At 54.1% G+C, this 70,698-nt stretch overlaps 1 protein-coding gene across 3 annotated transcripts; it reads right to left on the reverse strand.

Moving 5' to 3' along the window:
- Nucleotides 1-3,058: 3,058 nt before the first annotated feature.
- Nucleotides 3,059-30,262, reverse strand: LOC112313323 (CD99 antigen). 3 transcript variants are annotated; one of them, XM_053917137.2, is made up of 10 exons: nt 30,110-30,262; nt 19,705-19,734; nt 17,839-17,883; nt 16,564-16,608; nt 15,910-15,978; nt 12,647-12,691; nt 11,586-11,660; nt 11,345-11,458; nt 4,669-4,725; nt 3,059-3,619 (listed from the first exon to the last, which is right to left on the reverse strand). In XM_053917137.2, exons 1-10 carry the CDS (start codon nt 30,174-30,176, stop codon nt 3,594-3,596), a joined length of 573 nt encoding a protein of 190 aa, XP_053773112.1. In that variant the 5' UTR covers nt 30,177-30,262; the 3' UTR covers nt 3,059-3,593. The 3 variants fall into 3 exon arrangements, with proteins under 3 accessions (XP_053773112.1, XP_053773111.1, XP_053773113.1); XM_053917136.2 differs by having other exon boundaries at nt 11,586-11,663; XM_053917138.2 differs by lacking the exons at nt 3,059-3,619; nt 4,669-4,725 and adding an exon at nt 6,121-7,704 and having other exon boundaries at nt 11,586-11,663.
- Between the last annotated feature and the right edge of the window lie 40,436 nt (nt 30,263-70,698).

A 70,698-nucleotide genomic window follows, 5' to 3' on the forward strand; every position in this document is an offset into this window, starting at 1 on the left:
CTACTGAGCATTGGTACAACCCCCACGGGGTGCGATTGTGTGGTGTGGATAAAAATTAAACACCCACACCCCCTTTTGCTTAACAAACACAATGTGAGGTGTTTCTGGGACACACACGTTTACTGGCAAAGTTCCGTATGTACAAAGATACATATCCATATGTAGCATTTTCTTTCTTTTTTTGGGGGGGTGTTGAACTTTTTATTTGTTTTTTTTTTTAATTTTTATTGTTATTCAATTACAGTTGTATGCCTTTTCTCCCCATCCCTCCACCCCACCCCAGCCCATATGTAGCATTTTCTCGATAGCAAAAACTTGACCCCAGCTCACGGGGGATGGTTAAGGACATTACGACCCAGACTTGTAACAAATCTTGTACTATGTTACTCTTACCCTTTCACGCTTAAATAAATGTTAAATTCTGATTTCAAAACCTACTGCTCTGCGACTTCTTCTCAGAGAGCTCAAAGAGATGAAACCAAGCTTTTTTTTTTTTTTTTGCCAAACTATTTAATGATGCCATAAGCCACCTAATTGAAATGCAATTTTCCAGAAGATCCACTTTGGAGAAAGTCATGTGTATTTTTACATAATGTAAAGTTACAGTGAATCTAGAAAAATGGTCATACAGCCTCCATAAAAAGTAAGCCTAGCTGACCCGTTTCTTAAATGTATAGACTTATTTAGGAGTCATAATTCCACACACCGTATTTTGCCATGGACAATGTGCACCCACGTTTTGGGCCCAAAATTTCAGGGGGAAAAAAAACGTTCATTTTAACCTTTTAATTCAATTTTTAATTGATTTATATTTAGAAACAAAACTGATTATCGTATTCCAGGGTATTATTTTGCATGTGGATAAAAGAACTAAAAACATTTATGTAGATACGGAATTAGTACCACCCATGTCTAATGCGCAGCCTTATTTTTCCCTCAAGAATCTGGAAAAAACGGTGCGTATGATATATGGCAAAATACGGGTATTTTTAAAAACATACCCGCTCGTCCACTATTGCCTGCTCTCTGTGAGACATGTATGCTCTCAGCCTATCATTAATATGCTTTTAAAAGCCAATGTTGTTCAGAGCCACAAAAATCTGCATTTTTACATATCATTTACAAAGCCCGTCGGTGCGCACAGTGGGACCGCAAAGGCCATCGATGGCTGATTGGGGAGGAAGGTGCACATTCTCTGTGGCCTTTATAACACGGTGGTTCCCGATTCTTAGCGAAGGGTTCTGGGCTCATCGGCTAAACTCAGCGCGTGGTGACCGGTCGGCCCTGCCCCTTGCTGACTGAGAGAACGTGTGTGGGATGCATGTGTTACGTCCCGTAGCATCCAGAAGAAGCTCACGCCACCGGCTGCACACACCTGAACCCAGGGGCACCCAGCAGGTATCTGCATGGCTGTGCTAGACCCCCAGGGGGTCTTGATCATTTTTTTACCCTGTTTTTAATACTGAGAAGCTATCATGGTATCAGAGGCAGAAAAGTGACTAAAATTCCCAATAAGCCAGACATCAGTCTTGAGAAGGAAGTTCTTGGAGGTTTTGGACCATGAAAGGAAGCAGGGGCTGGGGGAGCAATGGGAGGGTGGAGCATGGGGCATCCTCAGCAGGAGGGCGGGTGTCTCGGGAGCCCCCCCTGCAAGCCACTAGGGGCAAATTTTACAAGTTCCAATATGGGGAAGACCCAGACATGAAGGTGGCCCAGCCTTTCCCCCAAATCTGGCTGCGGACGGTGGCCGCCCAGCCAAATGCGAGAACACCACACCTTCGAACAGGGACAGAGGTGCGTGAGGCTTGGCTTTGGGGACAGGCAGTGGCCCTTAAGGGTACAGGAAGACATCCTAATTGCCCGGTGGACAAAAACACGTCAAGGACGCCCACACCTTTTAGGATGTCGGGGCTCCCTCACTTCAGGAGGCAAACAGAAACCACCACGCAAAGTCCTTATAAAAAGCGTGCCTGTGCCGGGCCTCACGGGGCGTATGTGGCCCTACACGGGGACATGCTTCCCGCAGTGGAAACGTCATCATTTACGGCAAGGACGAAGCAAGTGTTTTTGGTTCATTCCACGGCGTCGGGAAGAGGAGAAGGGGATTTTTTTTTGGCACAAAGCAGTTTTGCCCCTAACGTACAAGGAGCTCTGGCACCAGAGCGCTCAAACCATTTTGTAAAGATGCTGCCAACACTTCATGAACTGCTGGCCTTCGCCCCCATGGGAGAAGGGGCATATCTCAAGGCCGGGGAGTACCTGCATGCAGGGGGGAGTATCTGAATGCCGTGGAGTATCTGAGTGCAGGGAGCATCTCAGTGCAAGAAGGTATTGGAATGCAGGAGTATCTGCATGTGGGGGGAGCATCTCAGTGCAGAGGAGTATCTGCATGTGAGGGGAGCATCTGAGTGCAGAGGAGTATCTGCATGTGAGGGGAGTATCTCAGTGCAGAGGAGTATCTGCATGTGAGGGGAGCATCTCAGCACAGAGGAGTATCTGTGTGTGGGACAAGCATCTCGGTGCAGAGGAGTATCTGCATGCAGGGGAGTATCTCAGTGCAGAGGAGTATCTGCATGTGGGGGGAGCATCTCGGTGCAGAGGAGTATCTGCGTGCAAAGGAGTATCTCAATGCAGAGGAGTATCTGCATTCAGGGGAGTACCTGCATGTCAGGGGAGCATCTCAATGCAGAGGAGTATCTGCATGTGGGGGGAGCATCTCAGTGCAGAGGAGTATCTGCATGTGAGGGGAGCATCTCAGTGCAGAGGAGTATCTCAGTGTAGAGGAGTATCTGCGTGTGGGGGGAGCATCTCGGTGCAGAGTATCTGCATGCAGGGGAGTATCCGAATGCGGGAGACGTGTGAATGCAGAGGAGTATGTGCATGTAGGGGAGTATCTGAGAACAGGGCAAAGGGAAAACCCCTGCAATTATGAACAAGAACTTAGGCTGGTCCTTTGTCTTCCAGCCCCAGCCAACGCGCCGGGGGATCCATCCCACTAGGTTCCAGAGCCTTCCCGAAAAGTCACCCCACGGCAAAATTATTTCAGGGAAAAAGTACATGGCTTCTAATTCCGTTTTATTCTCCTGCTATAAAAATGTCCTGAGCCACGGAAGTTGGAGGAAGCGGATTGAAGGGTCCTCTCGCTTTGCAAAACGGCCAATGCTGGGGAAGCTTCCGATGTGCCCGGTGAACACTCAACACGTCCATGGCTCGGGGTTTCTGCAACTGGAATGACGGGCACTTTGCGATGGACAGTTTGTCACATCCCGTGGGGACCCTGGAGGGCCTTGCAGAAGGTGCGGGAAATTTTCCTGTGGATGTCAAACTCCTGGTTGGGCGCCGTCATCTACCCAGGACAGCGACAGGCAAACCGCTTCTGAAGATTCGGCCCAAGGATCCAAGATGAGCAGGGGACGAGGCTGGTGCAGGTGGGGCCGCCCAGGCGGGGCTGGTGCAGGGGGGCTGGTTCCCGGCACGCTGCCCCAGCTGGCGCTGCCACCCCACCCCACCCCCCTGCGCCCGATGTTTACAAGTGCTGCCTCGCAGTCCCCTAGTCCTGCTCTGACCGCCAAGCTGCATGTGCTGGCCATCTGCTACTTCTCGACAATCGTCTGTTGAACTGCCGAGGACAAAGAGACAAGAAAAGACGTCACACAGCATTCCCAGCTCCCCCCTGACACGCCCGTGACTATCTGTTTCTTGCAACTCTGGGACGTGCTGACTCTTGCTATCGAAAGATAAATGGGCCCAGAACTGCTCCTGGACAGGAAGGCAAAAGCAGACTCACGTGCTAGCCACAAGCATCCGTAAACTCCGCGGTGGGATACAAGTGTAGCCAGAAAGAATAAACACTCCAGGAAAAGGGGCAGAAAGGGAGAGACAGCATGCTGCACCCGCCACTTCTCTCAGGCACTCCAAACCCTCTGTCAGCTCCCCAACTTCAGACTGAAAAACCGTCTGAGGAGGGTTCTTGTTTTTTTTCTTATTTTACAATGATCTGTGGCTGCACTTCCCTCATCAGTTCATTTGAGGTTTAGAGGTCTCTCTCGTATTTTTGGTGCTTAAAGACCAACGTTCGTTTTAAACATTTCCCCCCGGTTGGAAACAGCACTGAAGTAAACACTCAACTTCCTCAAAGTCTCTATTTTGAGCAGTCAAAATCCCTTTAAAATTGCATTCAACACAGTTTTAATTTATCAGGTGCCCCGTACAGGGACACCTAGTGGGTTTTTCTTTGCCATTTTCAAAAGTGGTCTGAATCTCAAAACACCTGCCTTTTGCCCCGTAACATAAACAATTGCCTCTTGACCCCGCTCTGCCCCTGGAGAAAGAAAATTCCGTCCAAGTGGCCCCGGAAGGGGACAAAATACCGTGTCTCAGAAGACGCCCTTTGCTTCTTGCCGGCTCCCCGTCTATGTACTCAGGGGGCGCCACTTGGAAAATCATCACCACGGGAATTTCAAAGAGAGTCTGAAGCCTCAAGCCCAGGGAAATTTAAATGTCACCTCCCGAACACATCCCCTCAAAGGGAGTGAGACAGAAAGGATGCAGTGCGGTGTCATACAGGGCGCTGGAACGGGGGCAGGAGCCCGACGCCGCTGGGAGAGGCACAATCACAGACACCCCGGGCCAGCTGTGGGCCAGCTGTGGGCAGCCCCCCCTTCTCACCGAGCGGTTCTGTGTTGGTGGTGCGATTGGTCTCCATGTTGATGTCCCCCTGGTCGGCTGCAAAGGAGAACACAACAGCCCCCAAGTGAATATGCAGAGAAGACCCCCAATTCTGCCCTCGGGCTCAGCGGGGGCCCCCCACGCCTCCCCCCAACCCCAGCAGGGAGGCCAGAGCTCAGGGGGCTGCCCGCCTGCTCCTCACTTTTCTGTCCCACACTGTTTTAAAACAGGGCATCGTCCTTCATTTCCATAATTGTTATGATAACGTACTTTGCTTACATTAAAAGTATCTTCGTGTGATGAAAGGTGCCTATGTATTCTATGTCATTAGGGAAACAGGCAAAGTGACAAAGAACAAAACCCAACTACACTTGACATTCTGGCAGAGGTGGTTCTACTCTCTCTTCTGGGCACGCGTTTATTTTTTTACCAAAACATTATACTGCGAATTGTATCTTGCTTCTTTAACCGACATTTCTAACAGTTACACATTATTCTATTACGTGGAAGTGTCCTAATTTGTTAACACAATGTTTTTCTTAGTTTTGGGTGTTTGGATTATTTGTAACACTTTGCTGTATAAAGAACGGCGCCGTGAAGACCTTTACGAATAAATCTTTTGGGAGAAGGAATACTGCCCTAAGGTCCATTTCTGAAATGGGAATTTTTGCCTGCGAGGCCTGAAGTTCTTGCTTGTCTTTACTCTTTACCGTGGACGATTTTCAACGCACAGAAACGTAGAAAGAATTGGTAAAACAAACTTCTATTTCAGTCGCCTGGACTTTGTAGTAGGTACATTTTGCCACATTTCCTCCATGTATTTGCAAAATTGTTTTTTAAATGCCCAGCAAACGAGGAATCTGGAAGGGCCACTGAAACACCACATCAGAAAACAAATCGCCGTTCCTCAGAATCATGTTTGACTGGGACCTATTATTGGTTTATTTCCACAATTTTGCAAACACGCAGCCACACACAGACGGCCTCCTCCTGACACGTTCCCCGAGGTGCGCGGCCTGAGGCGACCAAACCCAGGACAGAGTGGCAGATGTTCAGACACATCTTTGCTGCCCAGGACGACGCAAGCGAGGCACCTCCCACGGGAAGACGGACCCAGACAAGGACATCGGATCCGTGTGAATCTGCGTCCTGTACACAAAAGTGTAACCTCAGGGAAACCGCATCACGCGTGCTGAGCCCACGTTCGCCCACGGACACGCAACTTCTCATGCACGTCACGCTGTGTAGGACCTGATTCCCCAGGCACGGACGCCCTCCCCCAGCTACCAATGGCTCCCGTCTCCGAGACCAAACGCCTGCCACTCAAACGGGAAGGAAGCAGACCCAAAGCGGAGGGACGCCGAGGGCCACGGCATTCGTTGGCTGGCGGGGCGGCCAGTGCGTCGCCAGCCCCAGGCACATTTCACAGCACGCTGCCTGGAATCTGAAACCTTTCGTGTTTAAAATTGGTTTATTGAACTTGCTGGGGGTGACATGGGTTAATATGATTATATAGATTTCAGGGGTACGATTCTACAACACATCATCTGTATGTTGTGTTCTGTGATCAACTCCCCAAGCCCCGTCTCCTTCCATCACCGTTTACCCTCCACACCCCCCTCCGCCTCCCCCACCCCCTTCCCGCCGGTCATCATCACACTCTTGTCTGTGTCTACGAGTTTATCCTTATTTTTTTGCTCAATCCCTTCATCTTTTTCACCCAGCCCACTAGCCCCCTCCCCTCTGACAGCCGTCGGTGTGTTCTCCTTGTCTATGAGTCTGCCTCTACGTTATTTCTTAGTTTACTTCATTCATTCCATTCCCTGTATGAGGGAGATCATATGGTGTTTGTCTGCCTGGCTTCTTCCACTGAGCATAATACTCTCCAGGGGCACCCCTACTGTCGCAAAGGGTAGGCTTGCTTTCTTTTTCAGGGCTGTGTAGTATTCCATTGTGCCGATGTTCCACAGCTTTCTAATCCCCTCCTCTCCTGATGGGTTTTCATTGCACAGCACACCATGGGTGTCTACCAAAATAAGACGTAACCGATGAAACAGCAAAGACATTGTAATAGGACAGTAAATGTTAGGCAACCAAAGAAAAGGCCCGTATGATCTAGTACAGCAAGAGCCAAAGGCGTTGTGGGTGAACACTTCTGCACCCACGGCCCCACCAACAACCCCCATCCTAACCCCAAAACCTCGGCCCCAAGGCACCAGTGCAGCACGCTGGACCCCCCCGCCCCAGATGCAAAGACGAAAATTCATTTGACGCCCGTGAAGCAGACGGGCGAGGGTGAAGAGGAACCAAATACCCAGGGATGATTCTGCGCTTCTGGGGTGTGCACAGACTGAAAAATTCTCTGAGGCCAACAAGAATCTGCCTTAAAATGACAATACCGTGAGGTGGTTTGGATACCCCTAAGTACGTGGACTTCCCCCCCAGCTCCCAAACATAGAGTAGTCCCCATATCTGGACAAGCCGATTACAGACGGAGAGTTAGGAACTGCTTTGTGGGAGATGGAGTGGTGAATGCACCATAATGAAAGTCTACCGGCTGTGAGTCCAAGTGTCTGAATCGCATCTGGGGTGTGACAGGTCAGAGCCAATGACCCGGGTCGGCTTGGCCCCAGGACGATGCAGGGAACATGGTGGCCGTCCTCTGCCCTCCGGCCGAAGGCACCGCCAAAGGTGACCTTGGTGACGAACTTGGTTCATGCGTGGCAGCTGTCCACCTTAGTTCTTTCTGCGGGGTTTCACTTGAAAAAGCAACGTCGGCATGCATCTTCACTTTCCGAAGTGACCAGGGCAGTAATTCAACACGCGTCCATGTATCACAAAGGGACAAAACAAGGGACGTCATGGGATGGCAGGGAGTCTGGGAGCAGGTGACGCGGAGGCATTCGCTAACACGGGAGGGGAAGAGGGCCAGGAGCCGTGTGGCCGGGCATCTTAGGAGACAGACACAGTGATCAGACAGGACGGTCTGGAGGCCCTCACAGGGGGGTTCCGGTCTGCCCTACATCTTTGCTTCATCTGAAAGGGAAGGTTGGGGAAGAGAGAAAACAGAAGTGAACCGTCTGAGAGGTTGGCTCCCGCTGTGCGCCCACGCCCCAGGCGGCAGACACGGGCTGTTAGAAGGGCGGAGGAGATGTTAGAACATCGGGGCCTGGCTCAGAAGCAAAGCGAGAGAGGCCTGAAGAGCAACAGGAGGTAGAATCAGAGCGGAGACCAAAATTAAAGGGGTGTGAACGGGAGAGGGAGGGAAGGAGGAAAGTAGGAAGGAGGGGAAGAGGTGGTGGAAGGCTTGGAGGGATGATGGATGGATGGATAGATGGATGGATGGATGGAAAAATTGGTAGATGGGTGAACGGTTAGATGGGTGGATGATGGATGGTTAGATGGGTGGATGATGGATGGATAGATGGGTGGACAGATAGGTGGATGGACAGATGGATGAATGGATGCACGGTAGATGGATGGATGATCCTGGATGGATGGAAGGAAACATGAACTGAAGAATAGATGGAGAGGACGGATGAACAGGTGGAGGGAAGGAAGGAAAGAAGGAGGGAAGATACAGCAGTAGCGGATTTCACCAAAGCCTCAAGAAACCGCTACCAAGCAGACGCTGCCCGAAGCCGGCGGATGGGCCCTGAGCAGCGAGATCCAGCTGCAGACACAGGGAGCTGCCTCATTCACGTCCGGTGACAACAGCCCACAGCTGGGCTCCGTCAGTGCGCGTCAGGGGCCCTGTGAGCAGGCGCGTGGAGCAGTTCCTTGAAGTCAGCACGCCAGACCACAGAGACACGCAGCAACCACGCGCCCCAATCTGAGACGGCGTCAGCGGCGCACCGTGAAACCCAGGTCACAGTTTCCGGTCTATAAAGTCAAGTCGTCATGAATGAAGAACCCGTCTACCAACTTGTGCGGGCTGGAGACACGGATACGTTCTCCATACTTGAGCTCAACACGTATTACCGAAAGGCTCCCACACAGACTTTGGCCGAGACGGACCGTGTGTGATCAGTGTGTCTCCGTGTTGAGAAAACAGCTCCGCTCCGCCCGAGACTCATCTCGATGCCAATTCAACAGACACCACAAGCCTAAATGTCCACTCACGGAGCCAAGAGAGAGAGTCACTCTTCTGCACTAGGGTGTGTAGGAGAATACCACCTAATTTCCTTGGTGTGAACGGTGCACAAGAAATGACAAATCACAAGCTCCGGGTCTTGAGTCTGACAGAGACTACAAAGAATTAAGCAGTAAAGTAGCACCTGATGGTCATTTAGCCTCAGAAGGACAAAGGACTATAGAGAACATTTTCTAGGGGAATAAATGTAGCTCACTTTCTCAGTGCCATGTGTGGACTCCTAAGCTCCCCTGAGCCAATTATTCAGAAAAGAGGCTCTAGTTTTTGAAAAACGGCAAGGGCAACTATTTCTACCCGGGGAGCTGTCCATTTTCAAGACCATCCACCCCCCAAAACGACAGACAAAATGCTCCGATGAAAACCGAGACCCAGGGATGGGGTCGCAGCTGGTTTTCCCAATTTCTGAATCCCGTTTCCAAATAGTGGATGACGTCAAGTCTATTCAGACCCTTTGGGGGGCTTCTCAAATCCCTGTGCCTTGGGACATAAATACCCTCCATAGCGCCACAATATCCCAGGGGTCCATACATCCAATAGGCCAGGTGACAGAAATGCTTTATAACACCAGGATCTGCCTGGGTTTCACCTGAAGATTTGGGAAGATCTGTGCCTCCTTCCCCAGCAAGTCCGCCGGACCCTCTGCTGGCTGGACATCAGGCTCTGAGGTGAGCATCGTCAGAGAGGAGGGAACATGTGATTAATAAAGAAACACGCCCTGCCTGCTGTCGCTCAGTGGATTGAGTGCCAGCCGGCGGACCAAAGGGTCGCAGGTTCGATTCCCAGCCAGGGCACATGCCTGGGTTGTGGGCCAGGTCCCCAGTAGGGGGTGTGCAAGAGGCAACCACACATTGATGTTTCTCTCCCTCCCTCCCCCTCTCTAAGAAATAATTAAATAAAACCTTTAAAACAAAGAAAAAGAAACACAAGTTCACTCCCACTGAACTGCTATTCCTTTGACCTCTCCGCTGTTTCTAGGAGATGCAAGAGAAAGGGGTGTTTTATTTTGTTTTCCGCCTCTCAGTGATAATCGTTAAGTCTTTTTTTTTTTATCCTAATCCAAGGACATGCTTAGTGATTTTTAGAGAGAGGGGGAGGAAGAGAGAGAGAGAGAGATGGAGAGAAACATTGATGCGAGAGAGATGTATTGATCCATTGCCTCTCACATGCGCCCCGACTGGGGACCGAACCCACAACCCAGGCATGTGTCCTGACGGGGAATCAAACCCGTGACCTTTTGGGTTGATGCTCCAACCAACTGAGCCCCACCAACCAGGGCTAAAATTGCGGGTGTTTACTAGCAATCTCATTGACTTAGTCATCCATCCAGTTGGGCACCCAGGGCTGCCCGCCATTAAGTCAACCCACCATGAATTCTTGGGCACCGCCAGATAGAAGGCACCCGGTCATAGGTAAGAAATCAAGGCAATCAAGCACCCTTCACTGCCAGAAAGGGGATATCAAACCAGCAGCTCTCTTTACGTCTCTGAATTCACAAAGCTGTGCAGGGTTTTTTCATTTCAGGCTCTAAATCGCGTGTGTGAACCTAAACATCGACTCTCATGGGACAAGAATGAATTCCGTCTGTATAACCCAGCTGTGTGTACATCAGCATCTCTCCAGACATGGTGGAGATTCCCCTTTAGGCACATGAGGCCAACGGCTAAACACAAGTCAGCATTAGGTCGCAGGAAGGATGAGAAGTTCAGACACCAGAAAGCCCCTTCCGTGGAACAGAAGGATCTAGCCCCTGGGACCCGCTCCCAAAACCCACATCACAGCCCACCCCTCGTGAGCCCTGCAAAAATGCAGACAAAACCTAGAAAGAGATGCCGAGACACACGTGGCCATCAGCTGCGTTCAAAACAGAACTTTCAGACCCCAGGACAAGGCTGAAGAAGTGTAGGAACTTTTGCACAGAAGGCACGAACGCACCCAATGAGGGAGTTGCCGCCACGGAGCTGCGCACGCTGCCATTCTGGCCCTCGCCCTTGTTCATCTTGCATCCCATCTGAGGACCTTCCCAGGAGCTGCCGGCACCAGCTTCTCGCACAAAGGGACCCAGTGGCCCTGTGTTGGAGTTTTCATCACATTGCGGGTAGAGAAGAAACACAGTGGCCCTTTGGGGATGACGGCAATGCCCACAGCCTCGGAGCTCACAGGTCTTCCATACTCGCTCCGTCCCAGCCCACCTGCCAAGACGTTCACGCACGATCTCATTGACCCCCACGGAAACTGTTCGGAGGAAAGCCTATCACCTCCCCCTTTACGGATGGGAAACCAAGGACCGGAGTAGCTAGCCACACACAGAAGTTGACACAGCTCAACAGAGGGCATGCCGGGATCACACCCCATCTGATTCCAGTATTGTAGCCACGTGAGGGTCAGTCAGCCAAGTTCCCCCTGTTTAGCCCCACGTGAGCTCTGCGTCTCTACGTGGCTTTGTTTGTTGGTTGGTTTTTAGAGAAAGACCAGGGTTCACCCTAGCGACGCACAAGACAAAGGAAGCAGGCATGGAACTCTTACTGTTTTCTTTGAAGCACAGTTTCTTCTTCTGGTAGGCAATGAAGCTGGAAATGGCCCCGGCCACGGCCACCACCACGGCCCCTATGATGCCAGGGACCACGCCCTGGGGTTCGCCTGGGGGAAGAACGCAGGGCACTGCTATGGGACCGCGTCCGCTGAAGGACGGCGGGCAGTTCAAGCGGGCTGCCCAGGCCCTTTCCGGACACCCGAAGCCACGGTGTCACAAAGCAGGCCTACGCACCTTGTTCCTCCCCGTCATGCCTCTGGTTGCCTCCGCCTCCGCCACCGCCGTCGCCAACACCACCGCCGCCACCTCCTGCTGAAGAGAAGGACACACGGGTCGACCCATGACATCACAAGGATTTTTGGCGAAGAAAAACGCATAGCAAGGAGCAGGTCCTGTGACCTTGACTTGTGAAGGGACCTTCACAGAAGAGGCCACGGCAGGGACAGCACATTGAATAGCAGGGAGTCCCTTTCCCTGGTCAGGCAGGCTGTCCCTGCTCTGTGGAAGGTGTCATCTGTCTCACGCGCTTTTACCAAAAAAAAAAAATTAATGCAAACCATCCGTGTGCGGTGGGCTTCAGGACAGCCACCACCTAGGGAGTCCCAAAGGGGCCTCCGGACTTCTGTCCCGTCATCCTGGACATGGGGACAGCCCAGGCCAGGGTCCCAGACCCCACCGGAGACCGTGCCCCTGGTCATGGCACAGGTGGGAATTCAAGACATATTTCTGGGGGCTCCCAGCAGCTGTAAAATATATGAAGGCAATCTACCTATAAATATAGCAAATGCACATAAATACATTCTAACAATTACAAACGGATGATATCATTCCGTGCCGGTTGCTTGATAACTTTCGATGCTGTCTGACCCCGAGTATGAGCTAAGCTTTCAAAGACAGAAGCAGAAAACGACGTTTGTAACTAACAGGGATAATGAGGGTCCTTGGGGAAAGTCACATCTCTCCATTTCCAGGGCCATGGTTTCAACATTTTTGAGTGACATGAATCTGCCTAAGTATCTGCCTAATTACAGCAGACAGAGGTGAGTGGGTCGATTGGGACACATCTGGGAAGTTGCCACTGAGCTCCATCCCAGTGGAAAAGGAGGAAAGGTCCCCAAACCACACACAGGACAGCCAAGCACCAGCTTCCGCAAGGAAGGACGTAGGGTCCACACCCTTGGCACATTCAGAGGGTCAGGTCCAAGGGCTCAGCCTCTCGACCCTTGCTGATTCTGCACCGCAGCTGAGCCACAGGCTCCCACAGAGCAAAGAGACAGAAGCGGTAACAACTCTACCTCCTCCGGACGTGTGGTCAACCAGGTCGGCATCTGAAAACCCACCTAGGGAAGAAAAACAGGGTCACCTGTCACATGGGAACTGCTGACAGCATCTCGATGTCTCGGATGGAAGGAGACCCACCATGAGCACCCAGCGAGGGGACCCCGCAAAGGTGCTGCTTCACGGAAGCCATCTTTCAAAGAGGCAAACGACAATTGAATTCCATTTGTGTGTCAAAAGTCCTATAACCAAAAGTCTGCTACTAAACCAGAAAAAGAACACCCCCCAAAATGGAAAGTGTACCCCATATTTTGGATGGATATAAATGTAACAGTCGGAAAGGGCTTGATCTCATACAGGTTTGTTTCAGTTACGACACCTGTTTTCCACCCTCCACATTGCAAGTTCTTCCTATTTCTTCAGTCTGGACTCAGAGGTGGGACTTACTGGGTTGGCCAAAAAGTCCGTGTGGTTTTTTTCCATAAAATAACAGATGCATTTTTCCTTTTCCCCAACGACTTTATGGATTTGGATGCTTTGAGTGCGTCGGCTCTCTCCCGCGTGGTACAACATCGGCTGTTCTTGACGGGATCTCTAGCCACCGCCACTGGGATGCCTGACCGCAGGGCATCGCCCAGCGAGACCCCTCCCTCACGAAGCGTCACAAACCACTTCTGGCACACCCGACCCATCACCACGGCGCCTTCTGCACACACTGCACAAACCTTTTCTTTGCATTTCAGCTTTTACCTTTCTTGAAAGAATAAACCCTACAATGCCAAAAAATGTTGCATATTTTCTTCCATCTTCAGCATTGGCATGGCTGCCCCCAAATTCACGTTTTTATGTGTTTTTTTTAAATGCACGCTGACATGCCAGCTGTCACGACACAGTCTGACAAAATCGTTTCGAATGAAGTTGAAGACAATGAAGCACTATGAGAGTCACCAAACGGAAAAAAACAAAGGAGTTTTTGGCCAGCCCAGTATTTTAGGCAACTAGATGGTAGCAACACGGGAGATCAAGCAATAGTTTTAAATAGCCTCTTTGAGTTTGGTGCTCCTGCCCCATAAGCATGAGCTCACATACGCGTGGTATCAGGGTGTGACCAACACACGAGGAAGGCACCCAGCAGCCCAGCCGAGGCCACCCCACACAAGGTGACCCCACCGGAGCCAAACCAACGTCAGCCAAGCCCAGCCCACACTCATTCGGACACCATAACTTTTTAAAAACATGCAGCCTCCACATTTAGGGTTGGTGTCTTCGGCCGCGACACCCAGCAAATGTAACCCATCAGCTTCGCAACAGCTATCGTGACTCACCGGAGTTTCACCCGTGAATGCAAACACGTATGTTCTATAAAAACACCCTTCAGTGAAACTCATCACGGTTGTGCGTTCAAAGAAAAACAATGACCATGTTTGCTGACCACACGCGGGGGCTACCATGGAGCATGATTATGCCTTTTTAGGAAGTAAAAGTGAATATGGATGGAAAGACACTTCTGTAAATGAGTATCGGTCTTTCCAAAAATAGGTCTTTAGATTTTAGCGGAAGTCGGGTGTGACAAATGTCTGCTCTCTCAGATGTTAAACTTGGCTTGGGTTTTCTAGCCCAGGCATAATAGTACAAATACAAGTACATCGTAAAAAGAACATATAAATATAATAAGAAAGGGAAACATTTTGTATAAATCATTGGGCAATAATGTGACAGTGTTAGACAAACTAAGAAGTGAAAGAGAAATTATTAAAAGTTAAAAGGCTGTTCACCATGAAGTGTCTAGTTTAAAAAATCTTTAAGACAGAAATAAACAGAAAAACAGTGCACATAAAAGGTAATCACAGAAATAAATAAAAACTGGGAGAAACAGTGTGGCTCAGTTGGTGGGGCGTCGTCCAGCAAACCAAAAGGTAGCCAGTTCAATTCCCAGTCAGGGCACATGCCTCGGTTGTGGGCCAGGTCCCCAGTAGGGGGCGCATGAGAGGCAACCACACATTGACGTTTCCCTCCCTCTTTTTCTCCTTCCCTTCCTCTCTCTCTAAAAATGAATAAATAAAATCTTAAAAAAATAAAGCCCTACAGGGGTACTTCGCACATATCTAGCTAAACAGTTAGAGTTCTAGAATCTCTTTTTAAATGCACGAAGATGGCTTAAATTTGCTTTTGTAATTCATAACTCCAAAATTTCAGAAGAAACAAAGTAGACCATTTTCAAATTGGGAGATTAGTTATAAGAGCATAGAGCTGCCATTAAAAGTTATGTGATAAAAACTATGAAAGGACATGAAAAAATGTTTATAGATTATTAATAAGCAAAAAAAAATTTTATGACCCAGAATAAGTAAAAGATTAACATTTTTACTTAGTTTGTTTTATCTAATTCACACATAAAATACTGAACAGAATAACCATCACTATGTTTACAGTGGAAGATGAAAAATATTTGTATTTTTCTACATTAAAAAATTAAACAAATATATAAAGAAAAAAACTCCCGAAACCTGAAATTTGAACAGGCATTCAATTCAAAAAACTGGTGCTAGCCAGGTTATTCAGAGGATATGGTGATGTGCCAAAAAAAGGCAAAAAGGATGAAAAAAGCAAGCTGACACTTTTTCTTGTATCAATTCTGTACATTTAAAGTGTTGCTGGGCATTTATCCAGTGGAATTCTACTCAACCATAAAAAAAGAAGACAATTTTACCCTTTGCAACAGCATGGGTGGACCTGGAGAGCATTATACGCAGTGAAATAAGCCAGTCAGAGAAAGACAAACACCATATGATCTCATGTGGAATCCAATGAACAAATCGAATGAACAAGCAAAGTAGAGACAGACTCGTCAATGGAAAACAGACCACAGCGAGTTGTCGGGGGTGGGGGCTGGGGGGTGGAGGCATCGAGCAAACAGGAAACGGGCTCACAGACATGGACAACCGAGTGGTGATTGTTGGGGGCGGAGGTGTAAGAAGGAACTTAACGGTAATGGAAAAAAAAATAAAGAACACTAAACGAAAAACATGAACTCTTGCATTCAGTTCTTTAAAGGGCCCACAAAAGCTTGGAAGTAAAATAAGCCACTGCCCCATAAAAATCACACACAAACCGAAAGGACCTTTTTCAAGCCTGCCCTCGCTGCGGGGGAAGACTGGAATTCTCCTACCCAGAACAAGCAGAGTCAGCACGGGCAAATCTGAAGTTACCCCTTGCAGTGACAGACACAGGCTGTCCTCGGAAAACTACCCACGGCACCTGAACGGATCTCGGGTCTTACCAGAGGTTCCCGGGTGGTTGGGGTTTGGATTCGGTTTTGGTCTCGGTGGACTGGGAGGCATGGGATCATCTGTCGGTAAAAGAGTAGAGTTGCAGTAATGAGCCATTTTCGGCAAAGAGAACGAAGCATCCATTTGCACGCAGAGGGTCTACCCAGCGAGCCCTCGGCCCGCCCCCTGCCGATCTCTTTCCACCGTCTTCCAGCTGCAGAACTTCCGTTCATGTGCCATAGAAAGTAAATGCCAGTGTCAGGACCAGCTGCCATATCTGTGGGTCCCCCATGCAAAATGACAATGCTGGGTCCCCAGGCCACGCAATCGGTATCAATAATTTCAATATGGCAGCAGCGAGAGCGTGCAGCCACGGACGGGCCCCTTTGGAGGGAAGGACGGTGCCTGCCGGTCGCACGGAACCAGCCTGGGCAAGGGCAGCCGGCTTGCCTTCTATCCCCACAAACAGTGCCCGAGTTTCCGAAATAAAAGTGAGCACCCAGATAAACTCCATAAACAACACCGCACCCATTCCCTAGGTTTTGCTGGTTGAAAAAACCAACAATTCTATGTATCGTTTTCCAACGAGGAAGCTCTTTGAAATCACACTCATTTGGTGCTAACAAGCAAGTCAGCCCCGGAGCGGAATTACGACAGTTACTCACCGTGTCCTCCCCCAATCACCGCGTCTTCTAAACTGAAGTCATCACCTAGAGAAGGGACAGGACTTGTTAATACCCGAGTTGTGCGGTAAAAAAGCAAAGCAAAAGGCGTCCTTCGGAGAAAAGCGTCCCTACGTCCCTTCGTATCTTTCCGTTCTGAGCAGGATTGCAATGGAAAACCCATTGTCCCCAACCAATTTCCATATCGTTCATCTCTCAGACGAAGAGTACAGGATTCAACAAGAACAGAAGTAGCTGATCAACCAACGGCACCACACAGGCCGAGGTGGATTTCCAACCCCACCTCCCGAAAACTCTCTCCGGTTTATTTCCCATTCTCCGATCATTCCCCTCCAAATGGCCAACAACTCCTGCAAGGTGGATCGCCAAGACATGGGGACAGACACGGGTGACCAGATTCGTGTGACAAAGTCCCTAAACAATGGTGGCCCTGACCCAGGTGTCCTTGATGAATTGATATGACAATTCTGGGTGGTTTCCAAGGACGCCTTCTTGGTTTTAAGAACTGTTTTCGCAATTCTGGCAAAGGCACTGGCACGCCCACCCAACAATATACGGAACGACCGTGAAGCATGAATGGGATTGGATGGTGCCTGCCACGAGGAGCTCGTGGTAGCACAAATTCACGTGGCCAACCACAACTTCTCCCACAAGGTGTAGGGGCCTGAAGCATCTCAGCACCTGGGTGTGGACGAGGTCGTGCAAACCCGTCACTCAAGAGACAACCTTCTATAAACGAGCCCAATAATTAAGCAGATGTATTCTTCCGGAAAATAAAAAGTCAGAAGAGCTGCAGAACTTGACACATGAATTTTACTCCGAGTGGCTAACCGCCACTAAATTAGAGCCGTGACCAATTTCCGTCTTTGTCCCTAATTTCGGTGTTTTATTTGACAGCATCGTGAGCATGAGTGCAAAGATGCCGAAGTCCTGGAGGCTGCAGTGTGAATTTTCTCATGGGGTCTATGCGGGTCTCGGCCCCTAAAGTGATTTCTCCAAGCGTCGGACACTCAGGGTGAAGACCCCTAGAAATACTTACTGTCCAAAGGACCCGAGAATGTCTCACGGGAGAGTCCCCACCCTCTCTTGCAGGAATCATTGGGTGTCACAGATACAAATCTCAACCAGACCATATACAGAGCCCCCGAGTTCTGAGTATTTCTATTTGTCCGTGTCTCATCCAGTTCTCAGGGAAACCGGGGCGCAAGACAATAATTTGCCCACTCTCTTTGCACACAAAGAACATTTGCTTCTTACCAGATGAGGGTTTTTTGGGGGTTGGTGTGGGCTTCTTCTCAGTGTCTAAAAAAAAAAAAAACAAAGACATTTCTGTCAGTAAAACTCACAGCCCGGAAACAAAGTCAGCTCCCTAGGATGCCCCATTTTTTTAAAAAAGTACTCAAATCATGTTTAAAATTTTTTTTTTTAACATTTACCTTTCATTAAGTCAACCAGTAAGAGTGAGAAATCCAAAATATCGAAACTGGAAATCATGAAGAATACTTAACACCCTTACACCTGCTTCATCATCTAGTTTATTGTTCCTAATAACGTCATTTCCCACACCGATACATCGTGTAAAATAGCAACTGTTTTCTATTTTAAAAGTATTATCAGAACAATTCATTCCAAAATTTCAAATGTCTGAAGACACTCTTCCAACGTCTTCACAAAAGCAAGGCAGCCTGGGTGGAAAAATAAAAACATCGGTGGACTTTGTAAGGTTTTTAAAATTGTTTTTATGTATTGATTTGCAAGAGAGAGAGAGAGAGGAAGAGAGAGGAAGAGGAAGAGAGAGACAGAGAAAGAGGAAGATAGAAACAGAGAAAGAGGAAGAGAGAGACAGACAGAGAGAGAGAGAGACATTGACTTGTGGTCCCAGTTACTGAAGCATCATTGGTTGCTTCTTGTACGCACCCTGACCGGGGATCGAACCCACAACCTTGGTGTATCGGGACAATGCTCTAACAACTGAATGACCTCGCTAGGGCTAGATTGATGCATGTTAATCCCCAGAATTTTAGGGACCATCATTTTTGTTACTGTGATTCGTCACACTGAATAAAATCAGGCTTTAACAGAAAATTCCAAGTAAATGACCGCAACCCCCCTGAAGAGGGTTTGAGCCTGTTTTCAGCTCAATGTGTCCTGAGAGGAAGGGACCTGCCACCCTTGCTCGAAACAGCTCCGAGCTCCCCGGGACCCCTCCCCAGGCTGGTCCTCTGGGAAGCAAAGGACAGCAAGCTGAGGTCCCCAGGACCGGGAAGTGCCCACCACTTGTCTTCCAGCAGCCAGGCAGCAAGACTTCCTCAGGGGCGAGATTACCCTACGGGCGCTCGGCAAAGCTCTGCCTTCCTGGGTCTGAGTCCAGCCTTTTGCCTTGGGCCCCAGGCATCGCAAAGGTATCCTGGGTTGAATCCTCGGCTGCCCCCTCAAACTCGCATCCATTGGGATCCCCCACAGGGGACCTTATTTGGAAACAGGGTGTTTGCCGATGACTATCGATTCGATCGAATGATGACAAAGGTTATGGTCCATGAGCACAGGTCCTTATAAAGTTCCTGCCTCCGTGAGGAGCACGAGCTCGGAATACAGAGGTGCAGCTATCCAGGGAAGCGCAGGTGGGACTCACGCCCAGGCCGGCGCCCCTGCTCCATCCTGTCTCGGCATGCCAGCTGGACATCCCGTCCCCAGGCTCCTGCCACCGTCCCTTGGCATTTGTGACCACCGAAGGGTGCAAAATGTACTCCGCAAGAGTACCTACCCCACCGAGGGCATCTTGCTCTCTCTCAGCTTATCTGTCTCTCGTTCCCACAGTGCAGCACACCTAAACATATTTGCTGTGTGTCCCACTGAAATAGTCACGGTATCTTCTTTAAAATGCTGTTAATAAATATCACTCAATGCCCTGGCTGGTGTAGCTCAGTGGATTGAGTGCCGGCCTGGGAACAAACCGGTCGCCGGTTCAAGTCCCCCTCACTGCACATGCCTGGGTTGCGGGCCAGGTCCCCAGTAGGGGGCGCACGAGAGGCAACCACACACTGATGTTTCTCTCCTTCTCTTTCTCCCTCCCTTTCCCTCTAAAAGTAAATAAATAAAATCTTTAAAAAAAATGTTACTCACCGTCCAGGGCATCCAATAAATTGAAATCATCTAAGAGAAAAAGAGTCAAGTTAGAACTCAGGAGAATCCAAGCAAACTTGCAAATTAAGAACGCACCACTAAGAAAGGGGCTGGACTGGGCAATGTTTGGGGTACTTGGCAGGACTTGAAAATGCACTAAAAATGTGTCCTGATTTGTCTTCTCATTCTAAATACTCACTTCCATGCCTAGAACTGGTATGTCACTTTGCATGTACAACAACTGAGGATGGTAGAATTCAGCAGAAAGCAGAAGTGCGGAACAGGGTAATTTCGCCTGCGCCTCGTTCCACAAAAGGGTGGCCCTTTGAAATTGCTGCGGAAGGATTTCCAGCCCGTGGAGACCGACAGCTTTCCTGCGCGTCCACGGGCGCGCTCACCCACAGCCAGGCACCCACGCACGTTTACGCTTCCCGCCCCCCCCCAAAAAACGCACTCTCTCCACCTGAAGCCAGGGGCTGGGAGCTTTCTCCTCGCCTTCCCTCACCACGGGGGTGACTTCCGAATCGGAGGGGCTCTCCCGGGAGTGTGGACAAGGCACCCGCGTAACACAGTACGAGAGGGGACGAAGGGGCCTTTCGGGGAGCAAACACGCAGGGGTCTTTGGCGTTGGGAAACCCAACAGCGACAGAGTTGAACGGAAATCCCAGGTTTTTACGCCTAATGCTACTAATTCGTGCGATTTCGCCCTCAGGAAGAGAGGGTGGCCCCAGAAACGAGCCAATCCCTGCGAGCGTTATAGGGAGTCACAGATGTGTTGAGTGTGCGTGTGCCAGTGCGTGTGCCTTGATGTACGCGTGTCCCCAGCCCAGCTCAGCCCTCTCGCTGCACCGGCCTGCACGCTGGGTTCAGCCCCCCACTGAGCGACACCCACTCTCTGACGCGCCTCCTCCTGCCCACCCCCAGCCCAGCCTGCCTTCCCCAGGCCCCACCAGCGCAGAGGTCCTACTGTCTGTCCCTCCGACCCCCCTCGTCCTCAGACGTTTCAAGCCAGCAACCAGACGCTGTGAGACCGCAGGCAGACGTGGAGTCTGCAGCTGGGGAACGTGCAGGGCACCGGGGTCAGGACAAACGCGAGCTGTGGGTACCTCCGAGGAAACCCGGGTGGCCGTGGTTTCCAGCCGGCCCCTCACAGCTCCGCGAGCTCTGCACGCACGCAGGCGGTGAGTCACCCTGGGCGAGGCCCCTGGCCCCAGGGTACAGGGCTGACTCACCCTGACTGCCCTGCCCCTCCTGACCCTTGTCTGATTCTGGTGGTTTCTCCTGAGGCCAGTCATCTCGGGGAAGCACACAGGGGGACGGGGACGTGAACGAGTCTCCAGGACCCTGGTACCTGGGCTGCCTGGCGGGGGTGGGGGCACCGTCACCTGGGACAGATCCACCCACACCCTGACAGGTGCTCCTGGAGGACCTCAGACTCCCCTAAATTCCACCACCAGGGTGGACTCCTTCAGGAATAAGGTGGGCATGGAAAGAGTCACCATGGGGACTTCTCAAGATTCCATCCCTTATCTGCACAGCATGTCCTATACAAACACAGCGAGAACTCACAGCGTGGCGGTGAGAACAGAATACAAATAAAACACCTACAATAATAAAGTGCGTAACTCACACGCTTTGCACAGGGAACGTACAAAGTACATAAAGAAATGTGTAGAATGAACATCGAAATAAATTATATACATGCAACTAGGATAGATAACAATACAGCTCCAATAATAGATTATAAAAATTAAAAATTACGCAATTTATATATAGGATGTGTGTGTGTGTGAATTATATAAATCTATAAAACTAACATGGAAATAAATTAGAATAGAAATAAAAGGTATGCACGATAATACATTATCGTGATTATGACATATATAACTTATTTATATATAACAAGTATAAATTATAAAAATAAGCAGATATAAATTATAGTGGTAGAAGTGAAATATGAATGTTTCTAACAATAAATGATATAAATTGTGTAATTTATAATTACATATCATTTATTGTTATACCTTATAAATTACACACTTTATAATGTGTACGCAGAACTTATAAATCATATAAATAAATACAGAAATTAAAATACATGAATTCGAGAAATAAAATTGGAACAGAAATCAGTGACAACATATAATAAGAAGTTGTAGAAGGGATGAGTGACCTAGCTTCAAGACAGAACCTACTAATGATATAAGAAATATAGGTAAAAATAAAGCAGAAATGATGTGTAGAAAGGACATCAGAACAGAAGGAAAACTCGGGCAGTCGGACGGGGCCTCAGACTTGCGGGCTGACCCTTGAAGAGCAAGAAAACCATAATAACGACAGAATAACAGCACAAGAAGGCAGGGATGGATTTTCTCACGGCCGGCTACCTTCCTGCAGCTCTCTAGACAAGACAGTTGAATTCCACAGCTCGGTGGCAAGTAGGAGGGGAGGAAAGGAGGCCCCACCCCACCCCCCACACCCTGCACCGCGTGGTCAGGCGGCCACACCTGCTCCCGGCTCCTGCAGCCCTGCCCCCGTCTGGCTCCTATCCCGGAGTTCTTTCCTTCCGCCCCTGGTCTCTCCGGGCCTCACTAAGAACCTCGGTTGCACAACAGCCGGCAAAGCCACGAGGACAAGACGCGGCAGCCAGGCACACACCCCACGCCCCGTGTCTGCTCACCCCAGGCAAAGGTTTCCCGGTAGGGCCGAACCCCTAAAAACCGGACGTCCAGGTGTGCGGGTGGAGCTTGACGCAGGGTAGCCTGCATGTAGAACATTCTAGCATAAAGCCCAAGCTGTGCACACCCAGGACAGGCAAACACGGAGCCCAAAATTCCCAGGTGAGGAGGGAAGCAAGAAGCAGCGATCACGGCAGTTGGGTACATTTTAATTTGGTTTATTTTTAAAATATTTGGAACGCCCCGCTTTTTCGGGACGGCTTCTGAAATCTACCTTTCCAGGTACACGTGATGTAACTTTCTGCCTCGGTCTTACAGTCGCCCGGGTTTGGCAAGCTGTCTCATTCGGGGAGCGTGGATGAATTCGTGTCAAGAATGAATGTTCTAGCGGAAAAAAAAACGTATTCAATGTATTCAATGGTCACAGTCCATTAAACAGCTGAAGCCCACAGGGTCTGGCAGCCCTGCGAGGTGCCGTCTGTGGTCACAATAACTGGACTGGCCGTCGACGGGCCCCCAAAACATGCTCTGCTGCCCCAGCCTGAGAAAAAATGAACCTCATGGGCACGGCGAGCTTTCAACGCGACTCTGTGTTTCTTAGTTTTAAAGCCTCACGCCGTCACGAACCTAACCCGTGTCCGAGGCGACTTCAGGTGACAAGAGGCAAGCCTGTTTCCTCCTCGTGGGCACGTGAGCCCCAGGGCTCAGAGAGGATCGGGCGCGGTCCTGTAGCTCATTCTACAATAGACCTGATGATAGCAGGTGAACTTGCCCCCCCCGAACAAGCTCCGGGGGAACCTGACCCCGCTAGCTCCGGGGAGCCGTCCTGAGGGACACGCTTTGAGGCTTACAGGGGGGCAAAGACCACCCAGGACCCTCTGCTCCCTTACCTCCACGCAGAGTGCAGTTCCCAGGACTCCACTGAGTCCCTCTCTGCTGCTGGGAACTGAATCCTAACGGTTCCTGTTGTGTCTGACGGATGTCACCGTGTGGCCACTAGCCCATTTATAATTGTCGCCAGCATCTTGGGAATGAGTTGTGAGGCCCTCAGAGTCCCAGAGTTTGGGCACCTCCCCCCTCCCTGAGTCTTCACTTGCATCCGCCACTTGGCCATAAGTGTCAAACCTTTCTTCATATACCAGAAAAACTCTTATTGATGCCTCAAAACCCTGAGAAAATGACACCTCCTCTGGGAAGCCTCTGTCATTCCTCATGGATGCAGGGGTGGGTGGATAAGTAAATGGTTGGGTGGATACACGGAAGACTATGGGTGGGTGGATGGATGGATGGATCGATGCACAGATGGATGGATGGACAGATGGATGGAAGGATGGACGGTGGATGGATGGGTGCAGGGATGGATGATGAGTGAGTGGATGGACTGACAGCCTGGTGAGTAGAGGGATGGTGGAATCCACAAGAAGTTAGAGAGACCTCACTGATGGATCTTAGATAAATTTGCTACCAGGACTGAGAAATTTCTCTCTGTACCGAGCTGAACTTCCCTAAATATGGGACACTCTCTTCCCCCACTGAGCCACATTCCTCGTAGAGGCAGGTGTCCCTCCATGGCCCACACCTGGCGAGCTCGGGGCTACCTACACAGGCAGCTATCCAGGCCCAAGGCCACGGGGCCCATCAGCCAGGGGCCACCATGGGCAGAACTTATTCCCGCCTTCATCGGTCCCCACACGCGGCCGTGTGACCCTGAGCAAGCTCCTGAGCTCTCTAACCTCAGAGACGCCATCTACAGAAAGGGCCCCGATAAATTTATTAATGGCGCGGCAGAGATAGAGTAACCAAGTGAGCAAGCACCCTTTGAAACATGTCATACAGCCCACACATGTCAGTGTTACGGAAAACATTTCAGCATCGAGAGAAATGCCGAGTGGCACGTCTGGTGAAACAAGGCATTCCTGGTTTTTTCCTGGACTCCATTGCCCGGGACTGCGCCTTCGTGGGCTTTTAAAAAAACCCTGATGGAGACGCAGCCCCCTACTAATAACAATCAGGTGGCACAGGTAGGTCCAGGCAGGAGCAATCCCTTCAAGCTCCGAAGGGTACCGTGCTCTGGGGCCAGGGCCGAGACCCCCAAAGCTGGGCTTCCGGAAGCCACCGAAGGGTTGCTGAGCAGGTCCACATTTGGGAGCATCACTTGGGCACCAGGAGAGACAGAACACAAGATGGAAGGAGTCACGGGAATGCCCAGGGCACAGAGCAGCATCTTCTTTGTCTGGGCCCTGGGGAGTTGATTTCCTATAACTGGTTTCCCTAGAAACCTCTCTATTTCATCTTATGCATTAAAAAAATGATATAGCATCCCGAGGGGGAGTCTCTGGGAGCCCTGAAAACACCGCAGGAATCCAGGGAAGGAACTAGATGATGGCTCTGTGGATGTGCGGATCTCGTTGGAACAAAAAAAGAGGTGGAGAAAGGAGCCCGGGCCGAGAAACGTTCAGGAGGCGACGTCAACTATATCGGCTAACAGATGGGACGTAAGACCAAGGAGCTGGCAACAGTGACTGGCATCTCTTCCGTTTGCGAGTCTGGGCACATGGCCGTATCACAAAAGACAGGGATGAAGGAGGAGATGCAGGAGGGTGAGGAAGTAATCAGAAGCTGCAGGTATGATGGACGAGGAGACAGCATTGGTGCAGCCGGATGGACCTCATCTATCAGCAGTTACCTGTGTAAGCCTGTGGTGCAGACAGATTTGGGGTGGGACCCCGAAAAGCTCCATCTGTGCATCTCTGCCTTCCATCTAATCCTCTGCCATTTAGCTACCGTCTATCAAGTACATCTACCCATCCATCCATAATCTATAATCTATAATATCTATCCCTGCATCCTTCCATCCGCCCATCCCTCCAACTACATACACACCCACCCACCCATCCATGGACCCATCCAGGCACACACACATATATACACCGTCTATGACGTCCGTCCGTCCGTCTGTCCATCATCCATCATGCCCAGTGGCGTGCCACCTCACGCCAGCCAGGCCACGGTCCTTCAGTAACTTTCTCAGCAGGGAGAGGCCCCCTCGTCGTCACCCACCCCTGCGAGGCCCCTGTTCTTAACCGCCCTTGCTGTCTCTGCGACCCAGCCTACGCTCCCCTTCACTGTCAAACCCTGGACCGTGCTCCTCACCGCGCATCCCTCCGTGGGGGGAAGGGGGGGACACGTCCACGTTCTGCTGAGTACGTGGCAGGCGGCACCACTTGGAGTCACATCGTGGACTGAACCCAGGCCCTCTGCACAGGAAGATAGCTAACGAAGGCAGAAGTGGACCGCCACTCGCTGGCTTCTTGCTGTATTTAGAAAACTTACATGCTTGCAAGCCCATCTGCCCCACCCCCATCAAGAGAACAGGCGCTATTTATGCTTCGTGCACAAGTCACTCGGGCGCGTTGTGGTCCTGTGGAAACACACACCTTTTCTGGTCTGCATCCCTCCCTGGTCCAGCATGCCTGGGCAGCGCCCGGCAGGCCCCGGTGTCTCAGAGACTCGCAGAAGAAGCTGGAACTCTGACCACATGCAGGGTGTCGGGCGGAGTTACGGGAGCTCTGGCCCTTCAGAAACACAAGCTGCTGACCCCACCCCCACATCCACGGGCCCCCCCGTGGGCCCCAACTTGCTGTTTGAGAATCACTGGTTGGAGGACTGGCCTCTGCCTCTGCGGTGAGTAAAAAGGAAGTCTGTAGCTTCCTGTTTAGGAGATTTAAAAAAAATAATAATAAAAGAATGACTAGCAATAGCAAGAGAACTGCGCGAGGGAAGGCGTGTAAGAGTGACTCATTCAGACAGAAATCTGAAACACACCCAGGTGTTCTGCTCCCAAAACCGGTCAAGAAAGAAAAAAAAAAAAAAGAAAAAAAAAAAAGGTAGGCAAAGAGTAAGAACAGGAATTTCCAGAAAGGGAAGCCCAGGGCAGGACTATCTACAGATGTGAAAGATACCCTTAATCAGGTAAATAGGAAGAGGAATTTGATGAGTTAGCACCTTTTCGGCCAACAGATGGGCAGAGACTAGGAGCAGGGCATGGCGGGTGGTGGGCCAGAAGCCTGCAGGACAATGAGACCGCATTCGGAACCAGTGTGGCGGCACCGACTGGGCCCCATGAGGGATGCCTCTTGGGCAGCCTGGCCATTTTTCCAGAAGGAGCCAATTGTAACAAAATATTGTCAGACACGTGTCTTCTTAGAGGTCTTGGTACAGCTTAAGGGCAAAATGTCCATTGAAACTAAGAGTCCCTGTGGGACATCGGGAAAGGGAGTTGTCTTTCCCTCCCTTTCCTCCGTAGAATTTCTTTCTACGTCCATGTCAGATGCATACACCTCTTGCAGCGGCTGCAGGAGCCTCTGTTCAAATACACGGCATTGGCTTATACCCTTTGTCTTTCTAGAAGCCAACAAGAAAGAGGTCTCTCTCTTCCTTGGCGATCTTGCTGGCCTGTGATGTACTCCGTAGTCTGTTGTCCTGTGCATGTGTCATTCTTGGAGGTTCGGGAAATCCGCATAACTGCAGGAAATATTTTCCAAAGCATTCTCTCGCCCCCCACCCCCGACAGAAAATATCGGGAGGTTCCTCTGTGGGCACACCCACGCCGTGATCCACCACTGGATTTGGCAAGGCGGTCACAGGACAGTGTCTATGGACCCCCTGGGGACAGGCCCCCCAGTGTGAGGACCCAAGGAGACCAGGTCATGGGGACCAGGCACTGGAAGAGGCGCTCCTCAACTATCTGGGCATCTGAAGAATTCCACGTGGGCCCCCAGTCCCGAGCCATTTCCAGCCTCAAGAGACACGTCAGGCTTGTCTCCAAGCCGGTCACCAAAACAGGGGACCCTCTTCCCTAAACCAGACCATCATGATGGGAAAGTGTGACCGGGAAGGGACAGCAGGAGGGCTCCCGTGGAGGACTCATCAGCTGGAAAAAGCATCTACATCATCTTCCACCTCCAGCAATCCTGCGATGACCCCGCACTGCCTTCTCTCCTACAAGACAGTCTTCCACCCGCCCCCAGGCCCGATGGAAAAAAGCGCTCCTCCCCCTTCAATGAAGTGGCTGAATATCTTGACATGCAGACAGTGTCTGGAAGCATCAGTGACAGAGGGCGCGGTGAGGTGGTGAGTGGGTTGCAATTAAGCTGTATCGGGGCCCAGCAAGCAGGTGGGACGGTGGATGGCTTTTCTCTGCGAGGAAGGCAGCAGCAAGCACCCTCGGGGGCGAGTCCACGGGCTGGGGAACGCAAGCCCCCACGCAAGCCTATGCTTGTTGGGGGGACGGCGGGGAACCCCAGAGACTGGCCGTGAGGCGTCATCTCAGGTGGGCTTTGCAGCTTCCAAACAGGGGAGACGCAGAACTGACTTTGGGAGGAGGGACCCAAGTCACGCCCATCCTCCCTGAGGTCATCCTCATGACCGGTGGCCAACAGCCCGTGGCACAAACACCAGAGTCCCTCGCCCTGTGCCCCAAGGTCATCTGGGGCTGTAGGACTCTCTGATGTGGGGCATCATGGACCCTGGAGGGTGTTGAGCAGAATCCCCGGCTTCCACCCAGCAGATACAGGGCCACGCCCTTCCCAGTGACAACTAAAAACGCTTCCAGATATGAAGTGTCTTCTTTTGGGGGAAAGCCATGTCAGCGTAGGGTTAAAGCCACGTCTTTCCTTCCGTGGTCTGCCTTGTCTCCACCCCCGAAGGTCGGAAAACCCCTGGAACACGGGGCCCCAGGACCCAAGCACTCTGAAGTCAGGCCAGGGTCTCCAGCTCCAATGTGGAGACCTGTCCCCGGGCCTCACAGGACTTTCGCAGCCGGAGTGGACACCAAGGCACCAGCGAGTTTCTGTAACAAATTGTTCTCCGTGCCACCAGCCAGAAAGGAAACTTTGCTGATAAAACCCAGCTGCGTCTTCAGAACAGCCTGTTCCTGTCCCCGGCCCCAGGACGGGAGCGGGGAGGGGGCACCTGAAGGAGGTCAGCGGCTACTAAACCTCGAATTTCTCTGCGTTTTGGGGGGCCAGGCTGGCTCCTGTTACCTGCCTATCCCCCTGCTCCGTGTCCCCACACCCACCGCTGCCACCAGGTCAGCCAGCCAGCATCTGAAACACATCAACCAACTTCATGTTGCTAAGCACAGTCTTCATCAGAAGCGGGCAATTCCGGGCTAACAGTGCTGGGTTTTTTTTTTTTTTTTTTTATGTCTCTCCCCTGAAAACTTTCAAAATGACTTGTTTGGGGGCTGCCCTGACCTGCAACCGCAGACTGACCAGAAAACCATAGCCACAGAGCTGGTCACTCTCGCCGATATTGACCACCTCACCCCACCCTTGGGGCCCTGTCCCATTCACCTGTTTGGATATTTTCCCCCTCTGCCCCCACAGATGGCCCTTGCTGGGGCAACCAGAACCAGGGCTCACCCATTTCCCTGGAGGCAGGCACACAGTAGGTGCTCAGAAAAAAAACCCATCAGAAAACCATAAACAAGTAGCAGAGAGGAACCAGTCAGAAACTTTGGAGGAGCTGGTGTGTTTTTAACGCATGGAACATACACGGACAACAAAGCAAAACAAGAAAATCTATAAAAAAGGGGGGGGGGACAAGGAGAGAGCTTCCAGAAGGAAACAGAGAGGCAGGATGCCTCTCCCCCGCTCTCCGAAACGCCCCCACCCCGGGCCTATAGATCAGGCTTGATTTGCTCCGAAGTCACGCACCAGGCCTTCTCCGTCCTCTCGGTCCTACGTCGGGTTCCAAAAATACACCCAGCGCCCACCAGACCAGTCCTGAAACTCCACTGCCCGCCCCCCTGGCCAGGTAGAAGTGTGGCGGTATTAACGAGGACAAATACCGCACCGTTTGGTGTAAAATCGCACGGCTGGCCGGCGGACCTCCGGAATCCCGACTTTCCTTCCTGCAGGGCAGGGGGGAGGGGCAGCCAAGTCTCCAACTCCCTTTTTGAAACGCAGACACCAAAGCGCAGGCCAGGAACAGGCCGGGCGAGCTGTGTGGGATTGCGGGACCGGGCTGCAGCGAAGTTTCCTGCTCTGGAAACTCCTTCTGTGTCTCCTGAAGGATCCCGCACTGCACCCTACGCGCTGAGAACACGTTTCTGGTCTTCGCGCAGCCCACCCCCCCGGCCAGGGCTCCGCGGGCGCGGCAGTCCCCGCGGCCTGAGGACTAGGCGGGCTTTCGGACTCCTCCAAGGCCCGGAGTTGGTCTAACGTTTCCCTCCCCCACCCCGCGGCTGTCAGGCTCCCGAGCAGCGTCCAAATTTAGGCCCGGGACGGGACACAGGGCGTGGCTCGGAGCTCCCACCGCGCCCCAGAACAAAGGAGTGCGCTGGGGAGCCCCGCCCGTGTGGGGGCGCAAAGGCGGGCCCCGGGAACAAAGTTTGCCCCTCGGGTGGGGAAGGCGAATGTCACCGGTCCCTCCAGACCCCCGCGACTTTTCACAGTTGGTGGTTTTGTTTGTTTGGGGGTTTTTTTGGAAAACCAGAGCTGACGTTTGTCCTCTGGACTGCGCCCAAAACGGCCCGCGAAGAAAGTAGGCGGAAGCCCAGCGCCGGCCGCTCCTTGGGGCGTTGGCCACCCGAGGGCACCACGCGTCCCGCGCGGCGGGGAGACTCCAGCTGTGCCCGGTGCACCCCCTCCCTGCGCCCCTCCCACACCGGGCGCCCGCGGGTCTCCCGGGGAACCCGCGTCCTCCCCCAGCCGCACGCTCACCCTGCGCGGACACCAGAGCGTTCAGCAGGCCGATCAGCAGCAGCGCGAGGACAGCCCGGCGCGCCATGGTGCGCCCGGTGTGGCGAAGGGACGATCCCCGGAGTGGCGCTCGCGGGCGGCGGCTAGACTCAACCCCCCCACCCCCACACCGGGGCGGAGCCGGAGCGGGACTAGGGAGAAGGGGCGCGGCGCTGTCACCCCGCCCCGGCCCGCGCTCGCCCCGCCTGTGACCACCCAGCCCTGCTGCCCAGAAGCAGCCCCGGGTGGAGCGCGCGGAGCTGACAGCGGACGGCTCGGCTCCCACGGGGCGGCCTAGGCTGGGGAAAGGAGCCCCGTCCCCACTGGGGAAAGGATGGGGATACCCCCTACCCGCCCCTAACGGGAACGCCAGGGCTGCACGGAAGCAAACAAAACCCGCTTTTACCTCCGTTTAATGGGGCTCCCCCAGCGCCGTGAAACCCCTCCCTTGTCTGGAAAGTGGGGGGACCCTCCTTGTCTCTACAACCCCTTCCAGACTGTAACGGGACCCCCGCCCCCAAGAGAGACTCCTTAGGAAAACAGAGTGAGCTCCTCTAGCTTTGAGGGGAAAGTGGGGGTGCACTGCCCCCCAAAGTCCAGGCTGGACTCACGGACACCACAGCAGGGTGGGGGCTTGGAGGCAGTGCGGGTCGGTCGTCTCTTCCCCCGCCTGACCAAGGGCTGCGGCTCGAGAGGCCTCCAGTTCCCGAAAATCCCCCCAGGCCAGGTCGGGGGTGTGGCTGGCAAGGCCGGACAAGCCTCCCCTGTCCCATCTGAGGCGGCAGGCCCCGTTCTCAGGGGTCTCTGCAGGCATTCAAAGGGCACCAGCTGCCTTTCCCTGTGCCAGGCTTGCAGTGTATTTCTTTAATGAAGATTATTAGCTTAAAATTCTGTCCGCGTGGCCGCGGGGGCCTGAGACTGCGTCTCGGACAGGGGAAGGATCCCTGAGTCACAGTGGCGCAATCCGCCCGCCAAGGCCGACCGAGGTCTGGTGAGCGCAGCTGTCCCCTCCTCCCAGCGCGAGTCAAGGCCCCGGTTCCTGGCCTCAAGGAGCCGGTCTGCGGCCGCAGGCTGGCGCCCAGGATCAGGCACAGCCCTGGCCACAGGGGGCGGGCCGTGCGCCAGAGCCCACCTTGCCTCTGTGTGAACGCTCACCTTACACCGGCTGCGTCTGACAGCTCCTCGGGGCCAGGCTGTTCATTCCTTGGCCGAGGGAATCCCAAACCCGTGCAGACCAGGTATCCTTTCAGCGAGAAAAAACAAACAGACCCCCCTCCCCCCAGCCTTTGAAGTGTTACTTCTTGTAGTAAGCCTAGGTGGGCCACCTAGCTGCAGAGCCCCACCCCCTGTCCCCGGTTCAGGCCTCTTTACATCTTTTTTCTAACCCTCCCCCATGTACCCTTAAAAGTGTCAATTAGTACTTTCCATCTCCCCCCTGCCAGTCTTGGGGCCAATGGAGGGTGGAGACCCTAAGCCAGAGCCAATGGGAGGACCTCAGAGCTCTTATGGTGGAAGAGGATGGGATGCTGGAGCTGCTGCAGCCTTTTTGGCACCTTGAGGTCAGTCAGCCTCAGAATGGAGCATAGATGAGAACGAACAAACAAAAAACTCGTGCTTCCTGCAGAATGCAGAGATTCTTTCCTGGGAAATTTCCAGTTCACTCCTATTATCTTCAAAAGAAATTCCTACCTGCACAATCGCAAACTCTTCACACTTGTAATGTCCCACAAAGTTCTGGAGTCGGGGTGCATCTTATCACTGAGGGGTTAGGCCCCCATCACCCAGCATAATAAATATGCCTGGTCACTCTCTGAATGCCGGGCTTGCAGGCTTTTACGTACGTGGCTACAGAGAGGCCTTTTGAAAGCTTGTCTTTCTAATTCACTCAGCTGCCTTGGGGTTATTGCCAAGTGCAACTTTCCTCGGCTCCGAATTAAAATGTCCACAATATTTCACAGCCACTCTGGTGACAGGGGAGCTTTATCTTCCAGAATGGCAATTAAGTTAGTGGAAGAAACCTCTTGGGTTGTATCCAAACGGCACGGGAAGCGTGTTGGAAGGCCGTAAGCTTGACTGAGACAGGGAGTTCAAGCTGGCCGTGCATTGTACTGGCTGGACCTCGGGGCACGGCCAAGTTCTGACCGTTTCCGACAGACGCCAGCGGCCCTCCTCTATGTTTGTTTCAACGTAACCCTCGGTAGCTCCCCGCCTCTGCCGGACCCTTGCCTATCTCCTGAGTGCGTAATGATTAATCCCCCTGACTTTGGTCTATTTATAGCCTGTTCTCCAAGCCAGTCACATGCATATATGCACATATTCCCTCTACATTTACATGCATATCATTATCCATCCATCTGCTTGTGTGGTAATCCGTTCATCCATGCATCTGACTGTCCATCCTCCCATCCATCCATTTATCCATCCATCCATCATCCATCCATGCTTCCATTCATCCATCCATTTATCCATCCATCCATTCATCCATCCATCCATCCATCCAACCATCCATCCATCATCCATCCATCCATCCATCCAACCATCTATCCATCATCCATCCATGCTTCCATTCATCCATCCATTTATCCATCCATGCTTCCATTCATCCATCCATTTATCCATCCATGCTTCCATTCATCCATCCATTTATCCATCCATGCTTCCATTCATCCATCCATTTATCCATCCATCCATTCATCCATCCATCCATCCATTTATCCATCCATCCATTCATCCATCCATCCATCCATCCAACCATCTATCCATCATCCATCCATGCTTCAATTCATCCATCCATTTATCCATCCATCCATCCATCCACCCATTCACCCACCCACCCATCCATCCATCCGTTGTGCATGAGAGACTCTAATTTGCCCATCCCACATCTCTTCTACTTTCTCCCACAATCAGAGACTTGGATTTTATTTATGTTGGCAATATGCCACCTATGAGACTATTGGCTCACTCTTCCTTAGAGTTAAAAAAAAAGAAAAGAAAAGAAAAGAAGTTCTATGGAATAACATTAACGTCAGCAGAAATTGTTAGGGAACACTTCTGAAAAATTCTTGAAGAGGTAGCGCAATGGCCGGCAAAGGCCACTTTGAGCTCTCTCTGCTTCATCTTGTGGCTGCCTGGAATGTGGAGGTGATGTCTGGAGCCCCAGCAGCTACGCTGGGGCAGGAAGTAACCTAGGGGCTGGGATTAGAAGCAAGAGTTCTTAGCTCCCGCATCTGAAACATAGCCTGGGGTGGGTCTTCTGCAGAAATCAAGAGCTGTGGGGAAGCTGCTTCATCTGTGAACAGCTGCTCTGTTGATGAAGCTGCAGCCCGTGGTTCATGTGACTCAGAATCAAGAACCAGCTTCCCAGAACCCTGTGTTTAAATCCTGAATCCTGTTTGTCTCTCAGTCTGCTTCAGCCGGTCAACAACCTTCTGTGTTAGGACTGCCTGTGTTGCTGGCACCGTGTCCCCGACCTGGGGCGGCTGCCAAGGGTGGGCCAGGATGGTCACAGTGATGGGGTGAAGTCAACCATCCAGGGCGCCCCCAAGACGTGGGGCGGCCGCAGAGCCGTGGGAAGGGGACGTCTGTTGATTTCTGTGAATCTCCGTCTGCTGACAAGTCTGAAGCCTGTGCACATTTCCCGCGTCGGCCCCTGGCCTGGAAGCCCCACCCAGCCCAGACTAAGGGCCCTCGTGATGCTCGACCCCAAAACCAAAGGCATCAAAGTGAAAGTGAGCTCCTCTCGCAAAGCGAGGCATCCAGATAAAGAAGCTTCTTCTCGTGGTCTCTGTCCTCATCGGCGACACACCCACCGTGTCTACACTCGCGCTTGAGTTTGAGGCACCCACTCGCGAGCAGCCAAAGACTTGCGCATCCATTTGGGCTTCCCCCCAAACTTGACTACCGATCGCCTGCTGCTCACAGCATGCCTGACGGACCTCATAAACACTCAAGGACATGGTTTTGTACAGCACATGTACCGTATACTGTAGTCCCACAACACAATGAGCGAGGAAGAAGACAGTGTTGGGAAGAAAATTACAAGGAAGACAGAGTACAGACGTATATTTTCTGCATGTCTGACGTATCTACATGTCTACTTAATTTTTAACATGTCAGCCATATTTGCTTTATGTGGTTTTTTTCCCACCAATCTCCCCACCATTTTCCAATAGAGTTGCTTAAAAAGTATCCACGTAAGAGAGGACCTGTGTAGGTCAACCCATTGCTATTCAAGGTCCGTCTGTGCCCGTATAGGAATGAAAATGGCATGGGGGTGACGCGCCCCTGCCCGTCACTTCTAAAAGGGCAAATTGTTCCAACCGCTGTGTCTAATGAGCTGATCCCAAAACTTTGTGTTCAGGCCCGACTCCCATGCGCTTGCGTGGGGCCTGGAGTCTCAGCAGGCTTGTGCATTTCCATGGCTAATTGTTAAGACTCCCTATTGGCTCAGAGAACGACAAAATAGATAATTTATGGAGTTAGAACATGAATTGTTACTGCCTTTTTTTTTTTTTTTTTTTTTTTTTTTTTTTTTTTTTTTTTTTTGCTACAACTCAGCAAAGCAGGCTGCCTGGTTCCAGCCAGTGCACCAGCTGTTGGTTAAACACCGTTAGGAGAGTCGTAAATCATTTACGAGACTTGGTGGTTTCCTGTGATGCAAGTCTCTCCTGTACAGTTTTCTCTGACGCCTTCTTGGCTAGGGGAGCCCCGAGACCACACTTACCTCTGTGGTCACAGCCCCTGGGCCGGAAGTGGAGGCATGAGACCTTCTGCCTTCACACCTGTGCTGGCCCCTGCTCACCCAGGTCTCCTGGGTCCAGCATTACCTGCACTCCCCACCAATTCATTACAACAGAGCTTCGATTCCGGACGGACCTTACTATTCAGGCTGCTACGATGGGAGATCATAGATCAGGCAGATGAGAAACAACAGACAGTTACTTCTCACCCTTTGGAGGCTGAAGTGCAAGACCCAGGTGCCAGCAGATTCGGTGTCTGGTGAGGATGGTCGTCCTCAAACAAGACTGCCAGCTTCTTCCTGGGTCTTCACCCGGTGGAAGGAGCCAAGGAGCTTTCCGGGGTCTGTTTTATAAAGGCCACTAAGCCCATCATGGGTTCCCCATCCTGATGACTTCAGCACATCCCAAAGAACGCACCTCCTAACACCATCACGTCAGGCGCTGGGGTCTCAGCCTCTGCATTTGGGGGCACGAACCCCTGCCTTCAGTCCATAAGAGAAAGAGTCAGTGATTGAGCTACCACGGTCCACTCTCTCATAACATCAGGAGAATTCGGCCAGAGCGTATGCGAGATCGGGCTTAGCCCTCTGTACACGGATGATGCCCACACTGAGAGACGGGACGCCGGCCACGAGGAAGCAGACAACTCAGAAATGCAACGGGGAATTCATTTGGCAAATCCAGGCGATCATCTGGTCTAGGGAGTGCCCAACACGCTGGGGGTGAGCCGTCTGCCAGCTGTCCCTGCCTCCGGCCACGTCTTCTCGGGCTCGGGGTCTTTGGAGGGGGGAGCCCCAGGGCATGTTATGAACATGGGGTGCACAAGGGGGTGTGGTGCATTTCTGCCCATGGTGAGCACATGTGCATGGTGGCTTTCTGGCTTCTCCCATGACAGGTGCAGTGCCACAGGCCCGCCCCCTTCTGTCTGCAGCAGGATTGGCACTGGCGTTGGCCAATGGAATGCAGCAGAGGTGCTGTCTACAGTTTTGCAGCTGCTGACTTAGGTAGCACCTGCCGCTGAACGAGCTCTCCCAGCTGGAGACAGACAGAAAGCCGCCTTGCACCACCCAGGGCCTGACCGCTGACTCACCAGCGAGTCCAGCCCACAGCAGAAGGACCGCCCCGTTGGCCCCAACCCAGAGAGCCATATCACGGAATTGAGAGTAAAATTGACGGTTACGAAGTCCTTTTTTTCTATTGTATTCATCTTACTTAGCCACGAAAAGGAAAACAAACCTAGACACACATCATTTAGAGTAGAGAGAGCGAATATTGAGCAAAACATTTTGGAACAACTGGAAGTATCTCTAAGTGTGATTCTGGGACAAAGACAGTAAAAATCCAGCCCTATTGGTGTCTTTAAGTGTTTTTCAGTCAAAGCTTGCCATTCAAAATGTGCTTGATATAACTATATACTTTTTGTTGGTATGTCATGTTTCTTTCTGAAAATTTAAAAACAGGTTTTCAGTTATGGTTTCCATTCCGTGTTATTGTGAATGCGTTTGAAGAGCACGGCATAGCAATTACACAGTCATAGAGTGTGCAAAGTGACCTCCTTTGGTTGACAGGTTCTCCTGAGATGTGAGACATCTTTCCCTGGTGGGTCCACACTAGCCACGTGCGAGCAGAAATCTCCTGGCTGCATTCCCCACGGGTGGGGTCCTTGTGCCCACGTGCTGAGATTCTTGAAAAGGAGGAGGCTTGACTTTGGGTCACGGTGGGCTGCTTGGTTTGCAGCCAACGTCCCAACAGAAAGGTGGGTGTGCAAAGATCACCCACCTTTGAGGGGCCTCCCGTGGGTCCCCTCAAAACACAGTCTGGGATCCCGTTGGTACTTTCCACTTGGGGGGGATTGAAGTACGAGACTCAGGATACATGTTATGTGCTGTTCGAGCCGTGAAGGACGTGGTTAACACTCTGTTGTTAAGACCAGGAAATGTTCTGATGCAGGCAGGTGGGCTTGTCATGTCACTTTGCAGAGTTCTCAGTGGAAGGCGCCCCTTCCGCTCTGGGGCCAGGGACTGACACCTGGACACCCTGCTTGTCTGTCCTCTTGATCCGTAAATGAATAACCGGCAATCCCGTCCCCGTGTCTGAGTGTGCACGTGTGTGTTTACACACCCTTCAGTTTGCTCCAGTCTCCTCTGGGACTCTGGTCAATGGTTAACCCCGACTTCGGCAAACACGGGACTCCACCGAGCAACACAACGAGAGTGCCTCCTGTCACAGAGAACCCTTTCCGAGACTGGGCGTCGAAACAGACCCTCCAATGTACCTGTTTTCACAAATGTTCTACACATTGTGAGTTGCAATTTTTTTGTATTTTGCGATAATTACTGAGTCACGGAAAGTTGCACAGGAGGCAAGGCCAGTCGGCGCCTGCCCTCCCAGAGGCCCTTAACCCACCTTTGCCACCCAAGGGCAGGACAACACCAAAGCTAGGACAGTGCCTGTACCACGGTGTCAGTGGGGTGGGCATCGTCCTGCAAAGCCCAAAGTCACCGGTTCGATTCCCAGTCAGGGCACAGGCCTGGGTTGAGGGCCAGGTCCATAGTTTGTAGGATGCGCGAAAGGCAGCCAATCAGTTTCTCTCCCTCTCTTTCTCCCTCCTTTCCTCTGTCTCTACAAATAAATAAGTAAAATCTTAAAAAAAATAAACTATTAAAACAAACAAACAAAAAACTCCAGGACATCAGCACTGTGATATTCTTGTTTGGGAGACTGCAGACCCCAATGAGGTGAACACTTTTACCAATCCACTGAACTTAATTTTTTAATTGTTATTGTTTTAATTTATTGACTTGACAGGGACACATACCTTGATTTGTTGCTCCACTCCTTGATGTATCACTGGTTGATTCTTGCATGTGCCTTGACCGGGGATCGAACCCACAACCTTGGTGCATCAGGACAATGCTCTAACCAACTGAGCTACCCGGCCAGGGCCATTCAGTCAACTTTCAGTCAACACATTTCCGCAATGTGTCGCCCTGACCCTAACCCTACAGGCACAAAGCATTCCAGAGGGGTTACCATTTATCGGCCAAGCAAGAAATGTTGCCGGAACACCCCTCTCTCATCTATGTGCCGGGAGAAATACTAACACACGTGTCCTGTGTTCCAAATGCAAACACCCCACCTCCCTGCAGTACCCGGCCTTTGGGGGCTCTTGTGGCTGCACACACATAGGGTGGGAACCGTTGAGGGAGGACGAGGGCTTGCGTTGTTCTGAATCAGCGTTGGGCTGGTTTGTTTAGAAGCAGGGTCACCCAGTCGGGGTGAATGAGACACTATCATCCAACAGTCTTCCATCGCCGCCGCCACGGAAACCGTCCGGCATCTGGAAGGTATCAGGAGAGACATTCCGGAGGCAAGATGCTTGGGAAGAGAAGGGGTGGGTGGGACTCCATCCAAGGTCTTGTGGGTGAGGATGCCCGATGAAAGAAATACAGGGGAGACCTCAGAGGGTGGGCAGGGGTTCCCCAGAAATGAGGAGCCAGGGCTGGCATCCCCTGGGCTGGCTCCTGCAGGTGGGGAGTGCTGAGCGGCAGCAGCCTTAAGGCAGGAGTCAAGCCTCAGATGAGACGGGTGTGAGCAGCATTAGGACCCCAAGGTGAGGCGAGAGAGTCATCCTCAGACGCCCCAGGATCCTGTGTGGAAGCCACAGGGCCCCTCTTGCTTGAGGTCAAACCTCAGCCCCTGCTTCTGGGGAAGCCCATATCCATCACCCCCTTTTTGATCTGTCAGAGAACCTTAATTATCTGTGTGTGTGGAGGGGGAGGGGGTGCTCCCAGCCCTGCCCGGCCCCAGAGAAGCTGGTTTGGGTTCCACATTGGCCCAGGTCCCCCACGCACGTCCTGCCCGACAGTCCCCGTGCAGATGAGTCACACAGAGAGAGCCCGCAGCCCTGCCCAGCTCCAAATCCCGTTTCCTTCTCTCTTTCGGGCGGCCTCGCCCAAGGCCGCGGCTGCACGCAGGCCTTGAAACAGCAACCCCGGTTTCCACTCAGCGCATCAGTCAGTGGTTCTCGGGGACCCGCCCAGCTCTGCACTGTTTTTCTGCAGACGCAGCGCTAAAACGACAGGAGTTTCGGGCAGGGGGGTGGCCCGTCCCCTAGCGTTGCCGGGAGCGAAGCCCGCCGGGGCCCGGGAGGCTTTAGCGTGTGGGCTTTACCGCTCCACCCGCCGCCCTGGGAACCGACACAGGAATTCACAAAAGGACGCAGAACACAGGAAACGGCCCAGATGTGGCCCTGCCCCCAGCGCCCGCTTGGGAGCCTGTTGTTTTGTTGTCGCCGTCTCCATGGAGACGCGCGGCTGTGAAACCCACTTTAAAACACACACACACACACAAAAAAAAACCCACAAAAAAAACGATGACAGAACTGAAAGTTTTAGGTCGGGTAGCAAGTGTTTTTGGACCGGTTGTCAAAACATTGATTTTTAAACTTTTATTGAATTCCCCAGGGTGACAGCGGTCAATCAAAGTACACAGGTTTCAGGGGGACCATTCTGTGACACGTCACCTGTATGTTCTGTGGTGTGTTCAGCACCCCAAGTCACCTCCCCTTCCATCACCATGCACCCGGTTTACCCGCTTCTACCTCCCCCGCCCCGTTCCCTCTGCTCATGCTGTTCTCTGAGTGTATGAGGTTTTTTTCTTTTTCTTTCGTTTTCTTGCTTTTTCTTTTTGCTCAACCCCTTCTCCCAGCCCCTCAACCCCCTCCCCTCTCCATCTATCAGTCTGATCTCTCCATCCACGGCCTGTCTCGAGTTTGTTTGTTAGTTCACTGCTGTTCCTTAGATTCCACACAGAAGTGCCATCACATGGTGCTTGTCTTTCTCCGAGTGCCCTATCTCACTGAGCGAATTTTTATCTTAAAAGCTATTTCCCTTTTCAATGGATGTTTTGAAACATTACGGAGCCAGAGCAGGGACTAACACAGGACACGTGTGTTCGCCCCCTGCTGGCCACCACAATGGGGCGATTCGATGTCTCTTCAGGGTCCCCACGGGCCGCCCCTCTGCCCCACGCCACCGGCAGTAGGCCCATCATATTCCTGAGGGCACATTCCTCGAATATTCAGCTAACATGCCTTCTGGATCTGTTTACCTGCATGTCTCGAATCTGAGTTACGCAAGGGTCTGGTCACTCGGCTGGACGCTCGGGCTGACATCACCCTGAATGCCAGCGGAAGCTGAACAATAAAATTACTAAACGTGCAAGTCAGCCCTGGCCGGGTGGCTCAGTGAGCTGGGGCGCCATCTCGTACACCAAAAGGTTGCGGGTTCGATCCCCCGTCAGACTGCATACGAGAGAAAACCAGTTGCTGTTTCTCTCTCACATCCATGTTTCTCTCTCTCTCTCTTTCCTTCCCCTTCCTCCCTCTCAGTGGTCTCTCAGCTGCACTTCAACACCCCGTGGGGGGCAGCTAAACCATCCCTCTCTGGGGTATCAGGAGACCCCCCCCCCAGCTTTGTGAATTTAGAACTCCGACACACTAAAGAGAGGCCTGGTGAGCACGCGGGGTTCCTCGCCAACTTTGAGCCCCCACCTTCCCGTGTTAGCACGCGGTGGACGTGGCAATGCTGCACCTGCGAGATAAAGGCGAGATGGAGATCCCGCATGGCCGTGGAAAGACTCTGACCGGCGAGGCCTCTTAGACGCAGACCAGAACGCGCCTCCACGGCGGGCACGGCGGAAACACGGGTTCTTTAGGAGTGAAGCAGCGAGCTGATTGTCCACAGCGATTAGGGGCCCCGTCTGGTCCGAGTTGTTGGTGTCATCGGTCAACCCAACGCCGTAAAGTGTGGGACGTGAGCGACACCAACCCAGAACCCAGAGGTGCAGGGAAGCTCCCAGCCGCCCCGTGGGAACTCGAAAATCGTCAGGCTCCAAAGCCGGTCTCCTCGTCTGTCCCCTGGGGCCGGTGGTCCACGCTGAGCCCAGGAAGACACCAGTCCTCCAGCCGGCCACCCACTGCATCGCCCAGGGCATCGGCACACGCACGCCTGGTCCCCACAAGATGCTTGTGCGGCCGGAGCCCCCATGATGGAAAATCTTGGCAGGTGATTCCAGAGCAGCTAAGGGAAAGAAGTTCAGGTGGCCTGCAGGTGTGTGGGTCCGTCCCATCACGAGATTGTAGAGTTTGGGGGAGACTGTACCTGTCACAGGAAAAACCGCCGATTCTTCCTTATCGTCTTCACTGATTCAAATCAGGGAACATGGCTTCGGGGGACGTGGAGCTGCGTTAATGTGAGGCTGAGACGCCGCCTGGCCTCCACCTGGCTGGAGAACTTGACCTCAGGTAGGCCCAAAGGCCACCGGCCGGAGGATGGTTTGAATTTCTAGAAACAGGTATGGGAGGCGTGGCTTTGGATGATGGGTCATTCCCTGAGGGGCTTCCAGGGACGGTGGAGTTAGCAAGGGACCCGTAGGTGGCTCTGGGGACAGATGGGAGGGGCCAGGGTGAACCAGCGGCTGAGATGGAACAGCCGTGACAACACAAAGTCACAGGTCAGTGTCCTGGAAGGAAGCAGCCATCCCTGGGCGTGTGGCCAGTGAGAAGAATGGCTCTGTGGGTCGAAGCAAGGCCTGGGTCCACCGGGCGCTGGGCTCATAAACAGGCATCAGAATTGTTTCTCGCCTCGGTTTAAATTCACGCAGCGTGAAAGTCACTATTTAAAGGGTTCGACTCAGCACCATTCTGCCCCTTCACAATGGTGAGCAAACCACTGCCTCTGTCTGGTTCCGGAACATTCTCCTCACCCCAGAGGGAAACTTGGCCCCAGGAGCACCCACCCCCATTCCCTCCCCCAGCCCCTGACCACCACTGACCCTCTCTCTGTCCCTGCGGATCGGGCTGCTCTGGACATTTCCCACACACGGAATCCACACCACGGGACCGTGGGTGTCTGGCGTCTCTCACGCAGCCTCCTGTGTTCAAGGTCCGTCCACGCTACAGCCTGAGTCAGAGCCTCGCTCCTGTTCCTGGCTGCGTACTATTCCACTGTGTTCACGGACCCCCTTCTGCGTACCCACCTATCCATCCACGGACACACTTGGCTTGTTTCCACCTTTTGGCTGTTTGGGGCAGTGTTTCTATGAGCATGCGTGCACAAGTTTTTGTTTGACCCTCCTTTTGAAATGCCTTTGGGCACACACACCTAAGCGTGACATTGCTAAACCACGGTGTAATTATGGGTGAGTCTCTTCCAGGAATCAGCAAGTGGTTTGCTCGGGGCAAGGAAGGATGGCTGGAATTTCTCCCCCTCCCGGTCAACAGTTCTTACACTCCTCTCCTTTTAAAAATGATCAGCATGCTCATGATATGTTGGGGCCTTCACAGTTGCTCACAACTGTGGTCCTGTGTGTCTGAGGGTGTAGAAAACAAAATCCAACTTTTTGTTTCCATTTTTTTGTCACATTACGAGAACTCAAAACATTGCACTGTGGACCGATGGTCAAGATGATTTTTTTTTAAGATTTTATTTATTTATTTTTAGAGAGAGAGAGAAAAAGAGAACAGAAACATCAATGTGTGCTTGCCTCTCAAGCGCCCCCTACTGGAGACCTGGCCCATAACCCAGGCACGTACCCTGACTGGGAATCGAACCCACAACCTTTCCATGTAAGGAATGATGCTCCAACCAACTCAGCCACCCGGCCAGGGTGCAAGCTGATTTTCCTTGCTAACTTTATGAGTTTGGGTCACCTGAACCCCTTGGAGGGAACTGGGACATTCTGGGACCCAGAGTCCACACAGTGGCCCCGAAGGAAGGCTGTTCCAAACCAAACATAAAACACCCCACCGTTGGCCCTTCCTGCTTTCTAACACCCTGGCAACAGCAGGAGCAGACGCTGCATCAGCCCAAGGTGGGGTTGATGATGATCGATGATGAAGGCCGATTTCTACAACCACACCCTCAAGAAATCCTTGTCACCTCTGATCCCACTGCTCCCATTACGCCCCTTTCAACTGTGGGTGCTGTCGAGGCAAAGAACACACGCGTTGCCCGAAAAAGCGGAGCGGTGTGGACGTGTCCTGTCTTCTCTTCATTCAGGTGCACTGAGACTGGGGGACAAAGGCACCCCGTTCCCCCAAAGGATGGGGAGAGGGCTGCCTGCTCCAAGAGAAACAGTGCATGAATATGCGGATGTACAGGGCAGGAAAGGGGCACCCCAACCCCCATATTTCCCGGGGCTGCAGCTCAGCTTCCCCACCAACCACTCCAAGAATCGTCTGGCTGCTGTGCTCAGGGACAAATGCCTGGCTTCCAGCAGACCCCAGACACCCAGGCCCCTCCCTGGAAGGGGGCACGTCTCTGGCCACCCTGTGGACAACGAGAGTCCCCCACATGTGCTGGCTTCTTCTGTGGGCAGCCTTTGTGGGAGCTCCCCTCCCCTCCCCCAACAAATGCCTTCCCTCACCCGTCCCATCCTGGCCTCTGGGCCCAGCAGGCCGCCCTGACACAGCGACCCTTGTCCGGAGCTGGCCGAGTGGGGGCCGCCTCCTGAATGGGTGCCCGGGAGGGCGCAGCTGACTTCAGGACATTTTTTCAAAAGTCACGGCAGTTTCTTGGTCTTCTCCTGTCTGCAGACACATTCCGCACGTCCCACGGGGCACCCGCCAGTGGGCGCTGTCGACTTCTCCCAGCGCAGCTGTGTCCTGAGACGTCCTGGGGCTTCCGAAGTGGACACCCAGGGCGTGGTAGGGACCCAGGTGGGGGTCGCAGGGGATCCCCAGGGCAGAGGAGACAGCTGAACTGGCGTCTGTTGAATGAAGAGGTATTAGTGTTTCACACAGGGGGTGGCAGGGAGTGTTGGCTGTGGCCCTGGCCTGTGCAAAGGGCCTGGGGTAGAGGGCACTGAGGGTGTGTGCGGGGCTGTTTGAGCACCAGACGAGGCAGCAAGTGATGAGAGCCGGGTGCATCCCCAGTCCCGCCCCACTCCTGAAAATGTCCCTTTGTCCCCAGGAACCAGAGTGGTTTTATTTTTTTAAATTGATTTTAGAGAGGGGAAGGGAGGAAGAGAGAGAAACAGACACTGATTTCTTGTTCCACTTATTGAGGCACCATCGGCTGATTCGTGTATGTGCCCTGACCGGGAATCGAACCCATAACCTTAGTGTATCGCAACGATCCTCTAACACACTCATCTACCCGGCCAGTCCCATCTTTGCCTTTCATTCTAGTGCCTTTCCCCTGCCTGCCCCCCGCCCCTACCCGCCGCCTGTCCCTCTGCCCTTGTCTCGGCTTATCGCATTCCTGATGGTCCCCGTCTCATCCCCGTTGCTAATGGTCGGGGTTTGAGTGCAAAATTCATTTTCTGACTGGGAAAGCAGCGTGAGCTCAGGATGGGCAACCACCGAAACCAACAGAAGTCTGCCGAACAAACCACCCCTCGTAGGTTGCCATGGCAATGACCCTGGGTGGCTCAGCTGGCACCCTTCTGCTTGAGGACGAACTTTGCTGAGACAGGTCCAGTTGCAGATACAGCTTCCCCTCTGCGTGGAGGTGGCGCCCCCTCTTGGCTGGACGCTCCCAGGCTGCTCAGTGCCACCCTGCCACCCACCTGTTCTAGCAAGCTGGTTTCCGAGGCCTCGACTGCAAAGGGGACATCTTCTCCCAACTCTGGGCCCCATCAGCTCTTCCGACCCCATGGGGCAGCTTAAAGAGTGGTCCCCAAACATGCTCAGGTCCTTGTCTCTGGAACCTGGGGAGAGGTTCCCTTAACCACACAGGGGGCTTTGCAGGTGGGATTTAGTTATGGGTCTTCCGAAGATAACCCTGCATGTTAGCTGAAATCAGAAGCTTTCTTCCAAGAGACACACGAAGGGGTTTCGAAGAGGGTCCCCAACATGTGTCGCTTTGGGAAGTGCCTTATGCTGAGCTGAAGGCCACCGAGAACATATAGGCTCCCGGGAAGCCCTGAATGAGTGCCTTTGGCTCCAAAGGACACGGGGAGCCCCAGGCCAGCTCTGAGAAAACGGGCATTGGCACGCAGTTTCATTTGACGGTTTCATTTGACGTCACCCTAGGAGACACACCTGCGTTCTCACGGACTTCCTTATTCCAAGAGGGAGCCCGGGCACCTTACAATGCTTGAAAAAGGGCTTCAGCGCGTGAGAGCAGGAGACAGAGGAAATGGAGGTGAAGTTAGCACGAGGCTATCATTTCCACAATCTGCCTCAGCGCCCTGCACCTTACCCACAAAAGCGTGATACTGCGTTTGCCAGAAACTTTGCTCGGATTTTCCCGTCAGATGCTCTAGTAGCTAGCGCCTCACTGTCTGTAACTTCATTCAAACTAATTCTGTGCGATGGGATGGGGACAGCTGTTGTATCAGCGGGCACTTTTTAAAAACTTACCACATGGGTGAATTTTTTTGGTGCAGCCTTCGTAATGTTGAAGATGCAAGAAAAGACGCGACATTTTCAGCGTAGGGTGCTCTAGTATTTCCAGACAGGTGAAAAGGCAACTGAGATGCAAAAAGGGATGTGTGCAGTGCGTGGAGAAGGTGCTGTGAGTGATCGAACATGTCGGAAGTGGTTCGTGAAGTTCTGTGCGGGAGAGTTCTCGCTGGACGGTGCTCCACGGTGGGGTAGGCCAGCTGAGGTTGATAGCGATCCAATCGAGACATCCGTTGAGAACAATCAACATTGTACCACGTGGGACAGAGCCAACACACTCGAACTATCCCCATCAATACAGTGACTGGTGAAAAGAAAAAATGTGTCTTTTATTTTACAGAAAAAAAAACTGAAGAGCCTTCTTGGCCAGCCCACGATTTGCAAATCGAAGGGTCCCAGCAGCCATAGCCAAGGAGACTTGGTGCCCCATGATGCCCTGTGATTACGGGGCAGATGCTGGCCTGGGAAGGGCAGAATCTCCCTTGTGGCATCTCATCTTCCCACACACGGAGACATCGGACACCCCCACTCTCCCCCCCGCCAAACGGGTCTCTTCCCTTTAACTGTTCATAAATGAAGGAAATCAGAGCGGGTCTCATTTTAGCTACAAGAACCTAAGAAAAAAATCTCTCCTTCGGCCGATGAAAAGAACCCTTCCGTGAGAACGATCACGTTGCCGATTACATGACGGGCACACTGCCGATTACATGACGGGTACACATTAATCCCGTCTATGCCGGGGACAGACGGGCCAGCGCCACCGACGAGTACACACTGAGACACAGTGGGGTCACCCCGCGGCAGCGAGAACATGATCCCAGCGCGCCGCTTCACCGCGGCCGTGCAGCTACGACTTTATCAGCAAGGGGCAGACGCTCCACAGGGCTAATCACCGCGGCACACAGGGCGTCCCCCGGGAGCGGCTCGGAATGTGGGTCCCATTCGGGGTGACCCTTGGAAGCTCCGCGGTGAACGGCCGTATTGTATTCCCTTTAATGAATCGACCGATCAGACGTCCCGGGGAGCCCAGCTCAGCACAGGCTGATAAACACACACACAGCCCCCCACATGCACAGAGAGAAGTATGCTACTTGCACGTCATATAAAAGGAATTTTTTCCCCTTTTTGAACAGACCCCAGTGTCACAGAGGATGCATCCTATTACGGGGGCTGGGAAGGAGAATTGGGGAGGGAAAAAAGCTAATATCCAAAGGCAGAAAGAAAGGCACGTAGATCCCAGCTCTGTCAAGTGACCCAAGATTGCAGCGCACAGCACATAACTCACCCTGGCTGCACAGCTTGCTGGGATCGGAGCCTCGTCCGGAGCGCCAGAAGGTTATGGGTTCGATTCCCGATGAGGGCGAGTACAAGAGGCGATCGATCAATATTTCTCTCTCTCTGTCTGTCTGTCTCTCTCTCTCTCATCAATAAACGTACCCTCAGGCGAGGACAAAGCTTCAGCACAGCTGTGCCCATGAGGAAAGCTTTGACACAGCACAAGAGTTGTGGTTGTGTGGACGGCCAGCTCGGGGCTCAGGGCAGGACTCGATGCAATCAGTGTAACATGGGAGTGCTCACAGCTCCCGTGTAAGTCCTTCCCCTCTTCTGTGCGTGCCTCGCACACACCGGTTCGTGGGGGTAGGGGCGCCAGAAGCCTTTGTCCCCGAAGGAGCTGCTCCAGCTCTTCCTCCCACGCAAGGGGCCTTTGGGTCTGGGGGCTTCGCTGGTGGATTCCCCTTTGTCCCTCTCGGCGTGTCCGCTGCTGTGGTCTGTCGCCTCCTCCCCAAGACTCCTCCTGACTTATGTCCGTACGAACACACGGGGAGAGCCACACCTTGATGGACTTGCTTCGGGAACGTCACAAAAGTCACGGAATTCCAAAAGTTGTCAGTTGTGGCAATAGTCTCGGGAAGGAGATGAGAAATGGATTTGCTTCTGAGGCTCTGCCCCTTCTCTGAGGGCAGAGGTGTTAGCCCAGGTCTTTGGGTTTGGCTACCCATCTATCCATCATTCATCTGTGCATCTGCTTGTCTGTCTACCTACGACCCATCTCTGCATTTACCTATCCATCCATCCACATAACCATCCTTCCACGTCTATATTTATCTGTGTATGTGTCTGTCTGTCTGCCTGTGTGTCTACCCGTCCGCCCATCTCTGGGTCTGTCCATATATCCATCCATCCACCCGTCCATCCAACCGCCCACCCGCCCATTTCTCCACTCCTTCCTTCCTCTCTCCATCCATCCGCCCACTCACCAATGCGTTGATCTCCCTACCGATTCATCTCTGTATCCCTCATCTCTATACTAATCTATCCATCATCCATCTGTATGTGTACCTGCCAATCTACCTTTACATCTGCATTCATCTATTTAGGGGCCTAACCACCTACCAACACTTAGGAATTTCTGGGCCACAAATAACACAGGTGACATTCATTCACACGTTTTCGGGGATGGAGTCCCAAGTTGTTCCGAGCAGGTGGTATCAGGAAGAGACAGAGGGTCTGAAGCCCGGATGAGGAAGGACTTGTCTGCTGGGACGACAGACCACCGGGCCTGCTTGGTGGGCAGCGTGGGTCGCAGACCAAGGGGCAGAGGGAAGACGAAATCCTTGTAACCGAGGTGGAAGGGGGTCAGCAGAAGTACCGCTTTAGAAGGAGACTTCTGATCACTTCAATGCGTGTCTGGTCTTTTGCTCAACACTTGTGACACCTTCCTATCCTTGAAGAGTCCCAGCCAAAATGTCAGGCTGGGCCAACAGAATGAGTCAGCTCCGTGACGTGTCCTTTCGCGAGCCGGCCTGGGCCACCTGCCCCGTTCTGAGAAGGAGACTCAGCCTTCCAAAACACTCCGTGCCCTGCCCGTGACTCCGAGTATGAAATTTTACCACTTAGTGAAGCATTTAGTTGAGCAATTTAAAAAGGAAATGCACTCAACAGCCAGCCGTCTTGGCCTGAGGCATGCTTAGCCACTGTCCCTTCTGCGGTCACCTGTCGGGAACTCCGGCGTTTTTAACCGGATGGAAATCGCCACCGTAGTTTTACAGGGCTAAGGAGGCGTCCCGCGTTGCTTTACGTTCTCTAATAGAAGAGGAAACACGCCCTGCGTCTGGGGGAGTGTTCATGAGAAATACAACCCCACGAAGGATCAGCTTCCCTTTTTACTCCGCAAGCAGCAGAGCCTCCCGTTCTCTGCCAGCTCTGACTCATCCAGCACGGAAAGCCATCTTCCCGTAGAGATTCAGCGCCCGGAAACGTTGGGATGGGCTGGGGAAAGGAGGAGGGTAGGTTGCTACCTGCACGTCCACACCGTAGGGACATCTGCTGGTGGCTAAGACGCTGAACTCGCGATGCAGCTGGCCGCACGGGCATCAGTGACAAATGTGACACTCTGAGCTTCGTGTTTTCCAGCGCCGCCTTTCCGCTGCTTGCTCTCGGTGTTGCAAGAAAATAATAATAATCTCTGGCCTCTTGGAAATGGAGCTGGAGCCGCTGGTCTTGAGGAGCTACCTTGCACATCAGATGCTTCCAACCTGTGGGCGTTCAAACGGGGCAAAGTCACCTCTGGACGGGGCCTAAAGCCACCCTGTGCCCCAAAGAGCTGTCTGCAAAGGTAGCAGGAAGGCAGACGGGGTGACGAGTGGACAGATGAGCACAGGACTGAGAATGAAACACACTGTTGAGAATCAGCATCACGACGTCATGTCATCTGCGCCCACAGCCACGCCTCCCTGCTGTGGGTGTCCCTGTCCCTTCCCCCTTCTCGTAAGTGCCAGCCCTGTGTCTGCTCATGGGGACCCTGTGTGGGCTCCAGGCTGAGTCAGCGCTTCCCCAGTAGCTGTTCTTATTGATCTCAAATACACAGCGTCGCCTCTCACTTTGAGAGCCTTTCATTTTCCGGCGAACAAGTTCTGGTGTCCTGAGGGGTGACCTTAGCAGGCCAGGTCTCTGGCGGGGGACCACGTCAGCTCCCTGCTGTGTACTGAAGATAGGACAGGCTCCTTGAGATACTTTAAAAGAAAAGAACTACAAAAATGCAAAGCTCAGCTGAAAACGAGGCTCCCGGAAGCCAACAAAAGAAACGGCCACAAAAACGGTGTATTTTTTGCCGACACCTGACGCTAACCCAGAATAATGTTGACCATAACCTGCAACGGAAATATTTTTTAAAACACCATGAAAATGGTGCAACACTCTCCGCTCTTGCGCACGTTTCTGTTACCAGCGTTTTCTCCAGGGCAGCGCACAAGGCACCGGACGGAGGACGGCAGAATCCTGAGGATTCTCCTTGGGAGTGCAGACGGCGGATGCCCCCGGACCCGACTCAGACTCCTGTGGCATCTTCCCCGCGCAGCCTCGGAAAGCGGGGGACCGGCTGCCTGCCAAGCTCCGTGTGACCAAGGACACGCAGCTGCACGTGTGAATGGACGCGATGCCTTGAGCCGTGACTTTTCCGAGCTCCCGAAAACCCCTGTCCTGGGAGACACGTGGCTACTCTTGCTGCCAATGCGGTTCCGTCTAAATACAACACCAGCACTCCCTCCCTCCGGGCAAGGAACCCCGTTTATTCCTGAGTCTACAGCTCCTCCCACTTGGCTCTGAGGATGAGCACACAGGGTCCCCACCCTGTGCCATTGAAGGAGGGGTGGGGTGAGCTTCTGGAGCTGACAGGACAGCTGGGCGAGCCTCCCCACCTTCCCGGGGCATGCAGCCAGCACTGGGGGCTTTCTGGTACCTGGGGGCACAGAAGGGCTGGCTCTGTGGTCCCTGGAGGACACTATCTCCACGTCAGACACCTGTTAGGCCACGTGCGTGTGGTTAAGGTGAGGGTACAGGTCATTTTCTGCTACGGGAAGGAGGAAGCTGTGCAAGTGCCCTGGGCTGATGGGAGGAGCAAGGCACCCCACGTGGGCTGGTTGAAAACTACAGAAGTTATACTCTCTCCGTGTGGGAGAGCAGAGGTCCCAGGGGCACCTATCCCCGAGGCATCCAGAGGGAGACATGGGCCATGCCTGCACCTTGTCCATCTGCAGGGGACCACCCTTTCCGCCTTCCTCCGTGCACCGTTGGCCTCCAAAACCCCGGGCCAGGATGTCCCTGGAGACTGTGCTCGGGGGTCATCTCTCGCCGCGGCAAACCTGGACCTCCCCACACTCGCGTGTCCACTGGCGTCACCCCGAAGCTAGCATCCCGTCAACCACTGTCCCAGACGCTGAGCTCAGGGGCAGGACGGCACATGTCACAGCCAACACCACCTGCGCTGAGAAGAACGTGACACTTTCTCCTGGTGCCAGGGATTAACGGGGAGCGGTGTCTGCCCACAGGAAACGAGGCACGTCCGGGAATCCACCCCTCCGCACCCGAGGGTCACTGTCAAGGGTCACTTGCCCGCAGGGCTGCCTGGCCTCCAGCGACCTTCATGGATGGTTTCTTGCTGCCCCTGAGCACGTGGCCCAAGTCAGGGCCAGCCTGCACCACAACCGGCTGGGAGGGGCTGCATAAACACCCAGCCCTGCCCGCCCTGCGCAAGGGAGACTAGGCGGAGCGTCCAGGTGTTTGCTGTGCACGGCGGCAAAGAAACACCTTCCCGGCCGGGGCACCTGTGGGTCATGCCTGGGACCCGCCCCACCTCCCACCTCCCACCTCCCACCTCCCACCTCCCACCTCCCACCTCCCACCTCCCACACACATCCACTGCGTGCGTCTCAAACCTGGTTGCAGCGCTTGCTTCCACCTGGCTTCCAGACAGGCCCACCAGGTGGTCACTATGGAGATGTATAAAGCACCCTGGCCAGGTTGCTCAGTGGGTTAGAGCGTCCTCGAGATGCCCCAAGGTTGTGGGGTTGGTGCCCGGTCAGACACTTGCAGGAGTGAGCCAATGATGCATCGATAAATCGAACAACAAATCAGTCTCTCTCTCTCTCTAAAATACCAATGAAACTTTTTAAAAAGAGTCACCATGCCCTTGTTAATGAACTTCAGTCCTCAGCGCCACACCCTAAATGCCACTTTGTCATTCTAATCGTAAGCCTTCCTCAATCCCTCATCCCCCACTCCTTTCTGTGTCCCCCCGGAACACGCTTCTTGACAAATAAATCAGCCGTTCTCTCCGACCATGAGGGAGCAATGTGGGTTTCCCCACAGGCGAGGCTCGGCTTTCAGAGGTTGCCGTTGTTCGTGGCTTCTACCGTTTTCCGTGACAAACACAGACAGCCTCGTGTCCTTGCCCACAGGGTGCTGGGGACCAGGCGTGCGCATGGGGGGCTTCTTTGGAAAACAAGTCGTAGATCAGCAATGATCTTAGAGGATCTCCCCAGGAGGTTGGGATGCGTGTGGCAGGGGGATGGGGCACCGGCAAAGTACAAGCTGAGCAGGGGTGTGGCCTTCGCCCGACGTTCACAGGATTGTGGAAAAGCCAGGTGCTGCTTTGTGTCCAAGCAGGTGGAGGCCTCGGACGAGCCGCTTTGCTTCCTGGGCCTCAAAGTTCTCATCAACATAGTGCAGGTGGACTTGAACTTTGTGGGGTTCCTTTCACATCTGAAGGACCACATAGACCCTGCGCTCTGTTTCCTGTGGCTTGTCTGTCCCCCTCCAGGTGTGCACACAGGTGTGCTCGGGCTGCAACGTCTCCCCCGCCAGGTGAGGTGGAGTAGGCAGCCAAGGATTCAGGCAGAAATGAGGCCCAAGGTCCAGCGCTGGGAATGTGACTGTTATTCACACTCTAAAGCAGGGGCTGCTAAGCAACCTCTTGCAAAGTGAAAGGCCACCGGTTCAATTCCTGGTCAAAGCACATGCCTGGGTTTCAGTGTTTGTCTCCCTCTCTTTCTCCTTCCCTTCCCATCTCTCTACAAAGACAATAAAATAAAAATAGAGAAGACACATCGACCCGGACGTATGACTTTGCTTTGCTGATGGCTAGTCACGCTGCAGAAAAGCCGAGATTACTCATGGAATCTCAGGAAAGATCCTTCACCAATGCCGCTAACGGGTGAGTCGCAAAAGACAATGCGGTCCCTTCGAGACGCAGAAAATGACTCGGCCTCGGGGGAGCAGGACATCCTGCCGTTTCTGAGAACACGCACGGACCTGCAAAACGTGCGAAGCCAGAGGAGCCAGGCAGAATTTAAGATAAATCCTGAATGACCTCACTCACGTGTGGAATCTGAAATAGTGCGATGCCTAGAATTGGAGAGAGGAAAGGGGCTGGGGGGAGGGGAGAACGGCCATGTTGGTCAAAAGGCGCACAACGTCAGTCGTAGGAGATAGAGAAATTGTGGACACGCGCTATGCAGCGTACTTCCGAGACCTAGCAGCACTGTACCAAGTACCTGAAATGGGCTAAGAGGGCAGATCTTAAGAGTTCTCACAAAAGAAAGAAGGAAAGGAAGGAAGGAAGGAAGGAAGGAAGGAAGGAAGGAAGGAAGGAAGGAAAGGAGGAAGGAAGGGAGGGAGGGAGGGAGGGAGGGAGGATGGAAGAGAAAGAAGGGAAAAGAGAAAGGAAAGAAGGAAGGAACGAAGGAAGGATGGAAGGGAAAGAAAAAAGAAAGAAAGGAAGAGAGAAAGGAAGAAGGAAAGAAAGAAGGAAAGAGGGAAGGATGGAAGGGAAAGAAAAAAAGAAAGGAAGAGAGAAAGGAAAGAAGGAAAGAAGGAAGGAAGGAAAGAAGGAAGGACGGAAGGAAAAGAAAAAAGAAAGAAATGAAGAGAGAAAGGAAGAAGGAAAGATGGAAGGATGGAAGGGAAAGAAAAAAGAAAGAAAGGAAGAGAGAAAGGAAAGAAGGAAGGAAAGAAGGAAGGAAAATGGAAACCATGGGAGGTGACCCATGTGTTAGTTATCTTGTGCTCCTTTCGGAAGACATATCAAAACACCTCGTTGTGCACCTTCACTGTTTCTAACGCTTCCTTGTCAACCACAGCTGAATAAAGCTGCAAGGGGGGAAAGGAAACCCCTAAACAAGTAGCTGCCTTCACTGTGATAAATGAGGAACGGGCGTCACCGTACATGTAAAACGGCATCCGGTCCCCAAAGGCTGTGACGGACCAGTTGTCAGGCAGACGCAGCAAAGCCGGGTACCCAGGCCCCATCAGAGATCTGAATTGCTTGTGCGTGGGTCTACGGGGACATCTGTGACTATGAAGAAGTAGGTCCGTTTTTAAGCATACAAGTCAGTGGCTTTTCGTGTTTTTACACAGCTATCTCACTATCGTCATAATCTAGAAAAAAAAAAAACCCTGTCCCCCTAACCCATGAGTCCTCCTTCTCTCCCCCAGCCCCTGACCACCACTGACCCCCTCTCTGTCTCTGCGGATTGGCCTGCTCTGGACGTTTCCCACACATGGAATCCACACCACGGGACCGTGGGTGTCTGGCGTCTCTCACGGAGCTTCCTGTTTTCCAGGTCCGTCCACGCTGCAGCCTGAGTCACAGCCTCACTCCTGTTCCTGGCTGCGTACTATTCCACTGTGTTTGTGGACCCAATTCTGTGTATCCACCTATCCAACCACACACACTCACTGTATTTTGGGGCAAACAGATGTTTTCATGTCTGTTGAGTCCCGTACGAATTTGGGTCACACTCTGTGTCCAGGTGACTGGGGAACTGGTCCGTTTCACAGTGTGCACAGACAAAGTGCCCCCCCCATACCCTCTGCCCACGAGCAGCGTCCTGGGAAGTCCTGGGGGTGTGGGTAGCAGTGTCCAGCGTGGGGAGCGAGCACCTGAGCACCGGCCTCCCTGGTGGGAGCCGCAGAGCCAGCGGGCCACGCACCAGAATTTCTGCCACCTTCTCCTGGTACCGACCCATCAGCCCCAGGACCTGGGTCTCCCTCCCTGTGCCCCTCTGCCTCTCTCCCTGCCTCCCGGCCCCTCCACCCACTCGGTCCTGCTTGAGAACCCACCGTTTCCACGGATAAGCCTACTTTATTATAGAAGCTTAAAAGCAAACTGTTCTGCAGCGAGGAACCTGCAGGACCCACCTGAACGTGGTGGGCCAGAGGAGGACAGGTGGTCCCAGGGCAAAGCATCCCTCCTGCAGGCCCGCTGGGGCTTCCCAGGGCTCCCACCGCAGCCGCCCCGCTGCGGATGGAAGGCTCCGGGGCGGGCAGCCGATGCGCCGGGTCGCCAGTAGGTGGCGCAGCCAGACAAGGGAATCCAGTTTAGCTCGGCGGCCTGCGCGCTAAGAGGTTGCCCCCCGCCCTCCCCAACAGGATCCCCAGCCTGGGAGCTTCCTCAGGTCCACACGCAGGCGTAGGAACCCGGCAGAAGGACCTTTGCGGTCCCCCCAGCCACGGTGGGATCCACCCTGGGTTTCTGGGGGACTGTGTGCAGCTGACCTGATGCAAAGAATTCAGATTTAACACTGTGCGTAATGGACACTATGTTTCGAAACCCAGTTTACAACGATCAGTTTTCTTACGCCCCAGTGGGCTCCCAAAGCCAGCCCTGCACTTGGGGGATCCGTGTTGGCGACGGGGCAGGTTTCCGAAACCACACTTCTGTTTGACCCCTACCTGACGGACACCTTGTTGGAAGCAGAACATCATTCTTTAGTAACACGGAACTGTTTCCAAAACCATCCCCCGGGAAATTTCGGGGTTCAAACTGCCCCTTTGCTCCCAGAGACCCCATTGGAAAAGGGGGTGCCACGGTGCCTCCCCCAAAGGGCTTCATGGAAAATATTTTAGCCCAACACAGCACGAAAGAGGAGTGGATTCATCCCTCTAGCCTGTACCCCCAAATCCCGCAATCCCACATTTTCTGAAAGTGCAACGCCCCCACCTTACCTTGCAGGCAGTCTGCTGATCAAGGATGCTGACCACCTGGGGACTCCTTTACCCATGGATGGGATGTTTACACCGAACAGAACATCGCTTCTTAGCGAAGCAGTCGACAAAACCCACAAGTTCCTCTTCGGTCCTCCGGGTTTCTTCTGTCCACAGAAGGACACTGGGTGCTGAGCTTGTCACACACGTGGGTCCCTTTTCGCTTCCCATTTCCAGCTCAGCGTTTTCCACTTCCAGAGCCCTGGGCTCCCACGTGCCCGGGCTCGAATTTTTCGGGCTTTCCCGTGGTTTTCAGTCTGTGGGAGGACCACAGACTCCTTGCAGACCGAGATACGACCTTTTCTCCCAGGGCTCGGAAAGAGACTGTTGATATTTCTGCGTGTGGGGACCCCGACGTCAGCCAGGGCAACATTTTAAAACGTGGGCGGAAGTGTGTTGTTCACATCTCCCCGTATCTCCCCAGATACTCACCAAGCATGGAAATTGCAACAGATCCCACGTTCTGTAAAGAGTATCCTGCTAAATGTCACGGAAAGCTTGTGACAGTTTTATTAGAAAGCATGAGTTCCGAGACTCAGCCTCGCGTGGGTGTTCTGGTGAACAACCCAGATGACTTGGCGTGTCCAAGGAATGTAGGCAGGTGGGCCCGCCAATTTATTAAAGGTGAGCATTTAAAGACCCCGCCACGTCCAAAACACACCCCACAGCCCGTAGCCAAGTGCCAAGAACCGGATGCCAGTGTAACTTCAAATCCTAATTAGAATGGACGCGTGGCGAGCTGTTCGTTTTCCCCAGCGTTGCTGACGTCTGGATCTGTTTTGCCCGTGGAGTAAATGAAAACGAGAACAAAATCGGGAAGAAAGACAGACCAGCCCCGGCTGGTGTGGAACGTCAGCCCCCAAGCTGAAAGGTCGTGCGTTCGATTCCCTGGTCAGGGCCCATGTCTAGGCTCTGGGTTTGACCCCCAGTCGGAGCGTGTATGAGAAGGCAACCGATCGATGTTTCTCTCTCTCTCTCTGTCTGCCTTCCCCTCTGAAAGGAAAAAAAAAACAACCCTCAGGTAAGGATTATAAAAAAGAAAAAGAAAGACTTAACCCACGCAGAAAATGTAGGACACACAGTTGCTATCCTGGGTCCACGGTCAGAGAAACAGGGTGAGAGCCTGCCCCTGTCCGGACGCATCCGTCATCCTCAGGCCGAGGTACACAGAGCGCTGTCTCTTATTGTCAAAGTGAAGTGTCCCTTTCCCTGTAGTTCCTGTCCTTCTGTCACCAGCTCACAGTGGCTGAAATAAACGACAAGAAAAATGCGCTCCCTTCCGAACGAGCCCGGAGTGCCGCTGACTCCCAGGCACCTTTCCCGAACTCCGAGCTGACGGTGGCGTGGACTCCTTCGCTGGAACAAAACGGTTGTCTCCAGGGCGTGAAAGCCGCTTCCCTGGGAACTACCCCGTTCGAAGGGGCGCGGGGGCTAACCAGGTTCCCTCTCAAATAAAAGTCCTTGCAGTCCTCACATTTCAATTCAGAGATGAAAATCGGGTATGTCTGAAACACAAGTTTGAGTGTGTTCAGAACTTCGACAGAAAAGCTTAGCTCTTTTCTGCTGGGCTGCCCAACTTTGATTTGAACAAGGAACAAAAAGGCGTATTCTCAAGACAACAAGGCTCCCAGGCAAAATAAAACACTAAAATAAAATAAACCAGGAACCTCTCCCGTGTACAATGCATACCCATGTTTCTGGCCCAAACTTTCAGGGAAAAAAAAATCTTTCATTCAATTTTTTAATTTATTGCTATTTAGAGACTTGGGGTTTTTTGGTTTGTTTGGTAAAGGAATTTTAGCATTGATCTTTGAACATCTTACGGTACAAGAAATTTTATGGAACAAATAACTACAAAACACAAGAACAGGTACGAGGTATGTCAGCCACTACCCGTGGGTAACACACGTCCTTACTTGTCCCTCAAAAATTTGGGCAAAAAAGTGAGCATTATACACGGCAAACTACGGTATCTCGGAACCTCAAGATTCCCGCAACCATACGAACATCTAGTTTGGGACCATTAGGTTTTCTTATTTGCGTTATCATTTGCTTTATTTTTTGCCCAAGTTGCAAGGTCTGCTTTCGCCTAACTCAACACATAGAGTTGACACGGCCAAGGATGCTCCTCTTTACCATCCTCATCGTCAGGAAATCTACCAAGCTGGAGAAAGACCTCGTCTCAAGGACCCCACACTCAAAGACACTCACCGCCATGCTGACCAGCCTCCAATTCAGAGAGCAAACGGGCGGTGTACCACCCGAGTTTTAAGGACGTGAATGTGAGTCCCAGAACGGCAGACCGAGTCGCGGCGACCTCACCGTGGGCTGACCCACAGGGGCACGAGGCCCCGACACCTGCCGCCCTCCACGGGAGCGCGGCACGGCAGAGAACGTGGGCAAGCTCCGTGTGGATAGAAATATATGTTTTTCCGCATCCAAAGTGGAGCAGACGCAGAGGCAATTATAATTGCATTACTCCAGGCAATTGAGTCCAGCCAGAGAAAGGCACCATCCCCAAAATCCTCTATATAAAACGCTGGATGCATGCCAGCATTCTCCAAGGACCCGGGACACATTCAGGGAAATACATGCGGTCAGTTCTTCAGCACGCCGACCTACGTGGAGATGAGGGCCGGCCTGCGGGGCGCGCCGATCTCCGGTCGGCCTGTGGCCCCAAAGAAATCTTGTCCGTCCTTGAGTTAGTCACGCACGACATTTTGATCACCGGCCGGGAGGGCCTTCCCGGCTCTTGTCTGCCGGCCCCCAGGCCATGTGTCTCCCTCTCCGAGCCCCTAATGCTACTGGAATGTCACTGGGCAGCTCCCATCAGTGGAAGGCATAACCCGGGATCAGTCATGTTGGATAATAACATGCATTTTTTGCTGGCCACGCAAACTCGAGTGACTGGGCTAGCTGCCCTGCGTCTCCAAATTTCTGCCGCACCGAGCGCATCCTCGTCACAGGGCGCTACTCTCCCAGCACTTGACAGAAGGTTGACCTCACGGGGGGGGGGGGGGGGGGGGGGAGGGGGGGGGACACACCGGCCTGTGCCCCTTGGACGAAAGCAAAGCTTCCTCACGCCTTCCCAGGCTCGCTGCAGACGGCAGCTTCGCACACCCTGAAACCCACTGAACTGTTAGGCACGCCCACCGTAGCCTCTGAGCCCACGTTAGGGCCTCCTGCCGCGTGGTGGTTTGGAAGCCCAGGGCCAAAGACACAAGGATGGCACGTCCGTTTTACCTACAACGATGTTCTGACCTTCAAAGGACCCTGCAGGGTCTGACCGGGACCTTCAGGTTACGTGACAGTCAGAGGAGGAATAAAAGGCTTCGGTCTGGGGTACACAGATTAGAAAGGAGGAAGCCCTCGTTCATAGCTCAAAGTGAATTGGTAGATCCCACCTTCCCCTGACCCCTGCCGCCGACACACTCACCAGTTTCTAAAGAGTCTTTCGCAGGCAGCGGGCGAGTTTTGATTGAGGGACCAGCCATTTACCTGGCTCCCAGGGGGAGCCCACTCACGGCAACCGTGTCTTTCCGCAGGACTTGGCTGAGGAACTCGCGGATGGAGAAAACAATAAATAAAAAGAAGGAAATGAAGTGTGTGTCCCCAGCTGCAGGGTCACACAGCGAGGGCGACCGTGGCAGTAATTCTATAGAGTGAAATGACAAGTGTGCACCCTGGGGGACCCTGCAGGTGACAGATGGAGTCTGGGGTGTAGGGAGGGAATGGGGGCTGGCCACCCAGCTACCACCGGATCTGGAGCAGGCGGTGCGTCCGAAGGTGTGGACAGCGGCCAAGGTTAACGGTTCCCCCTTCTGTCCACCACATGGCTCCTGGATCCAAAGGTCATCTGCGTGTTCAATGAAATTGAACACACCCATGTCTTTCATGCACATTAGCCACCCAGAGGCACCAAAGCCAATGAAGGTGCTGGTGTGGGCCCCATGACGGGAGCTCTGTCTTCTTCCCTTCCACACCCCCTCCATTCGGCGGGGAGGGAACCGGCTGCCCGCCCTCCGAGGCCGCGTCTACCTTCACACCCGGATGCTCCCTGGCGCTCCGAGCTCCATTAGGCCGTTCTGATAGAGTCTCAGGCTCTATCAGAGTTTAATGAGCAGTGCAGGACGCTCTGTCTCTGCCCCCTCGTGCACCCTTGAGAATCAGGAGCTGTGTGTGTGCGTGTGTGTGTCCTTGGTAAGGTCTCCTCTCCCCCGGGGGACATTGGGAAGCCCCTGAAGGCCAAGTCCCACGGGCTGGGCTGCGTCACCTCCCCTGCCAGGCCCGTCCTTCACCCCCTGTTCTGACGGCATCCCTTTCACAGAGAGCAGACTCAGAGAAGAGACACTTCCACTCCTGCCCTCTTGGTTCCTGGGCAGCCCCCGTGGTGCGGGTCCCTTCTGACCTCGCTGCCTATCCATACCGGGGAGATGGGGGCGTGTGGAGCTGGACTCCTGATTCCTGCCTCCTGCGTGACCGGCTCAGGCCCCACTATCGCCGCACCCAAGCGGCACCCTGAGTCCTCGTTCAGCTGCCATCCGAGGGGACGTTGTTTTCAGCAGAGACAGGTCAGGTCCGCTCTGTGCCCAGCTCTGAAGGTCGAGGATGCCAGTGTCTGTCCCACAGCTCAGAAGCTCTCCCGCACCTGGCTCTTCCTGCGGCCAGGGGCCCCGGGGACTAGGGACAGGGTCCCTGCCTGCATCTCTTTCACCCCCACAGGGCACACAGGAGGACTTGTTGGAGGCAGGTGCAAACAAGGGCCAGGAAGCTGGGCCCGAACCCCACGTGCAGCTGTGGGCCTATCTGTGCCCAGCATGGAGTCCTGTTCCCGGCGCCAGTCCCCACGCCCTGGTCCCCCAACCAACTCCATCCTGGACACTGGGCAGGCGGACCCCCTTTCCTTTCCCAGGACCCCAGCGCACGCGCTTGGGGGCTCCTTCCGCCTCCCTTGGCCTGCTGGACACCCCATGAGCCCTCCGCCTTACACGAAAGGAAGGCGCTTGGCCTGAGGGAAGGGTGTGAGAGTGGGGGGGGGGTTGCAGGATGCAAAATCCATCCTTTCATCCACAGGTCCCAGGCCTGGAGGACGGGAGACCCGTGTCTGGGGCGGCATGGGCGGGCCGCTGGTCGGGTGGAAGGACCTATTCCAGAGGTCCACCGCCTCTGGGCCATTCATGGATGTATCACAAAATTGTGCCCCCCGCTTCCCTTATGTAAGTGCTCATTGTGGGCGCTCTGGGTCTGAAGCTTCCCCGCGCCGCATGCACCTCCAATTCCTCTCCTGCTACTTGGATGCACCGCACAAGCCCCTCCCGGGTTCAGCTGCACTCAGGAAGGAGGAAGAAGGAGAATCGGGCTGCCTGTCTCCACCAGCCCCCTTATTTCCCCCACCCCTCCTCCATCCATTCCTCTGTAATTACATCCAGCGCACCAGCCGTGGGGTGGGAGGGGGGGCTCCGAAATGAGGGAAGAAAAGAAAAGAGACACCAAAGAGGAGGGCCCCTGGGGGAGATAGAGGGACCAGGGGAGCAACCAAGGTGGGGGGGGCGCAGCGAGGGGCCAGGGAGCGCGCAGAGGCGGGAGGGGCGACGCGGAGGGGGGCGCAGGGGGCGTGGCGCAGCTTCTCCCGTCCCCCTCGCGGTCTGCGGAGGGAACCCCCCTCTGCGTTCCGCAGCCCCTCCCGCGCTCGTCCCCGCGTCTCCCTCCCCCGCCCTGCGCCCCCAGCCGCCCGCAGACGGCTGCGCGCTGCGCCCCGCGGGGCTGGGCTTCCACCTGTCACCGCGCGCCCGCCGTCTCGCCGCCGCCGCCGCCGCCGCCCAAGTTTGCGGGGACTTGTCGGGCGCGCCGCCTCCTCGCTGCCCGCCCGCGCCCGCGTCCTCGCCCATGGCCGCCGCCCCCGCCCGCCCGCCGCCCGCGCCCCCCGCTCCGCGCGCCCAGCCCCGCGGCCGCCGGGCCCGGTGAGCTCAGGCCGAGCGCGGGCACCCGTCCCCGGCACGGAGCACTGCGGATGCGGCGCGGGGCCGGCGCGGGGCTCCGGGCGCGCTCGGGGGTCGTGAGCGCCGCGCCCCGCGCCCCCGCGCGCCCCCCGCCCTCCCGCGCGCCCCGCCGGGGCCATGCAGTCGCTCATCTCGCCGGTGACCAAGGCGATCCTGGTGGCCCTCTTCATCTTCGCCATCCTGCTCATCCTCTACGTGATCCTCTGGTACATCTGCCGCGATGTGGACTGCGACCACGGCATCTGAGCGCCCGGGGCCCCCCCGCGCCGGGCATGGGGGCTGCGCGGCCCGCCGTCGCCCCCCGCCCCTGGCCCCGCCGTGCGCCCGCCGCTGCCACCTGGCCTTGACCTTCAGGGACGGACGGGGGAGCGGGTGAGTGCACTCCTGCGGCCGCCCTGCGGGGCGACGGTGGGGAGCCACAACTTCGCGGAGGGCGCGGGATCCGGGCGCGGGACCGTCCCCGGGGTGGGCGCTGCGCCCTGTATTCCCCACCGGGGCGCAGGAGGTGGCGAGCGGCGGCAGGTGGGTGTTCAGGGGGCCGGGAGCCGGCCTGCTGGGCCGCTGCCGACCAGTCCCGCCAGGCGCCTTGTGTAGCGGGGCGCAAGGCGCTCCCGCCTTCGCTCGCCACCTGCGCAGCGGCCCCAGGCCGAGTGGCACTGAGCCCCCGGGTGCCCGTTGCCTGCCGCGCGCTGCCGGGTCCCCACATCTTTGCCTGCGATCTGGGGGTGGGACCCTTCTCGCCGATGTCCCCCCTCCCGCAGCCCGGCACCGGTGTCCTAGGTGAGCGCGTTTGAGGGGACACAGTGGCATCCGCCGCAAAGGGACTTGTCTGGCCAGCAGGAGAAAGCAGGTCTGAAGGCTCCTGCGTCCTGCTCCCCAGCCCAGACGCCCCCAGGGGTGCTAAAGGTCGAAGAAGGGGGGCTTCCTCCCCTGCCCCACAGCAGACCCACAGATGAGGCAAGGACCCAGCTCCGCCACCCTCCCACCCGGGGTGCCGAGCAAGTTTGTGACTGAAACGAAACCGGGGCAGCAAGGAAAATGCCCTCCCCTGAACGTGTCTCCGAAAAGGAACCTGTGCAGGAACCGTTGCCGAATTGGGTATCTGCGGGCGGCCGCTGTCATCCCGGCAAGCGGGGACGCGGGGGTCCCTGCTCTCCCCCGGGGAGCCCGCCTCTGGTCGTGCCTAGCCCTTCTTTGTGACAGCACGGTGCCTGCGTGTTTCTCTGTCTGTCTCCTCCGCCTGCAGCCACTGCAGGGTTAAGGAAGCTGGGGGAGCAGAGCCTCCCTGGTCCCCCCCCCCACCACCACCCCAGGGAATAGTCGGTAACTCCAGGGGCTGAGACTGTCTGATTCGGGGTGATTAGCTGTGGCGTGCCTGCCGTGCCTGTGCCGTGGTGAAATTGGGGCTGAGCCGGCGAGAGGTTCTGCAGTCTCTAAGCACATCTCCAGGATCCGGTGTGGGAGGAACAGGGCCGGGAGACCCAGTTTAGAACATGAGCAGCACGGTTTGAGTGAATAAAGACAGCTTCGTGGAGCACCCCCCGCCGCCCTCCGACCCCTGTAGACTGAATGGAAATGTTTTCTGAGGGGGTGGAGTGGAACTGGCCACGTAACTGTTGTCCCCAAATGCAGTGTGTTTCCCAGCTCTCCGTCCTCCCCCGGGAGCAAAAGCATCACTCACCCAACTGAACGCTACAACACATCCGCTCTGACAATAAGAGTAGACCGGTCTGTCAGCTTCCACAGCCCGGGCTCCACCGGGACAGGTGCACCTAGCTCAGCGAAACCGGATACAGACCGTGCTGGTCACACTCTGAATTGTGGGTGCCTGCAGCAGTGTCTTCACAGCGGAGAAAACACCCCCCCGAGGCCCTCACATCTGCACCCCACACACAGCCCGGGATCCGGGACCCCAAATTTTACCCAATGCATTTCGCTCAAGCTGCTTGGGGAGGAGGAGAAAGGGCCCCCACCCCCCGTGAAGTGCCTGATTCTTGGGGAGCACCAGGGAGACGTGGTGGAGTGAGTCTGGTGGTGAGTGGGGCATGTCTGGGAGGGACAGGAACTGACACCACGCAGGATACCTCCCCGTATGGCCAGCTGCTGGGTCTCCGACGGAGCCCCGAGGGCCCCTTCCAGTCCGGTGAGTCTTCCTGTGTGTGTCCCCCCTGCTCAGCTTCTCTCCGACGTATTTGTCTCTCTTGAGCAATCTCGGTCCCCATAAAGCAAGGTGCCTCCAACGCCCCAAAGAATGGCTTAGAAACTATAGCCTCATGCCTAGTGCTGCGTCAGCAATGAACTACCATTCTTCACGGTCATTGCCACATCCCCCCTGAGGCGCACCACAAACTCACAACAAACCTAGGGTCTCAGCATCCACAGGACAAGGCGTGCACGAAGCCTGCAGAGAGTGGACGCTCTTCTGCAGGACGGTCACCCCCCCCAACAGACAGACACCCCAGTCCCCCAGGGAGACCGAGACCCTTCAGACAAAATCACTGGGCGCTTCCTCAAGTTCACACGGCCGTGTGTAGTCCACGCCACTGTCCTGGGGAGAGGTTGGGGTCTCGGTCCAGCCCCAATGCAGGCACCAAAACACAGGCCAGGATGGGTGGCTTCTTGGGCAAGGTCACGGAGCTGGTGAGGGTACATCATCCCTGGTAGTTGGAAGTGTCCCTGGAGCCTCCAACCGGAGACGGTGCCATGTCCCCAAGATGGGAGACCTTTCGCTGCTTCTGGGAGATTCACACCAGCTTCCCCTTTCTACCTGTCACGGCACGCGCAGGAAATCAGCTCCCAGGGTGCGCGCCGTTCGCTCACGGTCACTATTTGGGCATTCCACCTCTCAAGAAAAGGGACTGTGCATCAGTACCAAAATGCTGTCACCCGGTGAGACCCACGTCTGGGGGCATCAAGGTAAAAAGAAAGATCTGGAAAAGCTGGGGAACACCTGAGCAGACAGGCACATCCGTCTGCTCACCTGCCTTGTTTTCTGCGGGGAGACGGCAAAGCGCAGAGGGGCTGGGCTTCCTGCCAGCTGAGCCCTTCTTCCCCATAAATAACAGCTACAGCGCTGCATTCCGCGCCGCCAGGTGTCCACTCGCCTCGGTTTTATTTACGTTGCCTTCCTCCTGCTGACCGGCCGCTGTGGCCGTGCCCGTGGTGGAGTGTGGTGACGATCACCCCAACTATACAGAGTGGGGAAGCGAGGCGGGGACGGGAAGGTTACGTAAGTCACAGAAGCAGGAAAGCCAGGACGCGCGGCCGTCGGGGGCTAGCCCTTCCCGCACACCTGCGGGCTCCCGCCTGTGCGTGGTGGTGTCAGGGGGTGTGGGTGTGTGGGTCCCAGCTCACAACGCCTGCTTTGCCGTTCAAACAGTTTTACATCGTATTGCTCTTGTCCTCTGTCCGTGACGGCTGAGGAGGACGACTTCCCTTGAGACTGTAAAAATAGGGATTGTATATTGAATAGGGAATGTTTGTAGGGGTTACGGAGTAACTGCTGAGTGTCTATTTCTAGGCGCTGCCTGCACAGGTTGGGTTTTGTAAAAACCCTGGCCAGGTGGGTCAGTGGGTTGGAGCATCATCCGGTGGACCCAAAGGTTCTGGGTCGATTCCTCGTCACAGCACGAGACCCCGGTCAGGCAACCATTCCATGCTTCTGTCTCCCATCAATGTCTCTCTCTCTGTGTCTCTCACCTGCCCCTTCCTCTTGCTCCACAATCAATAAACACACCCTCAGGTGAAGATTTAAAACGAAAAAATCAGGACCTCTTGCTTTGCGAATACTGACCAACAGCTGTGAACATTGGACGCCGGAGTGTTTTCTGTGGGTTGGACGGTGTGTTCCAGGGTGAGACAAACAGGGACTTTATCCGGTGATCCTCCAGGACTCCGTGTCTCCGAAGCCGGGAGCATGTTGATGGGCCCTGAACACCCTGTGCTTTGGTCCCCCGAAGAGGACTAGGGGGGGGCTCCTGATGTCACGGGGCCTGACGTTTTATAACTTCGCACGAAAGCAGGGCCGGGACCGGTGTGGCGTGGTTGCTGGCCTGGCAGTTTGCTCTTGCTCAGGAGAGATGTGTGGGCTCAAATTTGGGGGGATGTGGCAGGCAAGCAAGAAGAAAGTGGGGGTTACATGGCTTTGTACTCAACGGTGAGTCCACATAGTCCCCCAACTCGCCGTCCCTGATAAACAAGGACAAGTTTATGTCCCTCATAAACTTCAGGGGGCAAAAATAGGGTCGGAAATCTCCTTGTTTCTGAAGCTATTTCCAAGTTTTTTTTTAAAGGAGGCAGAGTCCTAGCCAGTGTGGCTCAGTTGTTGGAAGTAGCGTCCGATCTACTGAAAGATCAGAGGTTCAAATCCCACTCACGGCACATGCCTGGGTTTTGGGTTTGGTCCCTGGTCAGGAGGCAGCTGATTGGTGGTTCTCTCTCTCTCTGTCTCTCTGTCTCTCTCTCTCTCTCTGTGTCTCCTCCTGTCTCTAATACTCAAGGAACAAGTCCTCAAATGAGAATTTAAGAAAAAAAAAAAAAAAAAGCAAGCAGAGAAAGTAGAGAAAGTGTCATCCTCCCTGGTTGTTTCCTCCCTTTCTCGGGCTCAATGCCACCTTCAGAGGGAGATGGGACATCGCGGAGGTGGGGTTCTGGGCCTGGAAGCAAGGGGCCGAGGCTGGGGGATGGAGCCATAGACAACCTGGAGGGTCCGAGAGAGGAAGAGAGGCGTCCCCCCTCCTGTCCCCAACCCCAGCGCTGCACAGCCAGTGCCCGGGGGCTGGGGGAGGGAGAGGGACACAGCCCACCCCCAGAGGAAAGCAGTTCCGTGAAGCGAGCTGGACACCTGGTGTACCCCGAATCATGACATTGCTGAGAAGGTCACGTTCCCCAGCACACCATCCATGTCTAATGAAAGCACGCAGGAGCAGCCTGGGAACAGCGACCTTGGCATTCTTCACCGCAGACGCCAGACTCGGGGCTGCTCCCGGGGGACCCCTGTGCACCCCACGGAGGTCTCACCCCGCCCTCTGGGAAATGTGCAGCCCAGGCGGGGCATGACGGCAAAAGCCAATTTCCCGAGTGCATTCATAGCTCAGAACAGTGGGAGCGGAAGGTGAGGGCTGCAGGGATTTCCAGAAGAGTTCCCAGAACAGGGGGACACCCCGCGACCCTTGGCACCTGTGGATGGGCTTGGGGTGGGGGAAAGGGTCATTTGTCTAATAACTTCACCTGCACGCTTCCCCCCAAGTAGGTCTTTGAGGACTCGGTGGCAGGGACCACACATCCACGAATCATGTCCTATGGAGTTACGTGGTTTCGAATGCTCCTTACAAACCCCCAGATTCTTTCCCTTGGTGTCGGACTCCGAGGCTGGGCGGCCGTGTGCCAGGCTGTGAAGGCCAGCATGCCGGGGTCAGCCGAGGCCGCCCGTGCCTCATCTCGGTCTCTCTCCCGTCTGGCCACACTGACGGTGCTCACCTTCCATGTCTGAGAGTCCTCAGCGGACTCGGCTGTCCGTGAGCGTGGGGGGTGTGCGGTGGAAGCCCTGGGGGGACCTCTCTCCCAGGATGATTGCGGGAGGGACCCCAGGACAAAGAGGGACCCCATGTCCTTGATGTCCACCCATTCCGGACCCGGCTCTGCTCGGCTGCCCTGTGACCCTGTTTTGAGCTGCGGACCCAAGGACGATGGAAATGAAATCATTTATGTACCCTGAACACCTCCTGCTTTCACCACTATTGGTTTTTCCTTACTTTTCAATTCCCGTGGACGTTCAACGTTACTTTGTGTTAGTTTCAGGGGCACGGCATAGCGGTTAGACCACCGTAGACGTTACCAAGTGGTGCCCCGGTACTTCCAGCACCACCTGACACCACGCAGACTTATTGCAATATTGCTGACCGCATCCCCTGTGCGGGACTTCACACCCAGGGACTGTTCTGTAACTGCCAGCTTACGCTTCTTACTCCCCTCAGCTCTTCCACCCAGCTCCCTGTCGCCTTCCCCGCTTTGCAGCCCTCCGACTCTTCCTCGTGTCTCGGAGCCTGTTTAGGTTTTGTTTCTTTTTATTCCGTTCATTAGATTCCCCACCTGGGTGACATCCTACGGCGCTTGTCTTTCTGTGCCTGACTCATTTCACTTAGCCGCATACCCTTCCAGGTCCACCCACGCTGTCACGAACGGTGAGATTTCCTTCTTTTTACGGCCATTGAGTATTCCGTCGCATAAACATACCACAGCTTTTTTACCCGCTCGTCCACTGATGGGCATCTGGGCTGCTTCCAAATCGTAGCAACTGTGCTTAAGGCTGCGAGGAACGTAGGCGAGCCTGCGTGCTTTCAAATTAATGTTTCAGGCTTCTCCGGATGTGCTCCCAGAAAGGAAATCACTGGATCAAAAGGCAGTTCCATTTTTAGGTGGTGGAGGAAATTCCACACCGTTTTCCACAGTGGCTGCCCCAGTCTGCGTTCCCACCCACAGTGCACTAGGGTTCCCTGTTCTCCGCACCCTCTCCAGCACTTGTTTGTTGATTTGGTTATGTTGGCCACTCTGACCGGTGTGAGGTGGTACCTCATTGTGGTTTTAATGTGCATCTCTCTGCTGGCTAGTGATGCTGAGCATCTTTTCATATGTCTCTGAGCCCTCTGTATGTCCTCCTGGGAGAAGTGTCTGTTCAGGTCCTTTGCCCATTTTGTATGGGATTGTTCTTCCCATTCTGAAGCAGGTTCCCGTCTCTTTTCCCCATGAGTCCATGACGACATTCTTGAGTCTTGGGACCCTCATCTGATTTCCCCCCCAAAACTGTTGGGCTTTTACAGTAGATTTGCTTTGCACGTTGAGTGTGAGAACCATACACGCCACCTAATTGCAGAGCTGACTGTAATTAACTGCTTTCTTTGGTCTTACTTGTTATTATGTTCTAGTTGTTCACTTTTGAACCTTACGCGTTTCCGGCAGGCTGGTTGCACAGGGCCTGTCTGCCGTGTTTATGCTACGTGGTCGCTAAACTTTTATTGTGAAGAAAAGAAATTAGAGACCTAAGATTCGACTCTGTCTGTGGCTGTTTTATTTTCCATTCTAACTTTTTTTTTTTAATTGTTAAATATGTATATCTCCAAGTGCCTCCGGGCTGCAGAGCCCCGGGTTGGTGGTGGGGCTTGGGGGGCTCTGTGGTTGCAAAGGAAGAAGTCTATTGAGGAAATAATGATTCTTCGGCTGGAAGAAAGCCTGTCCCCAGGCCTGTTCTTCGCCACTTCGGTTCTTATTTAGTCCAAGGTACTATAAAGAGAGGCTGGTTCCTGTCACAGCTGACTGACCTGTTTTGGGACCTACATTCTCTCCAGTCCCCTGGTGGAGCGAACTCAGGACACTGTGTTTCCAGCCGGTGGCGTTTTCACTGGGGAACGAGAGGAAACAAGGGAGGCCAGCAGTGACCTTTGACATCACCCCGGGCACCCCCTTTATCTGTTACATTTGACAACGGTGACCTCTTCCTATGGCGCGGAGCATTTCCTGGGTTCTGTCCTTACTGATGCGGTGGCCTCGGGGAGTGGGATGCGGGATGCCAGTGGTTGCCTGAAGCACTGTGATTTCAAGGAAGAAGGACCGTCCTCCAAATTCTGTCCCCCCGGAATTTCTCTGTCCTCTCGTGTTGAAGAACGTAATGACAGATTCAGTGGTGATGGAAAGAGAAACACAACAAGAGCCAGCTGCTTTTCCAAGCTCTGCGCCTCCCTGTCCCCGTTGTCACCCCGGGCTGGGGAACGGTTACTCCGGGGTACCCCAGACCTGAGGCTCAGGCCTCGCTCCCTTGCTGTCTCCACGCAGCACCCCTGCATCCCACCCCTGTGTCTGCCCCTCAGGACTGGCCTGAGGACAGCACCTCCCCACACACCCGCCCCTGCAGGAGGGCACCCGCATCCTCAGGGGCTCGGACACACAGAGGTCACCTGACCCAGGGCTCAGCCACTGCCGGTGCACCCGGTGCCCCATGCTTCCGACGGGACGATTCAAGATGGGAGAAGGAAGGGAAGGGGGCACACAAGGATTCTGCTGTGTCCAAGTCACAGGCTTGGAAAGGGACCCTGAAAACCAGGCCCTGCTCCACCAGGGGGCTGTGCCCCAGACCTCCTGCAGTGGTGGGAAACCTGGGCTCCAAGGTCGGCCAGGAAGGGCCCCCTTTCTTTCTCACAAAGGTTGGCCAGCTCTCCTGGGAGCCCTGGGTGGTCTCGGGGATTATGGGGAGCCCGATGCAGGGGCTGGGCAGGGCCCTGTTCGCAGCTGTGCAGGCCCGTGGCTGTGCTCAACTCACCACCTGTCTCCTTTTCTTCTCTCCACGCCCTGTAGGGTCCCCGAAGGGACGGGGAGCTCTGGTCGCTGGGGGAGCCCCATGTCCGCTTGCTCTCCAGGTGCAAGCTAGGACGCTGTGACAGCCGCCCCATCGCAAGACACCAGTTCGATGTCCCCAGTCAACGGCCGTGGGGAGGCGACCAGCATCCCTTCCACCCGCACTGAGGAGCCCAGGATGGGGTGACCCTCAGGAGGAGCAAGGCCATCCCCGACTCTCATCTTGCAAAGCCATCTCCAGGTGGCCGGGACCCACAGGCTGAGCCCCCTGCGGGGCCCTGCTGGTTTCTGTCACATCCACCCCCCCTGGCGGTCCCCTCCCGCCGTCCCCGTGCGTGCGCCCGCCCGCCCGCCTGCCTGGCCCTGCGTGTTGTGGCGTTTCCATTGGCCTGTCCCTTGTGGTTCGTTGTCATCCCCGGGTTCAGACACCCCGGGCACGGTTCCGCTGTCATCCCTGGCTCGCCAAGCCCAGGGGTGAGAGCACGCCATCGTGCTCGGCGGGGCCCGGCCCGTAGGATCGCCGCTGCGGCCCCTGCCTAAGCATCGCCCCGAACAGCCCCAGCCCAGGGCTTCCGGGGTCCCCCAAGCGCTCCAGGGAAGACACGCAGGGACCCACCCCGATGTTCGTAGGATCATGTGGACGCCAGAAGACGCCGTGTTCTGCCATCGATGAGTAACCCTACACAATGCGGACTGAGAGCTGGGTGCGTGGAATCAGAGCACTGTGGAAAGTTCTAGAAACATACCCAGCTCAACTGTAAACCATGCCTCGGGCACTTTCTAAGCTGCATCGCGAGTGACGGCGGCCTTGTTGCCAAGGACCCTCGGGCTGGGTTTCCTGAGCTCTGTTGAAAATCCCAAGGGACGCGGTGGGGCTCTGGGTGGGCCCTGCGGGGTGGGGTGGGGGTGGGGGGCACGAACGTCTCGGTGAGTGTGTGCCTGTGCTGTGCAGCCACCCCCCCCATCCCATTTTGTACACGCTCCTGAGCCCGGCCGTCCTTCTGTCCCGCAGGCCTGTCTGTCCTCTCATGGCTTCTGCCTCTCCGTCCGCGAGAGGCCCTCCAGTTGGAGCTGACTCATTATGGCTAGTCCAGAAAATAAAATATTTTTGAAACCGCCCGGCTCCGGAGTGGCTCTCTGTCTCGTGCGTATCAGGTGCTGTCCGCAGGCGTGGGGACACGGTGTTTGTACAAGAACACCAACAACTGAGACGCAAAGGCAAAGGTTGATGACGCTTTTCACGCCAGAGCT

This window comes from Desmodus rotundus, chromosome X (assembly GCF_022682495.2).
Source record: "Desmodus rotundus isolate HL8 chromosome X, HLdesRot8A.1, whole genome shotgun sequence".
Lineage (NCBI taxonomy): Eukaryota > Metazoa > Chordata > Mammalia > Chiroptera > Phyllostomidae > Desmodus > Desmodus rotundus.

Excerpts from the sequence above, each read along its gene's own strand:
- LOC112313323 (XM_053917136.2), bottom strand. The coding sequence starts at position 30,176 with ATGGCGCGCCGGGCTGTCCTCGCGCTGCTGCTGATCGGCCTGCTGAAC. Across the intron at positions 15,979-16,563 it reads GGTGATTGGGGGAGGACACG|ATGATCCCATGCCTCCCAGT; the intron begins GTGAGTAACTGT and ends TTTTACCGACAG. Across the intron at positions 12,692-15,909 it reads CAACCACCCGGGAACCTCTG|GTGGGTTTTCAGATGCCGAC; the intron begins GTAAGACCCGAG and ends TTTCTTCCCTAG.